Below are 72089 nucleotides of genomic sequence, written 5' to 3' on the forward strand. Positions count from 1 at the left end.
AATTTTGTGCGATCGTTACTTTTTAGTTGTCAATCAATTACACCAATTTCTTTAGATTAATCTCATATCTCTCAATTAAACAAAAATACAAAAACATTCTAGTAAGCTTCATAAATTGTGACATTCTTGATAATTCAATCGAATCCACACACAAACCACATACTCTTCATGGTTCGACCCCTTGCTACCACTAGCTATTTGTTAAGGGTAATTAGGGCATATAAATATTATCTTTGACTGGAGCGCGACACTCTGATCAAATTTTGGCGCCGTTGCCGGGGGGTGCGTGCGCTTTGTGTTTGGATTATTGTTTGAATTTGCGTGATTATCTGTTTAATTTGCTTAGCTTTCTTTTTGTACCTTATCTTTTTCCTTGTTACGCGGGTGTGTTACTTGTGCAGGTTACAGGTAGTGTATGCATACGCGGAACTCCGGGAGGACTTCACCGTTAGTCTACGAACCGGAAATCGAAAGATTCGCAAGAAGAAACCTAGCAAGCCGGTTAGAGGCAACACTTGCTTCTAATCAAACCAACCAAACACCACCAAACACACCAACCATTGAAACCAATTCAATGGCGAACCAAAACTCCAACCAAAACCAGAACCAATATCAATACCGAAGCAACTTCAATCCCGCCCAAAACGTCCAACCTATACCTCAAGAGCAACCGGGTGGTAACGTCAACGCTAGACCACCCACACCACCTTTCAGAAACCAAAATACCAATAATAACCAACGAACACCCCAACAACAAAACCTTCATAGACAAGCTTCTTTACCCATCAACCTTGATGATCGGAATGTCAATTCCGATCATAGAGGTAATCGCGATCGCGGCAATCCCACGAATGAAGACCCATTTTTCAACATCGATGACGTGAGGAATGCAATCTCCGATGATGAGCCTTATAGTGTTCCCGGTTATCAATCGCCGGAACATGTAAGCATTCATACAGAAAATTCGGATGACGGGGGTTTCTATGATGATCGGGTGGACGATGATGAAGATTGGAGATACATCAATCGGTGTAATGGCTACAATGCAAGAGCATATGAAGATGAAGAATTTGGTTATCAAAATGCCAATTATGTAGAGGATGACGACTATGGTTATGGGGACGGAAGAAACGATGGTTATGAGAATAACCGTCAACCACGAAATGATTATCAACGGAACCGGAATGGTGGGGGTCGCAACAATAACAACAATGCTCACCATAACCGGATTCCTCGTTTTGTGGGGGGTGGCAATCAAAGAGGTAACCAAGGTAGGAATCAAGGAAGGGATGAGAGAAGGGATGAGAGACGAGATGAGAGAAGGGATGAAAGAAGGAATGAAAGGAGAGATGATAGAAGGGATAACCGAAGAATGGGTGATCAAGAGGTTAACGGTCCTTATCATCGTCAACAACCTCCATGGGGAGTGAATGACCGTTTTAGGCCGGTTGTCACCGAAAACGATTCACCAATCGTTTGTGAGCGAAGGATGTTTGATTGTAAACCACATTACATCAACATACTTCCTCATTTCAATGGGAGGTCCAACGATGAGCCGTATACGCATTTGGCGGAATTTTCTTCGGTTTGCAACACTATCAGGGGGGCACAACTTTGCATTAGAGGAGGTTAAACTTCGCTTGTTCCAATTCTCATTAAAAGACAAAGCGAAGCAATGGTTCCTTACACTCCCGGCCAATAGCATTCGCACATGGGGAGAAATGCAACAAGCTTTTCTAGATGAATATTATTCTATGGCAAAGACCGATGATGCTCGTGATGAAATTAGGTCTTTTCGCCAATTATCGGGCGAGCCGTTGCATGAAGCCTTCACGAGATTTAGGGAGTTGATGCGAAAGTGCCCACATCATCAAATAGAGAAGTGGGAGTTGGTCAAATGCTTTGTACGGGGTTTAGACGACAACACATGGAACCGACTTGAATCAACGAGCAATGGGACCCTTCTAAGCAACAATGAATATGATGATTGGGAGTTCTTGGAGCGGATGAGTAAACGGTCGAAAGAGAAAGAATCGGCTGATCGAGCTAAGAAACATCCCATTTCCCGGTCACTTCCCGATCTCGACTCCAAAGATCGGATTTCCACCTTAGAACGGCAAATGGCTCAAATGAAGAAAAAGGAAGTGAATGCGGTTCAGTTCGAAGTATGTGAGGAGTGTGGTGATATTGGACATAGAGCGGAGCAATGTCCAACTGGGTCGAGTGACTACACCGAGGAAGTCAACCAAGTGTATGGAGATCGGAAGCAATATGACATGAACTCCAACACTTACCATCCGGGCTTGAGAAATCATCCTAATTTCCGGTATGGTAACGCCTCGAATCAAATGAACCCGAATTTTCAATCGGGTAATCAAGGAGGTCAAGGTGGGTCATCGTATAACAATCGTCAAGGTGGTAACCAAGGGGGTTACCAAAGGAATTACAATCAAGGGGGTAACCAAGGGTATCAGAACCGTGAAGGTAATTATCAACGTGGTTACAACCAAAGTGGAAATGGGGGTGGTACCTCAAACTCTCAAGGTGACGATCCGTTCAACTCTAAAATGGACGCTCTCATGAATGCTATGGCCACCCTTACAACCGAAGTAAGGAAAGAATTTGAAGTGAGGGATAAATCTCACAAAGCGTTGGAGAAGCAAATGGGTCAACTCGCGGAGGAGATGGCTCAAATGAGAGGAAGCACGGGAAAGCTCCCATGTGACACCGCGGTGAACCCTAAGCATCAAGGGTCAAGCTCAAGGAAGACACGTGAGGTACCAATTAATAAAATTACTTTACGTAGTGGTCGAGTTTTTGATAATGGTGTCAAAACACCACCACCCCAATTTGTTGAAGGGGTGGTGGAAGATGCTAGTGAAGATGAGAATGAGGATGGTCAAATGGGTCAAAATAAAAATGACTTGAAAAAGAACAATGATACTCCCGTTGTGACCATCCCCGTCCCCAAGGCTAAGGAAAAGGGTGTGGAGGCTAATACCACCCCTTATCCCGCCCGAAGCATTGAAGGGACCCATAAAGAAGGTTGTAAACAAAAGAGGTCCGCAACAAGAAGAGTTGTTGGAAATTTTCAAACAAGTCAAAATCAACTTACCTCTTTTGGATGCAATCAAACAAGTATCGTCTTATGCTAAGTACTTGAAAGACTTGTGTACTCAGAAACGAACTCACAAATTTCCAAAAAAAATAGATTTAACCGAAAACGTGAGTTCGATTCTTTCGGGTGCACTTCCACCTAAGCTCCAAGATCCGGATGCGCCTATCATTTCAATTCAAGTAGGTGATTTTATAATCAACCGGGCACTTCTAGATCTTGGTGCTAGCGTAAGCATTCTACCAGGTAGTTTATATGAACAATATGAGTTTGGTCCACTCCAGTCGTCAAACACCACTGTGGTGTTAGCCGATTTGACACCCAAACTACCCCGTGGAGTTGTTTCGGACGTGATAGTAAAAATCGAGGATTTTTACTATCCGGTGGACTTTCTAGTACTTGATTACGTGGCCAAGGACCCAACCAAACAACCTACGGTGATTTTGGGTCGACCGTTCTTAGCAACTGCAAATGCTCAAATTGACTGCAGAACAGGAACGGTTGACATGACATTTGGAAACCGAAGGTTGAGGTTTCATGTTTTTTTCCGGACTTATGAACCCTCCAGTTGATGATGAATGCTATATGGCAGACATTGTTGACACGTGTATACCTCTTTGCGACACAGTCGTGTATGGGGAAAACACAATGGAGGATTGTTATATGTTTGACAGGTCACAGGTGGAGGTGGAAAGGAGCATAGACGAGGAAGTGAAGAGTTTGGAGGTGCTTGCGGTTCGAGAAGGAAAACCGACATGGACGCACCAAGTTGAAAGTTTACCGGAGAGCATTGACACTAAATTGAAGCCGTCTTTAGTAGAGCCTCCGGAGGTTGAGTTGAAGGCATTGCCGAAGCATCTCAAGTATGCTTATGTTGGTGAAGGCAATACACTCCCGGTTATTATTGCATCAAATTTAACCGTGGAGCAAGAGGAAAAGTTGATGGAGGTGTTGGTCACCAATCGGGCGGCGATTGGATGGACCATTGCGGATTTGAAGGGTATTAGTCCCTCGGTGGTGATGCACAAAATCATCACGGAAGAGAATGTGACTCCTGTTCGAGATGCACAACGGAGATATAATCCGAATATGCGGGAGGTGGTGAAGAAAGAAGTGCTGAAATGGCTCGATGCGGGTATTATTTACTCGATCTCGGATAGCCAATGGGTGAGCCCAACACAGACGGTTCCCAAGAAAGCGGGTATACAAGTCATCAAAAATGACGCAGGTGAAGAGGTAGCCACTCGGCCGGTAACCGGGTGGCGAATTTGCATTGATTATAGGAAGTTGAATACCGCAACTTCCAAAGATCATTTTCCTTTACCGTTCATTGACCAAATAGTTGAGAAATTGCCGGGACAAAAATTTTGTTGTTTCTTAGATGGCTATTCTGGTTATAACCAAATTGCTATCCATCCGGAAGACCAAGCAAAGACCACGTTTACTTGTCCCTACGGCACTTTCGCATTTAGGCGAATGCCGTTTGGATTATGTAACGCCCTCGCCACCTTCCAAAGGTGTATGATGAGTATCTTTTCAGATATGGTGGGGAAGTCTTTGGAAATCTTCATGGATGATTTCTCAATTTTTGGGTCATCTTTTGAGGCTTGTTTGGACCAACTAGATAAAGTATTAAGAAGGTGTGTCGAAACTAGTTTGGTCTTAAGTTGGGAAAAGAGCCATTTTATGGTTCAAGAGGGAATAGTGTTGGGACACGTAGTGTCAAGTCGTGGGATAGAGGTTGATCGTGCTAAGGTACAAGTTATATCTACTTTACCGTATCCCACGACTGTTAAAGGTGTTAGGTCATTTCTAGGTCACACGGGGTTTTATCGGCGGTTTATTAAGGGTTTTAGTGATATAACCAAGCCTTTATGTAATTTGTTGTTGAAACACCAACCTTTTGATTTTAACGAAAATTGCCAAAACGCTTTTAACAATTTGAAAGAGAAGTTAGTTGAGGCCCCAATCTTGCAATCGCCAAATTGGTCTTTACCTTTTGAAATTATGTGCGATGCAAGTGATTATGCGGTGGGGGCCGTGTTGGGACAACGGGTCGATAAGAAACCCGTTGCCATATACTACGCAAGTAAGACTCTTTCGGATGCACAATTAAATTACACCACCACCGCAAAAGAGCTACTTGCGGTAGTATATGCATTGGATAAATTTCGGTCTTATATATGGGGTAGTAAAGTGATTATCTATTCTGATCACACTGTAGTTAGGTACCTCATGGAGAAGAAGGATGCAAAACTGAGGTTAATCCGATGGGTGTTGCTGCTCCAAGAGTTCGATTTGGAGATACGGGACAAAAAGGGTATCGAGAATGTGGTAGCGGACCATTTGTCCCGGTTGATGGTTGAAGAGGATCCAAAGTCTTTATAGATCAATGAGTCTTTCCCGGATGAGCACATTATGAAATTAGATAAATTGCCATGGTATGCTAACATTGTCAATTATCTTGTTACAGGTGATATGCCAGCACATTGGGATAGAAGGAAGAGGCAACACTTCATGTCCCAAATCAAATATTATCGGTTGGAAGAACCGCACTTGTGGAAGGAGTGTGCAGATCAAGTGATAAGAAGATGTATAGATGATGAGGAGATTCCAAGCGTGTTGCAGCATCTACACTCGTTTGCATGTGGTGGCCATTTTAGTGGTCACAAAACGGGTCACAAAGTGTTGAATAGTGGTCTTTATTGGCCTACTATTTTTAAAGATGCTAATGAGTTTTCAAAGAATTGCATAGAGTGCCAAAAAATAGGGGGCATTTCAAAAAGGGATGAGATGCCCATGCAACCAATCCTTGTAGTCGATGTTTTCGATGTGTGGGGTATTGATTTCATGGGCCCATTCCCCAATTCTTATGGCAACTTGTACATTTTGGTGGCCGTTGATTATGTGTCAAAATGGGTTGAAGCAATAGCCACCAAGACGAACGACCACTCCGTAGTTTGTAACTTCGTTCAAACCAACATTTTTTCAAGGTTTGGGATTCCTCGTGTCATTATAAGTGATGGAGGATCTCATTTCAAAAACTTTCGGTTTGGGAAACTCTTAAAACGGTTTGGTGTTGACCATAGGATTGCTACCCCCTATCACCCGCAAACAAGTGGGCAAGTCGAGGTGTCAAATAGGCAAATCAAAGAGATTTTGCAAAAGACCGTGCGGGCGGACCGTAAGGATTGGTCAATTAAGTTGAACGATGCTTTATGGGCCTATCGTACGGCACATAAGACACCCATAGGCACCACATGTAACACCCTGCTTACTAATTAACGATTTGTTATGTAATTACCAACAATTAGATGTGTAGTTAAGACTACACATGGTATAAAAAATACGGGTTTACTAAAAGTTTTACAATTCATAAGTTATTCTACAAAACGTGATCGAAATCGTTGTTTTAAAATTTACAACGTTACAAAGTGCGGAAGCGTGTATCTTTATCGTGTTCGGTTCTTCGTTGAGCTTGATCGTCTTCCGGCATCCCATAATGTTCCTACATTTCATAAACATGAAATGCTTTAGTCTTATGGGGTTTAAATCATGTCCAAACGAGTCCGGGAAACAATTGATTATCAAAAGAAAAACAAGAACTTGAAAATCATCTCCACCGTAAATTACGGTGTCACCGTAATTTACGGTGGCTCCTGTATTCATATCCCTCTGCCGTACAACAGTAGGTTACCACCGTAACTATATCAGCTCCACCGTAAATTACGGTGTCACCGTAATTTACGGTGGACCCTGCATCTAACTTTTCCAATTTGCCGTAGTTTTGACCCGTTCATGTTTTTATCAAACGAAACATGTTTGTTTGATCCTTATTCTCATGGTAATCATAATTTCAATAATTCCTATCATATTAGGTTCAAGTCACGGGTTTCTTACGTATCTTAAACCCGTTTACGCTCATATGCGTAATTTGACCCGTTAAGGGTATTTAGGCATATTTTGAGCATGAAACGCTTTCATTCGTTTCTAGCGTTATTATACCACATTACTTATTATGAGATCTTCAACCACAACTAAATTTGTGGTGAGCTCAATGAGATGATCTATATAATCCGAGTTTTTCTCGTCGGATTGCTAATTTACGACAAAGACTCATATTGAGTCTTTTGACCCAAGATTTACCCTTTTCATTCTCTATACTTATTCAAAGTATTTGCTTGATCATATAACTTGCTTTTAAACGACTCTTAAGGTTCATTTACTCGATTTTGCTTACGAGGGCGTTTTAGTCATCTTAAACCCTTTCTTTACAACAAGGACTTTTTATGTCGTAATTGACCAAAATTCCACTGTTTGAACTAGGATCTTGTTTAAATAGACATCATATTCTTAAAACACAATGACAATAACTTAAATCATTCGGTTTACTTAAAAGATAACCCAATGTCCATTTTAACTTGTTTAGCCCTCATTGAACTTCAAGTTCTAAAGATGATTTGACCAATTATACATACCTGGCTCGAATCAATATATTGATTCGTTTCGATACCTTGCCTTAGTAGCCGCTAAGCGATAACGATGTACATATCCATCCGATATTTATTTCTATAATCACATAGCTCAACAACTATTAGTCAATATTGTCAAAGGGTGATAATTTTCACCTTTTGACCCGTTTGGTCTAAAGGACCATGAAACTCTATGAGGTGGCATTTATTACCATCTTATCTATATGACTAACTTCGGTTTACACCGTATAGTCGTTCTACTTGTAAATCATTTATTGATTTCTTTGACCCATTATGACCCAAGCTATAATGTGTCTTTCCCCAATTAAACGGTTGTTGTCCACAAATGACCAAAGTACCATTTTACCCTTATTATTTGCAATGGTTTACCTTATAAGGTAACCATTTAAAAAACTCATTATCTTTTAGTCATTTCATGACTAATTAACCGCATTAGCTCCTTTTTATCCATTAAACATGATTTATGACCATTGTCTTTTGTTCCGGACCGCACTTGCCGTGTCGGAACATCATAATTTAAAACAAGACTTATTATTCACGACCTATCAAACCAATAGGTATCAAATAACTAGAATGTAAGCTTTACTTACCTTGCATCCGAATTGTGTTTTTTCCTCCATTCTTGATTTGTTTGACCCGCTTCCTTTCCCAAGCCTCCACCTAGCTCGTTAGGCGTCAAACTATTTTAAATCATTTACGAGGCGGTTAAATTAGTCATAAAATCACGACTATTCCACCTCACTTATTTTCTATGCCGAAGCTACTATTCGACTTCATGGTTAGTTAACTTAGCTTATCAAAAGTTAACTACTTTTTGATCACATGGTTTACGCAATTAAGTCGAATCAACATTATGCTTAGAACCCGCTTTACCCCATCTTTCACGTAATTAGTCAAACAAGGCAATTATGCGTTTCATTCAAAAATTCACAATATGAATATTCACTTAGGCATTTTAACAAACACCTTGTGGGCATATTCTATAAAATCAACAATCAATTTTCATAACTAGTTATTTAGCCAAGCTTAATACCAATTAAGCATGTTCATATCAATTTTCACATTAACAAAAATCTGAGTTCACTTCATAGAGCTCAAATTACACTAGAACAACAATCAAAATTCTAGTGTTTAACATATTCTTACAAAACCCACTTATCACCTTCAATGGTGATTGTGAATTAACAAGAATTAAGCAAAATTTCAACAAGTAATTGACTAGGGTTTATCCCTAATCACTATCTCATTCCTATTTCATCCAAGTAACTATCATGCATCATGAATTTCGAGTTTCAAGTATTGGTTCAGAATTTCAATTGGAATCATTCAACGAAATTTCACATACCTTATGATCATTTCACTGAGGTGATCACTAATTTGTGTTCATGCATTGATTTGGCTCTTGATTTGGGCTTCAATTTGATCGATTTGTTGAACTAGGGTTTGGAACCCCTTGTTCTTGCTCCTGGGCGTACGCACACACACACACACAATGTGTGTTGTGTTTTAAATTTTTGTTTTTGTAATTCAAATCTCCTTTTTGGCAACTTAGGTCCCTCTAGTTTAGTTAGTCATTAAATAGACCATAACCCATCTATTTCTAGTAACATTCCCCTTATTAACTAGGTTAAACATTCCTAGTTAACTTAACGGGTTCGGGAAGTCATAACCCGTTTTTATTTTAAGTCCCGTTACTCGGCCTCTTATAAATTTCATTTCATTAAAAGCTTTTATTCACTTCTTATTTAATATTAGGATTAATTATTTAAATCCTAATATTTACCGGGTAAGTTTTACCGCTAACGGTATTTTACCCATCTTTTAGTGCTAATGGGGTTTGATCACCAAACCCATTTTCGGGGTGTTACAAGTCTACCCCCCTTAAAGAGGTTTCGTCCTCGAAACCTTGCTTACATAGTTCATTGAGTTTCTAAACTCAATGCGTTTGACTTGAGTAATCTCTTAAGCATTACTCATACTTTAATCAATTATTATCATTACCAGAAAAATTATGGTAATATCTTTTTGGTTACAGAACCTCTACATATCTCATGTGACATAATGTAACTTGAAATAACGTAATTCCGTTATTTTTACTAGTTTAGTTAACTTAGCGATTTCCATCGCTTTTATATATTATCGAACTCTTGGTGCATTTGTCACCTTGACCCGTTTAAGGGTCCTTGGTGAAATATTTCACTTTTAGCAATACTTTCTTTTGTTTCCAGATTTATTTATTTGGTTCAGTTATACCGAACCTACTGCTTACAAGCAAACCCAATTTATTTATATGACCTTGCTGGGTCTCACTGATTAGACTTATTAGTCCAGTTACTCTTTACCGCTTGCTTGGTTATATTGTGATTCTACTTCACATTACATTTCTTGACCGTGATTTTGTTACTTCATGTTTAATTTATATCAAATTTTCATTTTCGAAAATATCACTTTTCGAATATATAGTCTTGCGCCTATCAGTGTCAAGACTTGTATCTTTCATGCTTACTATTTAATTTCCTATCAGAATTTATGTTTGTAAAAAAAACATTATTTCTTACTAAAACCGAAGTTTTAGTTTTAGAATCTTCCCTTTAACTTTTGTCAATCATCCATACCAGGATATTGGCAGTCCATAATTTAACCCTTTACAATCTTAGTTTTTATGCGGGGATTCTTAACTGATTTCCTCGCTTTATTCCATCTAACCCGTAGGTTTTATCACTTAGCCTTAAGGGCTATTTTTGATTAGACATTCACCTCCTCAAGGCGGAGTCCTTATAACTTCTTTCTAATCATGACCCGTGGGTCGTTTTAGTCCGTATATCTCTCATTTGTTTATAACCCTAAAGGTTATGTTGATCCCGTAGATCACTCTTTTATTCTTGTCTGTATTCAAGTATGTATGTATATATATATATATATATATATATATATATATATATATAGCTTCAAGGCATCTCTTATTATGTTTGGAATCGTTTATTTTCGCTCTTGAACTTCAATTGACCTTGACCGTAGTCTAAGGTTTCATTTTTTTTTATATTCCGACTTTGTCCTTAAGTTTGACGTTTTACAAAAACGACCCGTTAAGGACATATTTGCATTTTCCGGGTTCGAGTGTAAGTACACCCCCTCCCAATACTTGTCTAAATCATTCTACATGCTTGCGTTTTCTGGGTTCGAGTGTAAGTATCACTCCCTCCCAATACTTGTCTAAATCATTTTACTTGCTTGCGTTTTATGGGTTCGAGTGTAAGTATCACTCCCTCCTAATACTTGTCTAAATCATTTTACTTGCTTGCGTTTTATGGGTTCGAGTGTAAGTATCACTCTCTCCCAATACTTGTCTAAATCATTTTACTTGCTTGCGTTTTATGGGTTCGAGTGTAAGTATCACTCCCTCCCAATACTTGTCTAAATCATTTTACTTGCTTGCGTTTTATGGGTTTGAGTGTAAGTATCACTCTCTCCCAATACTTGTCTAAATCATTTTACTTGCTTGCGTTTTATGGGTTCGAGTGTAAGTATCACTCCCTCCCAATACTTGTCTAAATCATTTTACTTGCTTGCGTTTTATGGGTTCGAGTGTAAGTATCACTCCCTCCCAATACTTGTCTAAATCATTTTACTTGCTTCTTTGTCCCTTTGCTCGGGCTCATTATCCTGATGTAATACGCTTCAGTCACTCGGTTGTGCGTTTACATTATTATCAAATATTTTGCTTATCTGATTCATTTGGGGTAGTTTTTAATTAGTCCCATTTACTCCGTCCTTACTACATCGGATGTAAATGTGTCCGCTATAAGAAACTCGTGGTATCATATGCCACTACTTACTTGGCCAGAGTAAGCGATTTAACACATGACGTACACGACCTTTTTATAGTTTTCACATCACGCCCTATGTAAGTAACGCCTCAAATTATCTCCATGTTTATGGTTTCATTTGGTAAAACTTTATTTAATTGTTAGTTAACAATTATTAGTTTTAGTCGTTTATTCCTTGAACATGTACAATGTCTCTTTTTGTAAACGTTTATTCACATTCATTGATGTGATCATTACTTTTCTCAATAGGATTTATATTGAGAATATTTACTTGGATGATCACTCTTGTCCAAGTTTCTATATAAACAAGTCTTGTTATTTATTTGTTATTCATCATTGTGAATAACACATTTCCTATTAAATTTCTCTTGGAAATCAGGTTTTCCAAGTTCTATCATATGTGTATGCAACCGTTATTACTTGCGCGTTTGTTGCATATAATGACTCGTACGATTAAATTTAAAAGTGTGCACCTGGTAATGCTTGCCCTAACGGGCTTCTCTTATCATTAGTCTTGTTCGCGGCCGTTACGCGATTTTGGTCCTTGATGAGTATGCTCTTCCTATCATACCTCGGACCGTTCCATCATCATATCCATAATTCGTTCAACTCCCGCCATCTTCAGACGCGGTTGTCCTTCAATTGCAACATTCACAAGAGTTAGTAATGTCAACTTCAATAATCGCTCGTATTATAATACAAGGCTTTTTCTACTATACGCGTCAACACGCGTATTTTCGTCAACCATATTAATCATTTTAATTTGGGGTGACGTGTATCACACGATAGCCCTATGTGTTGTTTACAACACTTTAGCATGCTAAGCTATTAACATACATGTACTTACCGGATTTGCGATCAAGCCTCGAACCGAACACACCTTACTCTTTAACCATAAGCTCTAATACCAACTTGTAACACCCTGCTTACTAATTAACGATTTGTTATGTAATTACCAACAATTAGATGTGTAGTTAAGACTACACATGCTATAAAAAATACGGGTTTACTAAAAGTTTTACAATTCATAAGTTATTCTACAAAACGTGATCGAAATCGTTGTTTTAAAATTTACAACGTTACAAAGTGCGGAAGCGTGTATCTTTATCGTGTTCGGTTCTTCATTGAGCTTGATCGTCTTCTGGCATCCCATAGTGTTCCTACATTTCATAAACATGAAATGCTTTAGTCTTACGGGGTTTAAATCATGTCCAAACGAGTCCGGGAAACAATTGATTATCAAAAGAAAAACAAGAACTTGAAAATCATCTCCACCGTAAATTACAGTGTCACCGTAATTTACGGTGGCTCCTGTATTCATATCCCTCTGCCGTACAACAGTAGGTTACCACCGTAACCATATCAACTCCACCGTAAATTACGGTGTCACCGTAATTTACGGTGGACCCTGCATCTAACTTTTCCAATTTGCCGTAGTTTTGACCCGTTCATGTTTTTATCAAACGAAACATGTTTGTTTGATCCTTATTCTCACGGTAATCATAATTTCAATAATTCCTATCATATTAGGTTCAAGCGGGTTTCTTACGTATCTTAAACCCGTTTACGCTCATATGCGTAATTTGACCCGTTAAGGGTATTTAGGCCTATTTTGAGCATGAAACGCTTTCATTCGTTTCTAGCGTTATTATACCACATTACTTATTATGAGATCTTCAACCACAACTAAATTTGCGGTGAGCTCAATGAGATGATCTATATAATCCGAGTTTTTTCTCGTCGGATTGCTAATTTACGACAAAGACTCATATTGAGTCTTTTGACCCAAGATTTACCCTTTTCATTCTCTATACTTATTCAAAGTATTTGCTTGATCATATAACTTGTTTTTAAACGACTCTTAAGGTTCATTTACTCGATTTTGCTTACGAGGGCGTTTTAGTCATCTTAAACCCTTTCTTTACAACAAGGACTTTTTATGTCGTAATTGACCAAAATTCCACTGTTTGAACTAGGATCTTGTTTAAATAGACATCATGTTCTTAAAACACAATGACAATAACTTAAATCATTTGGTTTACTTAAAAGATAACCCAATGTCCATTTTAACTTGTTTAGCCCTCATTGAACTTCAAGTTCTAAAGATGATTTGACCAATTATACATACCTGGCTCGAATCAATATATTGATTCGTTTCGGTACCTTGCCTTAGTAGCCGCTAAGCGATAACGATGTACATATCCATCCGATATTTATTTCTATAATCACATAGCTCAACAACTATTAGTCAATATTGTCAAAGGGTGATAATTTTCACCTTTTGACCCGTTTGGTCTAAAGGACCATGAAACTCTATGAGGTGTCATTTATTACCATCTTATCTATATGACTAACTTCGGTTTACACCGTATAGTCGTTCTACTTGTAAATCATTTATTGATTTCTTTGACCCATTATGACCCAGCTATAATGTGTCTTTCCCCAATTAAACGGTTGTTGTCCATAAATGACCAAAGTACCATTTTACCCTTATTATTTGCAATGGTTTACCTTATAAGGTAACCATTTAAAAAACTCATTATCTTTTAGTCATTTCATGACTAATTAACCGCATTAGCTCCTTTTTATCCATTAAACATGATTTATGACCATTGTCTTTTGTTCCGGACCGCACTTGCCGTGTCGGAACATCATAATTTAAAACAAGACTTATTATTCACGACCTATCAAACCAATAGGTATCAAATAACTAGAATGTAAGCTTTACTTACCTTGCATCCGAATTGTGTTTTTTCCTCCATTCTTGATTTGTTTGACCCGCTTCCTTTCCGAAGCCTCCACCTAGCTCGTTAGGCGTCAAACTATTTTAAATCATTTACGAGGCGGTTAAATTAGTCATAAAATCACGACTATTCCACCTCACTTATTTTCTATGCCGAAGCTACTATTCGACTTCATGGTTAGTTAACTTAGCTTATCAAAAGTTAACTACTTTTTGATCACATGGTTTACGCAATTAAGTCGAATCAACATTATGATTAGAACCCTCTTTACCCCATCTTTCACGTAATTAGTCAAACAAGGCAATTATGCGTTTCATTCAAAAATTCACAATATGAATATTCACTTAGGCATTTTAACAAACACCTTGTGGGCATATTCTATAAAATCAACAATCAATTTTCATAACTAGTTATTTAGCCAAGCTTAATACCAATTAAGCATGTTCATATCAATTTTCACATTAACAAAAATCTGAGTTCACTTCCTAGAGCTCAAATTACACTAGAACAACAATCAAAATTCTAGTGTTTAACATATTCTTACAAAACCCACTTATCACCTTCAATGGTGATTGTGAATTAACAAGAATTAAGCAAAATTTCAACAAGTAATTGACTAGGGTTTATCCCAAATCACTATCTCATTCCTATTTCATCCAAGTAACTATCATGCATCATGAATTTCGAGTTTCAAGTATTGGTTCAGAATTTCAATTGGAATCATTCAACGAAATTTCACATACCTTATGATCATTTCACTGAGGTGATCACTAATTTGTGTTCATGCATTGATTTGGCTCTTGATTTGGGCTTCAATTTGATCGATTTGTTGAACTAGGGTTTGGAACCCCTTGTTCTTGCTCCTGGGCGTACGCACACACACACACACAATGTGTGTTGTGTTTTAAATTTTTGTTTTTGTAATTCAAATCTCCTTTTTGGCAACTTAGGTCCCTCTAGTTTAGTTAGTCATTAAGTAGACCATAACCCATCTATTTCTAGTAACATTCCCCTTATTAACTAGGTTTAACATTCCTAGTTAACTTAACGGGTTCGGGAAGTCATAACCCGTTTTTATTTTAAGTCCCGTTACTCGGCCTCTTATAAATTTCATTTCATTAAAAGCTTTTATTCACCTCTTATTTAATATTAGGATTAATTATTTAAATCCTAATATTTACCGGGTAAGTTTTACCGCTAACGGTATTTTACCCGTCTTTTAGCGCTAATGGGGTTTGATCACCAAACCCATTTTCGGGGTGTTACACCACACCTTACCGGTTGGTTTACGGTAGAAATTGTCATTTACCGGTTGAACTTGTGCACAAATCATTATGGGCTATTAAGGAAGTTAATGTTCAATATGATGATGCAGGTAAGGAACGGAAGCTCAAGTTGTGTGAGTTGGAGGAGCTAAGGGAAATAGCATACGAATGCGCGTCCAAGTATAAGGATGGGATGAAGAAGGCGCATGATGCCAAGTTGAGAAAGAAAGAGTTCGAGGTGGGCCAAAAGGTGTGGCTTTACAACTCGAAGCTCAAATTCTTTCCCGGAAAGCTCCGGAGCAAATGGATGGGACCCTATGTTATCACCCGGGTCGGACAATTGGGTGATGTTGCCATCGAGGACCCGAAGGATGGAGTACGACAAACGGTAAATGGTCATCGGCTAAAACCGTTTCTCGATGGTAACGAGAAGGTGGATGAAAACAAGGAATCGGTGAGCTTCGTGGTAAGCATACCGGTTTATGAGGTCGAGTGATACGGACCGGTAACATTTTATGTAAAGTTATGTACAATTATTTAATTGTTTGTGTGTTTTGATGTTAATCGTTTTCGTTTCATACTAACCCCGTTTGATTGTGTAAAGTCCAGATATCCCGAACAAGTTTTGAAGACGTAAGGTATGTTTTTAGACTTTTTTAGGTGTATTGAGGACAATACACGACTTTTTTGGGGGGTGGTAAGGCCGTTAACGATGTTCGCATTTCAAGATTTTTACTTATAAAAAAAATTACAAAAAGATTCTTAATAATTTTTAGGATATTTAAATGTATATAGTTCCTTCATTAAAATTCCATCAAAAACCTCCTAGTTAAAAAAAAATATTATAGAGAACCCGTCGGCGACAGGGGTAAACCCGTCCGGGACGGGCACCGGAAACCACCCGTCGGCACAAAACCTCCGTATCCAGAAACTTAAGGCGTCGGCACCCGGGACCATTTTACACAACCCGTCGGCGACGGGGTCCCAGCCGTCGGCGACGGGTAGTCGATTTGGCTCCGGTGCTGGTTCGTTGTGAGGTGTTTAAAACCGAACCAAACCTCTCCAAATCTCATTACAACATAACCCAAGCTCAATTTTTACCACATAATTGACCCACATTCCTTACACACCATTTACAACCACAAATTTCCTGATCTCTCTCTCTCTCTCTCTCTTAACCTCTCACTCACTTCATCTTCTCCATTATTCCATCAAGAACCCTAAAACCTTCAAGTTCTCATAACTTTCTCAAATCTCCACCAAATCGCCTGATTTTTGGGTCCATCTTGGGTGATTTTTCAAGAGGAACAAAACCCCCCAACACGGTTTTCATCAATTCTTGCTATTTTGCAAAATCTCTGGGCGTGTTACTTAGGGTTTTTGAAGGGGTGTTCATCAATCTCTTTGCTTTACATCTTTTCATAGTTTTTCTTGTTCCAACAACACAAAGGTATGGATTCTCATTAATTTTATGCATAATTATCATATGTTTATTGTCTTTCTTCCGAAATTTTAAACTTTCTAGTTTAAGAGTAGGTTGTTTAGACAATGTATGTTGTTCTAGCATGATTTTGAGTAAGATTTGTTGCTTTGGATGGAATTTGAACATGTTATAACTATAGTGAAGTGATTACACTTGTTATGTACATGATTGAACATGAAGGTGATGTTGAATTTTGTTGAACTTATAAGAAATTGCAAGTTAACAAGAAAATTGATAAGTATATGATAAAATGGGCGACTTTGGAAGTTTAAAAATGCGATTTTACATTCACTTATTAATAAAAATGTCAACATCACATATCATGTTCAAAGTTTGAGAATTTAGTAATGGTTGGGGGTTTATATTGATGTTTTGCTTGTTTGTGATTGTAGTTATGGCCGGTGGTAAAAGACAAAAGACTACAGGACAAGCTTCATCATCGGGAATTGGTTCTTCTTCCGGTTTAATACCGAAGAAGTGGGAGCAGCTAAGCTCCATAGAGGAGAATGATGCGAGATTGTATAGGCAGGATTGGGAGTGGGCAAAGTTTAGGGATAGCAAAAGCGCAAAGTCTGGGATGAGGAGAAAAACAAACCTTTATCGGGTTATCAAGACAGGAAGTTAGAGGCTAAGTTATGGAAGTGGAATATGGTAAACAATGTGAGCACTTCAGTTCCAGAAAGGGTCTTATGTGAACGGGTTGTGAACGTGGAAGAATTTCGACAGATTGGGATTGTGCAGATGTTCGAACGTTTAGGTTGAGAAAGAGTCCTTGACTGGTGTGAAGACAACACCTCCCGGGTGTATTTAGCGGAGGTGTGTGAACGGTTATCCACTTTGAAGCTCGTGAACAAGAATGAACCTCCATCGCAGTGGAAATTGGTGGGGAAGACTAGCCGAGGGAACATGACAATGTCCTTCGAAACGATGAATTGTATTGCGCGTTTCGACTCCTTGGGAGTGCAAGCATACGATTACCCACCTATTGAGCGTTTCTTGGATAATCACATGAACAATGATGATCCCACCCAAATGATAGCGGCTGTCTTACCTTACAGCGACGGAGGAGAAGCAAAAAGAAGTCAAATGACGATTGAGGGAAAGATTCTCCAAGGGATTTCTGTTGAGAACATTTTGGTGAGGTTTGGTGATCGTGGAGGTGTTAGAGCGAGTGATTGTAGGGTGGTGCATTCTTTGTTATACGGGACTCATACACTATCATGGAGGCACATAGTGATGATGAACACATGGGCTACTCGGGAATCATCACAGAGGCGTTTCATCACATGCCATGATCGTTCAACAAAATTGCCTACCCCCGGAATCACTATGGGTAGCTAAACCGTTAGAGGAAATTAACAAGGCCTCCATGAAGAAGAACTGGAAGATAAAGATTAAACTCTCGGGGAACAAGTATGTTGTGACCGACAGGTTGGGTCATAAGTATGAGTTTCTTACTTCAGGGGCACCACCGGAATCGGGAGAAGATGAAGAGATGGGTGATGAAGAGGAGGAAGCTGAACCCTCCGGTCCACAAAGACCATGACAAAGATACATGCGGCCGCATAGGGAAATTAATGCAGATGTGGCGGGCTTTGTGAACATTAGACGGGTGCCCTTCTACAAAAATTTTGATCGGGGACAGCAAGAGATATATGACAATGTCTCTGCTTGTATAGGTGAAGGCCGAGAGTATAACCGAAGGAGGGAAGCCTGGGAAGAGGCACAGGGACCCCCAATGCAAGAGTATTGGGCAGTTCAAGCAGCCCATCGGGAGAGAATGAATAAGTTTATGGAAGAGCAACAACTGTTCCAAGCAATGCAGAGGTCACACATGGAACAGTTGGCGAAGATGCAGGAGGATGAGGCAGCCCGAAGACGGGCATGGGAAGAAGCAGAGGCAACGCGTCAAAATGAAGCAAGAGAATTGCAACGAGCCGCTGGAGTGCCTTGTATGTCTCTCACCAAACGGCTATTAATAATGCCAAGGTGCTCCACGACCAGGAGCGACACCAAAGAGATTATCAAGCCGGCCTCCCATATGCCGAGCACTCGGGATGGACCAATTACCCCGACCTTCCCCACCCACAAGGCCCATCCGACCCGACTCCTCATTGGCCCGAAGTGGTAGTGTAGCAACTCTCACAAAAAAATCAATAATTAGGATAATAATTAGACAATAAGAAAACCCTAATTGAGACTCCCAAATAATTCTGCATTAGCCCTAAAATTTTCAGAACAATCGGAATCAGAATTAGGGCCCCTAAAACTCAAGGGGGGTAAACCCGAGTTGATGATTATCAACAGAAATTCGTTGTTAAATTATGATTGGACCAAATTTTGACTCAGCAAGGCTAGTCCCACGCGTGGCAACCCTATGACCCTAGGTGTCCCCTTACGGACCGTAAAGGGTTAGGCTTACGGTCCGTAAGCGTGTCCAAATTCGTGTATAAATAGCAGACATTGGCACTTGAAATCTGTGATTGAAACGACGAAGAAATTCGTCTGAGGCACGGAGTTATACTCTGTTTACTACAATTAACACAAACGGGTCACGAAGTGCTGCCGCAATCAGGGTAATAACTCGATCGCTATTACGATTCAACGTCCGATCGATTATAACTATCCAACGATTGTTCGAGTGCTGCTCAAATTGAGCTTATACTTTGTTATTCGTTGTGATTTCGACTTGAATGTTTGAGTGCTGTTCGAAATTCGGACTATACTCTGTCATTCGTTGTGAATCCAATGAATTGTTAAGTATTGCACTTATTAATCGTTGTGAGGGTTTAATCTCGTGAATTGACGTAACTGCTGTATTAGTTATTAACCCGGTTGTGTGTGTGTGCATTGTTATTTAAATTAGGTTAATCACAGGCAAATCAGTAAGGCTTAAACTCTGCTCGTAAAATCTGCAATGTGAGTCATTCTGTTTTTATCAACTGTTTTACAATACTCCAAATTTATTTACAAAAAGTTATAATTACAGGGACTAAGTCGTGGATATCTTGATTTATTGGTTAGTGAGGTATTGTGCACATTACTATTTCTCCCAGTTAGGTTCATTGACCTACTAGGGAGGAACGTCACTATTAGAGTTCATTGACCTAGTAGTGGTATGACCATCGTCACCATTGTGACTTGTCACCATTGTGACAGAAAGCCAGATAAAGATAAGATAGGAACCATTGTAATCGCTGTTATGCTGTAATTTATAACTATGGGTCATTTCCTAAAACCTGAATGAACTCACTCAGTATTTCCCCGCTGACAAAACCTTTTTCAAACATGTTTCAGGTGATATATTGTGAGCAAAGAAAGAGAAGTGCCGTGAAGCACTCCCAGCTTAGAAAAGTGGCTCAGTGTAAATAAATAAAAGAAACATGTTTTGAAAATAAAGATTTCCCGGAGAAATCACATTATTGTAAATTATGGGATTTTATCCCTCAGTTATAAAACGGGCAGTTTAAATTATTAAAAGATCCTGTTTTAAAAAGACTTCCGTTGTCACCTGAAATTTAAATACCGCAGGATTTCTGTCCCGCGGCTCCTGGACCGGGTTAAACCGGGTCGGGGGCCGTGACAGAAATAAGGTGGTATCAGAGCCACTTCTCAAGCCACTGATTTAAGCCAATTAAGTATTTAGAAAATACTTAATTTCCATTAATTGCTATTTTGTGATTATTTGTTTATTTATCTGACTAATTGTGTACAGTATGAGCAGATCTTTATATGCTAGTCAATGTAGCAAGTAATGCAAATTCTTAAATAATTTGACTCAAGTATTAGTACCTTTATTATCTACAGTCTAGAAGTCTTATCAAGAAAATCATAAAATTTACAAATAAAACCTCGTGTGATATAAATTTCAGTTATTTTAATAGTACCCAGTAGGAACTAATATTTAAAAAGTTTTCTATAAATTTTATAAATTCTGACTATGTCTATTTTGCTAAAAAGCATGAGTAACTTGTCTGAAGCCCTTCAGAATTTAAATCTCTATCCAGTAAGAGTAGAGGTTTCCAGAGATTTCAATAGATATATACCAAACATAGAGGAACCTATAGAATTCGATGCTTTACCTCTCGAGAAACCCAAGCCTAAGAAAATAGAAATTGGGGAAAGTTCTAGGCAAATTGAAAAGTTACCATCTCAGGAAGAGTTAGATTTTATAATGGCAAGCTATAATACTATTAAGCCTGTTAATGAAAATATTTTTAATCGCTCTCTTGAAACACAACTACCAATGAACTTAGAACCAGCTATTCCAAACCCTTCAATCCACTCGCAAATAGACGAATGGTTGATTAACGAAATACAGTTACAAAACCATCCCTATAAGCTTTTTCCTCAGTTTAATTCAAAAGCTTTACCAAATCCACCAATAAGTACCAAGAATACAGCCGAACTTCGCCTTGGTGAATAACTAATGGACAATGGAAATAGGATCCAAGAGATTGGGGGACAGATCTCCTGGAAATACGATGAGAGGGAACACCATTACTAGAATATCATCCACAGGATAGGGGATCTATGGAACTGTGCTTATATAATAGTAATAGCAAAAATCAATCTGTAAAATCATTACAAGGTAAAAGTGTGTATTGATGTCTCCTATAAAATATAAAAATAGGAATCAAGAAAACGATAATTTGGTTATATGTATATTGTAAAATTTATATGATGATTTTAGGTATAATTGTTGATACTAATAAATTATATATTTATATATATACATTAATTATCAGATGGAAAACGTGAATAATGAACCAGTTAATGATTCTGAGCAACAACCGGGGGATCAATATATGACTAGGCAGGATATAGAAAATATCGTTGCTCAAGGGATAGCCAACACTATTCCAACAATGATAGCTCAAGGGATAGCTAACGCTATTCCAGCAATCGTTGCTGCTGTTAAAAATCCAATAGAACCACAACAACTCGTTCCTAGCAAACGTATTTCTGAAGATAACTTCAGTAATAGCGTAAACGGAGGCAATGATCATGTGAATCATGACAATGAACCACAACAAGCGCTGCTCCCTAAGAAAATGAAAGTTGCAACGCCTGGTTGCACTTACAAGGAATTTCTTGCTTGTAAACCATCTGAGTTTGCAGGCAATGAAGGAGCGACTGCGGCACTACGTTGGTTAGAGAAAACTGAGGCAGTAATTGCCATAAGTAAATGTGCTCAGGATGATCAGGTCATGTACGCGTCAAATCTTTTCAAAGAAGGGGCGCTAGAATGGTGGAATACGGTGTTACAATCAAAAGGAAGAAGGATGGCGTATAGCTTGGTAGAAAGAAAATTCTGTCCCGAATATGAAAAGGAACAAATGACAAACAAGTTTCTAACCCACCGGATGGTGGATGTAGATTGTCGAAAGTATACTACGACATTCTTCGAGTATGCTCGAGTAGTACCAACCCTGGCTTCGCCAGAGCCGGTACTTATTTCTCGATATATTTGGGGATTGATTTCTGAAATCCGTAACATCGTCAAGGCTGCGAAACCTCGCACGATTGATGATGCGGTAGATTTAGCCAATACTCTGACTGACGAACTAGTACGGACAAGAGAAGAAAATAGAAGGAAGGAAGTAGCCCAAAAGATTACCCAGGTAATCCGTTCGGATAACCATAACGATTTCAAGAAAGGAGGGAATGGGCAATCTTCCACTAGTCCATTTTGCAATTTTTGCAAAAGAAAGCATTTTGGAAGATGCAAAGGATACTGCAATTTTTGCAAAATTCCGGGGCATCAGGAAGAAGACTGCAGGAGGAAGAAATTTTCAGTTTGTTACAACTGTGGAGAAACTGGACATCTTAGGCCAAATTGTCCAAAACTAAACAAACCATCTGACACTAAAGCCAAACCTGTAGAAGAAGCAAAAAGGAATGCAAGAGCCTTTCAATTGACTGCTCAGGAAACAGAGCTCATTCCAGATATGATGGCCGGTACGTCCTAGGTTACAACGTTTACACAAAAAATATTATTTGACTCTGGTACAAACCAAAGTTTTATAAATACTTCATTCTGTCAAACTCTTAACTTATCATTAATCAAACTTAGGCAAATCTTTACAGTCGAAACAGGCAAAGAGGAAAATATAGAACTCTCAGGTCATAGAATTCTTCGCCAATCTAATTTCTATGAAATTAGCCGAGTTTGATGTTGTGTTAGGAATAGGTTGGTTAGTAGCCAACCCTGCTCGAATTCTCTGTGATAAGAACTTTATAGAAAATCCAGACACTCGCCGGAGAAGTATTTATGATTACAGGAAATAAACCACGTAAGGTCACATGATGAATCATGAAGGTATTCACTTAGATCCTGCTAAGATAGCAGCAAATTACTAAAATGGAAGATTTCGCAAACCCTAAATGGAAATTAGGAATTTTGTAAATTTAGCCAGATACTATAGGCAGTTTATTAAGGATTCTCTTAGATAGATATATCCTTAACTAAGCTAAAACAGTTAATTCTAAATAAGAACCTAAACAAAAAGAAGCCTCTAGCATAAATTAACAAATATTCCAATCCTAGCCTTACCAGAAGGAACATAAGATTTTAAAGTATACGGTGATGCTTCAAAGCTAGAATTTGGATGTATGGTAATGCAACACAAAAAGGTAATTGTGTATGCATCAAGGCAATTGCAAAAGCACGAAGAAAGCCTTACCACTTGTAAACTAAAAAATTAGAAGCCACAAGTTACCCTTAAGATTAGGAAACATTATCTACGCAAGTTTACTATCCATATGGGTCATAAGAATTTAAGATACATATTTGAGCAACAAGAATTAAACATGAGGAAAAGGAAATCCTCGGTGACTACGACTGTGATATTTAGTATCACGAAGGAAAGACTGAAGACGGTTAGAAGAGTATACAAATAATAAACAAGAGCCGTAGGAATTCGAGTTGGAGACAAAATGCTATTGAAAGTATTTCCTTGGAAAGGAATTTATAAATTCGGTAAGAAAAGAAGCTAAGTCCAAGATACGTAGGACCATTTCCAGTAATCCAACGAATAGGACCAGTAGCTTATCGTTTACAACTACCAGAAGAGTTAGCAGGAGTACATGATGTGTTTCATGTATCCAATCACAAGAAATGTCTCACAGACGAATCCCTGGTAGTACCTCTTCAAGATATAGAGATAAATGAAAAACTGAAATTCGTAGAGAAACCCTTACAAATAGAAGACCGGAAGATTAAGTTTCTCAAACACAAACGACTAGTGCTAGTGAAAGTCAAATGGGAATCCAGGAGAGGACCAGAGTACACTTAGGAACTGGAATCAGAGATGAAGCGAAAGTACCCTCATCTATTTCAGTAAATCTCGAGGACGAGATTTTTTTAAGGTGGGGAGGATGTAACAACTCTCACAAAAAATCAATAATTAGGATAATAATTAGACAATAAGAAAACCCTAATTGAGACACCCAAATAATTCTGCATTAGCCCTAAATTTTCAGAACAATCGGAATCAGGATCAGGGCCCCTAAAACTCAAGGGGGGTAAACCCGAGTTGATGATTATCAACATAAATTCGTTGTTAAATTATGATTGGACCAAATTTTGACTCAGCAAGGCTAGTCCCACGCGTGGCAACCCTATGACCCTAGGTGTCCCCTTACGGACCGTAAAGGGTTAGGCTTACGGTCCGTAAGCGTGTCCAAATTTGTGTATAAATAGCAGACATTGGCACTTGAAATATGTGATTGAAACGACGAAGAAATTCGTCTGAGGCACGGAGTTATACTCTGTTTACTACAATTAACACACACGGGTCACGAAGTGCTGCCGCAATCAGGGTAATAACTCGATCGCTATTACGATTCAACGTCCGATCGATTATAACTATCCAACGATTGTTCGAGTGCTGCTCAAATTGAGCTTATACTTTGTTATTCGTTGTGATTTCGACTTGAATGTTTGAGTGCTGTTCGAAATTCGGACTATACTCTGTCATTCGTTGTGAATCCAATGAATTGTTAAGTATTGCACTTATTAATCGTTGTGAGGGTTTAATCTCGTGAATTGACGTAACTGCTGTATTAGTTATTAACCCGGTTGTGTGTGTGCATTGTTATTTAAATTAGGTTAATCACAGGCAAATCAGTAAGGCTTAAACTCTGCTCGTAAAATCTGCAATGTGAGTCATTCTCTCTTTATCAACTGTTTTACAATACTCCAAATTTATTTACAAAAAGTTATAATTACAGGGACTAAGTCGTGGATATCTTGATTTATTGGTTAGTGGGGTATTGTGCACATTACTATTTCTCCCAGTTAGGTTCATTGACCTACTAGGGAGGAACGTCACTATTAGAGTTCATTGACCTAGTAGTGGTATGACCATCGTCACCATTGTGACTTGTCACCATTGTGACAGAAAGCCAGATAAAGATAAGATAGGAACCATTGTAATCGCTCTTATGCTGTAATTTATAACTATGGGCCATTTCCTAAAACCTGAATGAACTCACTCAGTATTTCCCCGCTGACAAAACCTTTTTCAAACATGTTTCAGGTGATATATTGTGAGCAAAGAAAGAGAAGTGTCGTGAAGCACTCCCAGCTTAGAAAAGTGGCTCAGTGTAAATAAATAAAAGAAACATGTTTTGAAAATAAAGATTTCCCGGAGAAATCACATTATTGTAAATTATGGGATTTTATCCCTCAGTTATAAAACGGGCAGTTTAAATTATTAAAAGATCCTGTTTTAAAAAGACTTCCGCTGTCACCTAAAATTTAAATACCGCAGGATTTCTGTCCCGCGGCTCCTGGACCGGGTTAAACCGGGTCGGGGGCCGTGACAGGTAGGCTCTAGCTTTATCCCGATTCCATACCAACCACCGCCTCAAGGGGAGCAGAGTCCACTCGATAACTATAGGGGATGTTCGAAGCCCTCACTGGTTATCAATACCAGGCAAACCCGCCAGTTGATCCAAACGAGCGATATCAGCGGTAGAGGTATGGTATGTTTTGTGTTGTTGTTGTTGTATATTTTGATTATTTATTTCTTTGTCATTTTTATTTAATTTCTGCCTAGTTAAATGAACGTTGTGGGTGTGTTCGCTATATAACCCTCACGAGACCTACTCGTCCTCCCAAGCTATTGGGGGGGTTTAAAAGGGCTTGTTGCATACGCTAAATGCAACTGTGATTCCTACGAAAGTGAGTTAGGTTTGTTGTTGTTGTAAACTATTTTCCACATAAATCAAAGTGAAATAACACATGGCTTGGTAATGTGTTTCATAAAAAGGGTAGAACTAGGTAACTAACAAATTTTGATGGTTGTGAGAAGCATGCTTCTACACAAGGATTAGAATTTGTAGGTACAACATGTTCGCGGGACAACCGTTTTTATGAAGAGACGAAGGAGATATGAGTATCAAGCGACAAAAATCAGGTGCATGTGTTTCTTTTTACTTTGATTCTTAGTTAGGAATAAGTGGATTGTATTTTGTATTGTATTCCCCGGGGTGAAATATTGGGAAGGTTAGTCGTGTCACATCCCTTGTGCATTTTTAAAACTCTAGTTCCTACACATTGAGGACAATGTTTACCTCAAGTGTGGGGATGGGGGAGTAGTAAAAATTTTTCGATTTTGACCCGTTCATTTAAACACTACACATTGAGGACAATGTTTACCTCAAGTGTGGGGATGAGGGAAAAATTTCAAAAAAAAAAAATCAAAAAAATTCTTGTTTCAAAAGCGATCTTAAAAGCACAAGTAACTAAGTCAACGAGGGATGGCACAACCCATTTGGTCTTTTGTCATGGTCAAGTTCAAATTAATTGCATGACGGGTATTTAGCGGGTGGTTATTTGGGAATAATTCGCTTAAGGAACTAGCATTTGATGCATATCACATATCATACCCTTAGACGTGAGGTTTTGAGCCACTTTTATATCATGGATTTACATTTACATGTTTCTTTGTTTGAGTGGACCATTAGTCGCGTATTGTAGAACTTGCAACTTTTGATACGTTTGAGACCGTAGACCGAATACAAGCACGAGAATGATTAAGGCATTAGGTGAACCTTTTTCTTTTAAACCATTTATCTATCCTTACCCAAACAAGTTCCCTAGTCGCCCAAGTTGAGCCTAAACCTTTCGTTTGACAACCCACTTAGCCCGTAGCCATAAGCCTTTTCGTTTAAACCCGTGTGATGAAAATTCGATTATAGAAGCTTAAGTTTGTATAGTTGTGATTCATTTGTATATAAAAAAACCCAGAAAATGTTGCGAAAAAGAATGAAAAAGCATTGAGAAAAACACAAAAAGATGTGCTAGTAGTTTGTTGAACAAAAGGCGAAAGTTGTTGCCTCATAGTTGATGTTTATATTTAGTATTGTTTAGTTTAGTCTTTTGTAATAAAAATTGAATTTTCATCACCTTAGCCACTTTAAAATACCCTATTCCCTACCCTTAGCCTAGCCCCGTTACAACCCTTCAAAGACCTTTTGACTTGTGCTTAGTATTCGTGATCGGTGGTGGAGAATGATGAGTTGCAAGCCTATGCGGGTACGTGTTCTAACCAGTTTTGAGCGATTAATTGATTGAAGTGCTAATACATTATACACATTAGCCAAATTATAAGCCGAGTGGAGAGAGCATTGTGAGGGATATGCATGACTTGTTAGTTTTACGGGCGGGTTAATCTTGGATAACCATTATTATATGTGATTATTCACTTTACCGGTAAATATGTGGAAATTGTAAAGAATGTGAACTTTTGTATGACAATAGACCTTAACCTTTGTCTCGGGAATGGGATGTGTATTCGTCGTTCAGCCCACGTGAAAGTGAAAAACAGATTTGCTTGAGGGCAAGCAAAAGACAAGTGTGGGGATGTGATACGTGGTTGAAAACCGGTGTTCGTTATTGCGTAACTTTGTGTTTTTACATAAGTTTCAATCTTGAATGGCCTACTATTAATAAGATTTGTGTTATGCAGGTTTAACAAAGTTTAAGGAGCTTTTTGGGAGCTTTACGAGTCACCGGGTCGAGAACCGGAGCAGCGGGATGCATTACGGATCAACCGGAAGCATAAAACGAAGAAATCAGGAAAGCATGCTGGAGAGCCCGTCGCCGACGGGCCCCAAGCCGTCGGCGACGGCTGCTGGAAACTCCTGTCGGCCGAAAACACGCGTATACAGTTAAATAACCTGTCGGCTGATTTCAAAATTTTGACCGCCCATCGGCGACGGGGTGGGACCCGTCGGTGACGGGTTACCATTTTCGGAAACGCGAATTTAGTTGAATAAGGGGGTTAAGCTCGATTTCTATTGGCTAGGGAGTATTGAATTCGTGAGTTACACATTGTGGGAGTTTGAAATCATCTTTTGGGAGCCTAAATCACCAATCATTCCATCTCTAATCCATCAACCTTCATCACAAGAACCCAAATCAAGAATCATCTACCATCATTCTTCACAATCATCACCCAAACCCTAGTTCATCCAATCCATCTTTCCATTCACCTTCATCATTCACCAACATCTTAATCCTCATCCTTCTACCATCCTCAAGCTCTGAGATGACCCAATTCAAGTCTCGTGTATCTGGTGATCAAGCTTTTTCAACCATGAGCGGCTAATCATCTCGGTTTCACCCCGGTGTAGGTAGTTGTTAATTTTAGGGTTTCGAATTGTTCTTGTTTCAACTTAGTGACAATTTGTGTTTGATTTTTGAAACTTTTGACAATAGTGTTACATTTGTTGCGAATTCGTAAATTGTCGAACGATGTTAAAAGTTATGACTTTGCGAAATGGTGATATGTAATTGTGCATTGTCGTTGTTAGGATTTACTTGTGTTGATTAAGAAGTGTATTCTTGTCCATTCTTCGGGGCGTTGATAGCTATTAGCACCTAAGTCACGGTACACTAAATCCGTTAATCGAATGCATTTGAATTGAATCTAAAACTTGTAGAAACCCTAGGTTGACAATTACCGAAACCGGGTGTGAACCCTTTTTCTCATTATCGTTTATTAATCAAAATTTTGTGCGATCGTTACTTTTTAGTTGTCAATCAATTACACCAATTTCTTTAGATTAATCTCACATCTCTCAATTAAACAAAAATACAAAAACATTCTAGTAAGCTTCATAAATTGTGACATTCTTGATAATTCAATCGAATCCACACACAAACCACATACTCTTCGTGGTTCGACCCCTTACTACCACTAGTTATTTGTTAAGGGTAATTAGGGCATATAAATATTATCTTTGACCGGAGCGCATAAATTGTGAGTCGTTTTTTTGGTGTTTGTATTGCATCTTCTAGAAAGCGAGTTGCAGAGGCGTACTAGTAAATTGTTTGTTCATCAATGGCAGCACGAGGTGGAGCAGAAGGTGCAAGAAGAGGTGGTGGAAAGCCACTTCCTCCCTCAGCAAGAGGTCCCCCTATTCACAATAAACCCGGACCCCGGTTTGAACCGGTCGATCGTGAAAAGGTTAGGTTTTGCTCGCTCTCTTCATCCGTTTCCCTTTCCACTTTCATTTTCGTGTGTTTTTATTTTGTTTTTTTCAGTGCCTGTGAGATTATAGTATTATATCGTTAAGGCATGAGTTATATTGGCTGTTTGATGTTTTTCTAGGGTTTGGGATTGTGTATTGTTTCTGCGGAATTTATTATGTTGTATGCTTTTTAATGTTTTGTGTTTTTATCATCTTATTGGTCTGAAAATTCTTAATTTAAGCTGAACTAGTTACATGGGCCGGGTGAAGGAGGAAGCTGTAATTAAGATTGTTAGGATTGAATTGCAAACACACTTACAAGCAAACTGTAGAAAAGTAATGGCACACGAGAATTTACATGGTTCGGTCTAAGATGACCTACGGTTCACGGGCTGCAACTGGGATACAGTATCGTTGCTCTCTGTTCTCATGATGACGGATGAGAAATTTGAAGTACAATATGTGTTTGAATAGATACTACTAGGGTTACAAAACTTAGTCAACAAGAAAACATAAGTGGCCACTAATAAAGAGATATAGGGCTGATCCCCCCCCCCCCCCCCCCCATGTCTTCAATCTTTATTATCCCAATAACGTGTCCTTAACTAACCGAGGTCCAGTCCTTCACAAACGCAACAAAGATCATGGGCTAACTACGTACAAAATTGTCAGCTGATTAGCTTGTTTCATGTATTATGACCTTGGTTTAAAAAAGCCTGCCTTAAGCGCGCTTAAGCGCAAAGCGCATCTAGGCGCAAACCCCGTCGCCTTGTGTGACATAAGGCGCACGATGTACAAGAAGCGCAGCTGAGGCGCGCTTTTTAGGGTGAAAATCATCCTAAGGCGCAGCGGAGGCGTACGCTTTTTGTACATGGGGTGTTTCTATGCTTCTGAGTGTTGTACAATAGGCTTTTTATGCTGTACATTTATGTTTTTTTTTTCATTTTAAAACATATATAAAGCTTAATTATAGCTAAATCATAGGTATTGGATGCTAAACACTTATGGGATATATAAAATAAGTTATATAATCACTTTGCGGCTTGCGCTTTGCGTAAGAAAAGCTCACCGCTTTTGCGCTTCGCTTTTTAAAAATCGGTTTTAGACCTCATCGCTTTTGTGCGCTTCCCGCTTTTTTAAACCAAGATTATGACATGAGTCAGATGACATATTATTTTTTGAGAGGAAATGGCTGTTGAACATTCTAAGCATTTAGGAAGGAAAATCTTAGTCAAAGCAAAAGAACGTGCAATGTTGCTTACGAGTAACGTTTTTGAGTTATGACTATATGTTAGAAGATTCAGTGTCAAATTCCAACCTTTTACCACAAATTGTGTGGAGGACTGAGGTGAGCATCCTTTATTTTAAGACACCCTTTCACTAGTTAATTTGGTCACTTGCCAGCAAAAGGAAAGGGGCAATCATGATAATATTTTAAGAAACCACACTAAAGTCTCCTCACTGCTTCAGTTAGTAAATTCATACATTAATGCCCACCTAGATATCAATTATCAAGTGTGTCTACCCCTTCGGTTGGCAACTGATTGCTGAATTAAGTTTTTCAAGATGTTAATAGAGGGTTACTCCTCTTTTCTTGGCTTGTTCTTGTTAAACAATCTTTATCTAACCATAAGCAGGTTACAGAATCTGGTTAGCCATTACTCTTTACATTTGTACGTGCTATAGCCTATTTAAAATCTTCATCTTGTTAAGTTCGGTTCATTTGCGGAAGTATAGTATGCAAAATAAGATAGTCATTCTTCTCTTATCAGTACGCCATTACATTGCTATACTTTTAGTCCTTACTGATGAAGCGTTTTCTTTTACACACAGACTTGTCCATTGCTACTTCGAGTTTTTACCAAGGTAAGAATGCTGTTTTACACACTGTAAACTTTTTTTTAATCAAGAAAATTATCTAAAATAATGCTGTTTAATGGCGTCTTTAATGACGATTTATGAGTGTTCTTGATTTCAAATTTTCAAACAGGTTGGTGGTCATCATAGCCAGGCAGACTTTGCAGTGAGAGGCAAGGAGCCTAAAGATGAAGTTCAAATATACACTTGGATGGATGCTACACTTCGTGAGCTAACCGATTTGGTATTTTAATTTATATATATATATGAATCTGTTTTGTACGCTCTTTTAGCATTCATTTTATCATTTGTTTTCTAGGTAAAGGAGGTAGCACCCGAAGCTAGAAGAAGAGATGCTTTGTTGTCATTTGCTTTCGTATACCCTACAAAAACCAGTCATTTTACTGTCAAAGAGGTGACACTTTTTCTTTGTTGGTTTCTCAAATGTTGATGACTTCTATTTTTGTGAATATGATTTACCGTGAACAACTAGGATTAGAACCGGCAACATTTTTTTTTTTTGGACATGATTCAAAAGTATAGTTAACATTGCTTTGTAATTTTTTGTTTGACGTTTTTGTTGCGTGTTTTGTCTACAAGGTCGGGAAAACCTTCTCATATCCTAATGCAAGACGGCCAGACGACGGCAGCAAGGCTCTTGGCACCCTTAGCTTTGAGGTATTTCTTGTGTTTGACCTGAAAAAAGATCAAGTTTGACTTTTGTACAAATGTACCATACACAATTTATTTAAAAAAAAAAAATCTTGATTTATTTTCAAAACCTGCATCTATGAACCTGTTTCTGACTAGTAGCCAAATTTGCAGATCGGAGATTACCTGGATGTGGCAATTCTATAGACTTCTGTATCATCTTTATATTCCAGTAGTTCTATGTTCCAATTTCGGTCTTATTAAACCGTTATGTCCGTATTGTTTGTTTGTGTGTGCATCTGGGTTTGTGCATCAACTCACAATCAGATAATCGTAGATTTTTGTTGCAGTTAACAAAATCTAAATTCGAGCGGGGATATTCACGCCTCTGCATTGACAAAATTGAATCAAACCAAAGATATTTACTCCGCTGATTTGGATGGTCAGCTTTTTATTTTTTGCTTGGTTGTTTCAACAGAGTAATTACAATTTGGGGTTATATTCGAAATCAATAATCATCATCTTAGTTAAAAATGGTACTTTTAAACAAAAATCTCATTATCATCTTTAAATGGACGAAAGCAGCATTTTCAATACCTTTTTAATGTAAGCTTCTTGGCGTATAAGGTTCATCCCTTACAATGTAAACGAATTAGATAAAATCTAAATGTACTCGAAATCAAAGAAAGTAACAAACTATATGAAGTTAAAATCGAAAACTCTAAGCCGACTTAGATAAAAAAGGGTTTGTGCTCCCACCTAAACCGGCGGTTTGAGAACAGTTAGGATTTCAAACCTAAAATTGAATCATAAACCGTACCGATTTAGAATTGGTTTGGGCCCAAACCGATTTGACTAGGCTCGAACTTTCAAACCTAAAATCGATTCATAAACGAAAGCGGTTTGAGCCCATGATGAAAATATCAAGACAATTTATGAACCGAACCGGTTTGAGCTAAATCCTGTACACCTCTAACTTCAAGTCAAATATTAAATGTTTGGAGGCCTACACATGAAACTTAAAGTCTTAGAGCATTCACATCCTAACCATCAAATTATGTGAGAAGGGGTTTTTATATTATAAAGGGTATAAAAAGTGGTTGTGAGTAGAGGAGAGAGAAAATGTTACTGTTCATCTGTATATTTGGGGGGACACTGTTCACCCGTTATAATTTTTTAATATATTTTGAAAGTGGTTGTGAGTGAAAGTGAGAGAAAAAGGTAATGATAATATTATTTGGACCATGCTAATCACACACGCCAAAATAATTTTCACACCCCTAAGCGCTCCGCTTTGGCCAAAGCGCGGCGCTTAGGGCGACAAAAGGTGATACGAGGTTTCGAATGACTGACTGAGTGACAGACTGACAGACATAAAGTGTGACTAGGTTTCAGTGAGCCCGTGAACCCTAAGCGCCGCGCTATGGCCAAAGCGCGGCGCTTCGATCCCACATTCTGGCTTTAAATCACTGGCCAGACAACGGATTCATCACTCGAATTGTTTTCTGTCGATCTTCTTTGCTCTATTAGTTAAATTTTTTGAAAAAACGATGTCGTGGTTCAGTAACTATCTTTTCGGTGATTATTCTGACGAGTCGGTTGTTCCTGATTCTTACGAGGGAACCGCTATTTCTGACTCGTTTGAGAAACCGGTGTCGTCCAACTTGAGGGAGACAGAGGTTGTCTCTGGCATTCGTTATCGTGATAACACGGTGCAGCTGGATTTGAATACCCCTGTGGAGGACCCTTACGCACAACAAGGTTATTCGAATTTCGGTTACGGTGGCGAGTATAGCTTTGTACAGCAGGAGTGTTATCCAAACGAAAGTTACGGTTGTCAACAAGGTTATTCGAATTTCGGTTACGGTGGCGAGCAAAGCTTTGTACAGCAGGAGTGTTATCCAACCCAGAGTTACGGTTGTGAACAAAGCTTTGAACATCAAGTCTATTCGAATGTCGGTGACGATGGTGAGCCGGAGGATGTGTCTGTTGACGAGGAAGGTTGTTACCCGGTTACATTTTCGTTTGATACAACGCAGACCTTTTCGTCACGTAAAGAGATGGTGCGTTGGGTACAAGACACGGCAAAAGACAATGGTTACCTCATTGTGACAAAGAGGTCGAATAAAAGAGGAGAGAATTACAAGATTTGGTTTCAATGTACTTTTGGTGGGGAGCATAAGAGTGTAGCTACACAGAGGAAAACGGGTAGCAAGAAAATAGGCTGCCCGTTCGAGATGATCGGGTTTTCGGAATCATCCGGAAGTGTTTGGAGGATCGAGGTGACGAAGGCGAAGCATAACCACACTCCTATTGAAAACTTCGAGGGTCACGCGTATGCGAGAAGGCTTTCTTCGGAGGACAAAAAACTGGTTAAGGAGTTGGCAGAGCAAGATATTCGCAACCAAAGTATTTGGCGAACGCTGACAAAAAACAATCCGGCTAGAAAGCTTATTCCGAAAGATATACACAACGCTGTTCAGAAGATCAACGCCGAAAAAAATGTAGGTAACTCTCCGATGCAAAAACTTGAAAACATTCTTATCGAAAAAAATTACACTTATTACATGCGCACGAATGAGATATCGAACGAAGTTGAAGACGTCTTCTTTGTTCACGAAAAATCATTCACTATGTGGTGTGCCTTCCCGCATGTGCTAATGATTGACGCCACATACAAAACGAACATGTACAACCTGCCATTTGTTCAGGTCGTAGGCATGACGTCGACAAACAAATCGTTTACGGCTGCTTGTGCTGTAATTTCCGCCGAGAAGTCAGAGAACTACTTATGGGTGTTGCAGAGGATCAAGTCTATGCTGGCAGGATGTATGGAACCGCGCGTGATTTAATAAAATAACGACATTTTAATTCAAAAAAGGCAACATTCAATCATTCAAAAACAAATTCCCATTCATAACGGCAAATATCACATAAAAATTTTTTACTTCAAAAATATCTACCATACTAATTCAACAAAAAATCCCTACAAAACTAACCAAAATCAACCCAAATAATCCCCACCCCAAGTCCCAAGCCGTTTGTCTTTTTGCAAACCCAAAGCGCCCCGCTATGGCCAAAGCGGGGCGCTTTGGCTTAGTCAACAGACAAGGACTGACAGAAGTCAGTCCTTGTCTGTTGACCAAAGCCAAAGCGCCCCGCTTTGGCCATAGCGGGGCGCTTTGGGTGTGCAAAAAGACAAACGGCGTGTGCGAATAGACCTAGCCTATTATTTAATTGAAAGGAGAGAGAAAAAGTATTTGTTTTTAGTGGAAATATATTGATATAGGAGTTGTTTTTTAGTGGAATGTATGTATAATTTGATGGATTGGATGTGAATGCTCTTAAAAGCCTTTGATGTAGGTATGTGTGTGTATAATTTATGTGTACATAAAACAAAAAAAAAATGTATAATGTAAAAATTGAATCCAGATAACCCGTGAAAAACTATATCATGTGCGAGTTCTTGTGTCTGACACGATTTTTAGGTACTCATCACATTTTTGGGTTTTTGTCGAGTTTCACCTACAAACACAACCCAATTATCACGCATAAAAAAATCCCTAAGAAAAGAAAAAAAAAAGAGAAGATTGCATTTATCTCCTTAAAACGCTATATAAAATGCAATATATCTAGATAAATATATAGATTTTTAGACAAAAGAATAGTTAATGATAACAATGATGATCTATAGAATATAAATCGATTTTGTACGTTTACATGGCATAAAGACAAGACAACCATCAATCCTACACCTATAAAGAAAACCTTAATATAAACAAATAATATTGAATAATATCTACCAATAATTTTTAATAAAGATAGCAACATAACATACGACTAAAAACACCAATATATAGCCTTGCCATTTTTGTCAGCATCAATATATATTATATCACAAAAAATGAGCGTACAGCTTGACAGACAAAAATCTTGGTTAAAATGCAAATATACGTGTCACACGTGATCGACTCAAAATTATGAAGCCTAGGTGCATATTTATTCAATTCATTTGTGTGTGTATACTGATATACATATATATTTTTGCAGCTTGCTGAGCATGTATTTATGTATTATACATTTATACACATGAATTATGACGCAAAATTAATGTAAAAACAAAATTAAAGAAATGTGCTAATACTTTCACATAAGCGACAGAATTCTTCAACCGACGTCCTTTGGCTTTTCTTTCCTTATTACTTATTACCATTCATTCTTTGTCTTGACACACTCTCCCTCTCCATTGACACACTCTCTCTCCATATATACATACAAACATATATATAAACAACACACAATGAGAGAAAGAGAAAGAGAGAGAAAGTGAGAGATTTTAATTTACTAAAATACTAGAATTACCACCCGCGCAATGCGGCGGGGATTCATTAGTTATATATCATGTTAGATGAAAGGCAAATGTTTCTCAAATGACCACGAGCCTGTGTGTAAAGCCGAGAAAAAAATTACTAAGTCGATCTCTGACTCGCACGTTGCGACAGACCTATCAAACGGAAAAAAATAGATGAAAAAATGTCGAACCCCACACGCACGTTGCGGTTTGTTAACTCGGAAATTTAGAACGACACGTTAAACGGAGAACTTTTGAAAGATGAAAAGTATATAAGAGACTAAAGTTGAAATTATAAAAGTGTTGAGATTAAATTATAAAAGATGAAAATCTTTGGGTTGAAAGTAAATAAAATTAAAGGGGTTAAAAATTGCAAAAGATGAAAACTTTTGAAATTAGAAGTGAAAAATCAAATTAATCAAAGGGGTACCAAAGATTGAAACTTTAGACTTAAATTGCTAAAAATTGAAACTTTAGAGTAAAAAAAAAAGAAATCAATTTCAGATTATGAAAACAAAAGAGATAAATAGATTTAGTTAAATTGATGTTTATTATTATTATTATTATTATTATTATTATTATTATTATTATTATTATTATTATTATTATTATTTAATAAAAGAGATAAATAAAAAATAAGGGTGAGAAATTACCAGAAAATAACACGTGTCCAAGAAGGATTTTTGTTTATTTGCGTAGAAAGATTTAAATCTAGAGGAATGTTCAGATAAAAACCACTAGTTAACTCGAAAACTAACAAAAAAAAAAAAACCTAAAAAACATACTAAATTTTTTTTTGCCAATTTTTGCTATTTTATGTATATAAAAAAAACTTCTTTTCCAAAAAAAAAAAAATTGTAGTGCACGTGTATTATTACACATGTGCACTACAAATTTTTTTTTTTGAAAAAAGTTTTTTTATATACAAAAAATGCGATTTTTAATAAAAAAATTGGTGTGTTTTTTAGATTTTTAGTTAGTTTTCGAGTTTTCGCGTTAAAAGTGATTTTCATTTGAACCATCCCCTATATAAATATCTAAAATATGACACTAAGACTCTGGGAAGTGGGGCTTGGGTTTGGATGTTGTCCCTTTGGCGTGAGATTTTCGACGGGCATGGGTAGGAATATGGGTGAAGACGTGAAGTGATTATGGGATTGGTTGGTTTGTTTTGATATATATTTTTTATTTGATGTAATAGTTTTATTTTTATTTGATGAATTAAAAACATGTGATGTAGTAATTTTATTTTTATTTGATGTAGTAGTTTTATTTTTATTTGATGAATTAAAATCGGTGATGTAGTAGTTTTTATCTTTATTTGATGTATCTTTTTATTTGATATATATATATTTTTAATTTAATTTGATGTATTTTTAGAATAATTATTATTGTCTTTTTTAATTAATATAAATGTCTTTTCTATAAATTTAATTCTTTTTTTTTTGTAAAAAAAGATTAAAAAAAAACTAGTATCACGTGTCAACTCATGCCCCAACCCCCCACCCTCCCCCCCTCCACTACCTTTTGGCGCTTGAGTTGGGGAGCCCACATTGTCTACGTTGCAGACACGTATCAACTCATGACCCCAACCCAAGCCCCTCCCCTCCCCATAGTCTAAAAAGTAGGTTTTGTCTAAGTACCATAAAAAGGATTATGGAGACGACATGTGACGCTCCTTATAAATAGAAAGAAAGAGTATTTTGGTCCTAAAACACAACCCCTTACCCTTTTGTTCTTTAAACATACAACACAAAAAATTTTGTAAAAAAAAATCTAACACAAAAAAATCTAATATAAAAAAATATAGCACATAAATCCAACACAAAAAATGTAGTACACAAATCTAGTATAAAAATGCCACACAAAAATATTATACAAAATAGAAATACAACACAATTTTTTGGGTGTTTTTAGTTTTCATATTTATATAGCAATAGAGTACTCAATTTAAAGATTAAAATATGCACGATTTTGTGGTACAATTTTTTTAAGTAATGTTGTATAAAAAAGTTATGAACATTTAAAAAATGAGTAGGAATGTATAAATGTATTTTGCATGTGCATGGAAAGAAATTCAACAAATAAGCTTTCTCAAAAAAGTTATTACAATCCTATTTTTCCTATATTTTCGTTTTAGTTAAATATTTGAAATATAAATGGCTAAGATCCATTCTTATACTATTTAAGCAAAATTAACTTTTTATTTAATCCTACTCCTCTAAAATTTATAAAGTATTTATTTATACGACTACTATTTCTCATATTTATATACTTTAAATTTACAACATTTGTGTGCATAAAGGCATGCAACTTTTGCTTTGTGATGTTTTCAAAAAAAAAAAAAAAAAAAATTGATGTTTAACTTTTAACCTAAAACTATCAGTTTCTTTACTTATAACACCAAAACTTTTTTTTACAATTTAACCTCACAACTTTTGTAGCACTTTGGCCCCCTATACTTTTCATCTTACACAAATTTTTCGTTTTACGTTCTGTTCTATATTTTGCGAGTTAACACGGTGTAACGTGTGTGTGGTTCAACATTTGTACGTCGTCTATTTTTCTCGTTTGACAGGTTCGTCACAATGCGCGAGTACTAGATCAACTTAATTATTATTTTCTATGTTTTACGTTTCAGTTTAAATTATTCATGTTAACATGCCGCAAGTTAAGTGTTGGTGGCCGGGCAGAACATGAGAAGTGCTTGATACTGGTTAATAATGATAAATCATTAATTTGTGTGTTGATATAAAATATCGTGTTCATATTTTGCAAGATATGATGTTTTAATAGAGTAAATTGTCATTTTAGTCCCTGAGGTTTGACCAAAATTGTCATTTTAGTTCAAATAGTTTTTTTCTTGCCATTTTAGTCCAAATAGTTTTTTTCTTGCCATTTTAGTCCAAATAGTTTTTTTCTTGCCAATTTAGTCCAAATAGTTTTTTTCCCTGTCATTTTAGTCCTTGACTTTTGTCATTTTTTTGCCATTTTTATCCAAACCACTAGCTCCATTCAAAAAAAATTTAGTCAACTTTGGTGAATTTTGGTCAAACCACATTTTTCTTTCTCTTTTTGCAGATGCGATGGTATGGAGATGGTGGTGTGCCGGTTTTATAGTGAAGATGATGGCGGTGGTGTTCGCTGATACGTGAGTGGCGGAAAAGTGGCCGGTGGTGGTGTAAATGATGGGTCGTGATGGTGGTGGGGTGGGTGGGTGGTGACGGTGCAGGCAGGTAGTGGCGATAATAGAAGGTTGTGATGGGGTGGGTGGTGGTGGTAGATGTAAATGGCAAAAAATGACAAAAGTCAGAGACCAAAATGACAGAAAACAAAAACTATTTAAACTAAAATGACAAGAAAAAGACTATTTGAACTAAAGTTGCAATTTTGGTCAAAACTTAGAGACTAAAATGACAATTTACTTAATATAACATTTCGAAAATCATGTTAAATTAACAACCTAGTAGGGTTTTGAATCTTTACCCCCCACTTGTGGCCTAGTGGTAGGAGACTTGAGTTTTCCAATGGAGACTCAAGTTCAATTCCCACTTGTGTCATATTGGGTAGATATTGGGCAATGATGGTGACAAATCCACCGAGGGGGTTCGATCCTGAGCCGCACCCCGGTTTTTATCCGGCTGTTACTTCAGCGAGGCATCTCGTGTGGAGGCAAGTACGGTTTCTAGGAGAACGCCGTAATCAAGTCTGACCAACTCAACGTAAACCCGATTAAGACAACATAGTAGTTTGGCCAGATCTTGATTAGGACCATCGTTTAAACAGTGTGAGTAAAAAAGAAACTCACCGTTAAAAAAAAATTGGGTTTTGAATCTTTGAAACAAGTCCCAACTCTGTGTAGAGAGTGAATCCCACGCTCCCTCGTGTGTGTCCGTACAATGCGTCATACTTGACAGGCTCCAATCAACTTGTTTTTTTATTTTCAAATTTCTAAAAAAGAGTAAAAAGGTAAAAAAAGAAATTCAATTCATTCAATTCAAATATACTACAATACCCATTTATTATTAGATGTTAAAAACAACATTATAGAATAATAGAGTAGGTAACAGGTTACCTTTATATATATATATAAACTCACCTAAACAAAATCTTGATTAGTGATCGATGGCTCCTGTTATTCTCACTTCACCATTAGAAACAAACCCTTTAGTCTTTGATGCTTCTATTTTTCAAAAGGAACCTAATATCCCCTCACAATTTGTATGGCCAGACCATGACACGCCCCGTCTTGAACCTTCACCACCACTTAAAGTTCCTCCGATTGACCTCAACGCCTTTCTCTCTGGCGAACCACTTTCGGTATCCAATGCAACTCGTTTAGTCAACTCGGCGTGCCAACAACATGGGTTCTTTCAAGTGTTTAATCATGGTGTCGATTCGAATTTGATAAATGAAGCCCACAAGATTACCAATATGTTCTTTGGAATGCCATTAGTGGAGAAGCAAAAGGCTCAAAGAATGTTTGGTGAATATTGTGGTTATGCTAGTAGTTTTACTAATAGATTCTCCTCTAAACTTCCTTGGAAAGAAACACTTTCTTTTCGATATTCTGCACATCCAAATTGCTCCAACTTAGTTCAAGATTACTTTTTGAATGTAATGGGTGAAGATTTTAGCGATTTCGGGTATGAAAAATGACACCAATCTATCTTACAACTTTCTTAAAATGAGAATCATGATTTTAGTTCTTGATTTGTTTATCATGACTCAGTTTGATATTTTTTTACGTCGGTTTAACCTTAATAGCTAAATTTGATGATATGTTGATGTATATAGGAGGGTTTGCCAAGAATATTGTGAGGCTATGAGCAAGCTTTCTCTCAACATCATGGAGCTACTAGGAATGAGCCTTGGAATCGAGCGATCTCATTTTAGGGATTTTTATAAAGACAATGATTCGATAATGAGATTAAACTACTACCCGCCTTGCCAAAAACCGGATCTAACTCTTGGAACAGGTCCTCATTGTGATCCGACGTCCCTAACCATTCTTCATCAAGATAATGTTGGTGGGCTTGAAGTGTATGTCAACGATAAGTGGCACTCGATTGCTCCTTGCTCAGAAGCCTTTGTTGTCAATATTGGAGATACATTCATGGTTAGTTTACAAATTAGACAACATATGGTAGCTATTTGTTTTTTGTTGCTAGCTAGTTTGAGCTTTTACTTTTACGAGTGGGATATTACTAGATACATTTGTTTGTGTGTTGGTGATTTGTTTGAACTAACAGGCACTCTCAAACGGATTATACAAGAGTTGCTTACATAGAGCGGTGGTGAATAGCCAAACTCCTAGGAAATCACTTGCGTTCTTTTTATCTCCGAACATGGATAGAGTGGTGACGCCGCCTAAAGCACTAGTTTCCAATGACCGAAGGATTTATCGCGATTTTACTTGGTCTAGTTTCCTTGAGTTTACACAAAAGCATTATCGAGCAGACACGAAAACCCTAGATGCATTCTCGAATTGGCTTAAAAAAGAAGACCAGATTTAGATATTTGCAATGATGATCATGAACACACTTCTGTTAATTAACTAGTTTCAGTTTTGTACAAGATTAGCATTGTAAATCTAGAATAAGTTCCAAAGCAATTTTTTTATTACGTGCCACCTTTGATATATTTGCGGACAAATTAACAAAATATGGAAAACTTTTGTCACACATGCGACAAATATCATATAATTTGCACGATGAAAAGTTTATGAAAATTAACATTTATTGTGACATTTGTCATAATGACATGGAATAAAAATAAGTGTAACTAGGGGTGTGCGTGTGTCGGTTTTTGTCGGTTTTTGTCCAAAACCATAACCATACCCGCGATATCGGTTAATGGATAACCATAACCAATTGATTATGATGTTATGGTTAATCGGTTTTGAAGGTCATAGCGGTTTAGTTATGGGTGGTTAACCGCGAATTTAAGCCTACCTAAAAATAACTTAATTTGTTTTGAACATAGAATAATTTAGGCCTACTTAAAAATAGCTTACTTTTTTTTTTGAACATTGAATAAATTATTATTACATATTACTATGCATTAATTAGTATATTGAATAGTATTAAAAATAAATATAGTCTATAATATTAATACCGAATATTATTGAATATTCAAACAAAGTGATATAATATCTTCATATAAATTCAAATAAACATCATCTTAACAAAAACGATATGAAATAACACCTAAATACTAAAAATGTTCAACCAAAAATATCAAATATTAAAAAAATAGTGAAAAGTTTTAAATCTAACTAAGATTTAACTACATGTCGGTTCGGTTCGGTTACGGTGAGTATAGAAATCTTAATAACCATAACTGACCCGCTACTTTTGCTTTTTAGAAAAACCATTAACCGACCCACCGGTTTTTATTTGGTTAGGTTTTTTTGGTTAATTCGGTTTTTTGCACACCCCTAAGTGTAACATTGTCATAATGACATGGAATATAAAAATAAGTGTAACTTACGTCATAATGACATGAATTATTAGGATAATTTTTTTTTGAACGACAACTTTTATTGATAAAAAACGCCCTGCTAACAAGAAGCTAGACAATGGCAAAACAAAACAACAAAACAATTATACATCAAAGCCTATCTATCTTTGTCAATTCAAATAAACCATTTTCGATCGATTTCTAATCCACAAAAAATTATAGGCTTTGATCTTTCCACATATGCCATCCACCTTAACCGAATCGTTGAAAACTACATTGTTCCGCGATTTCCAAATAATCCAGCAACCAACCATTATAATCGGCTGCATCGTTCTCTTTCTTTGGTCTGAGCCAGTGGCTGATCATCTAGTCCAACAATTCAAGGGTGTCTAATTTCTTTTTTGAAATTAGGGATATCATTTGTATAAAAATAATAATTCTACATTATATATACGGAGTTGAAGAGTATTTCTATACTATGGAGAAGGAGTTGAGAGATAGCCCGGACTACCCCTCCTTATACACTGGCTCCGCTCATGGTCTAAGCCGTTCACAAACTTATGTACCCCGAAAAGATTTTGAACCATAAACGCGAAGATCGGATTCATGCCGCACCACGTATTAACACTTTGCCATACAACGGTGGCCACATAGCATTCAGAAAACAAGTGGTCTAATAAGAGAGTGTTTGGTTTGCAGGAATTTAATAGAATTTAAGCGAATTGGAATCTGTATTCCATTTCTTAAGATGTTTGGTTGAGAGAATTTGTTGAAATTGGAATCTCAATTCCAATCTTCATGTGTTTGATTGACAAAGGAATTGGAATTGGAATTGGAATTAGAATTGGAATTGGAATTGGAATTTGGCATGAATTCCTCAAATTCCTTTAACTGAAGAAATTCAAATCTTTCCCATATGTGAAAGAATTAAAGTAAATTCATTGGAATCTTCGACCGTTTCGACCCACACCATTTCAACCCGAGCGGTTTCATCCCGTACCGTTTCAACCCGAACCGTTTGGACTCGAACCGTTTTGACGCGAACTGTTTGGAACCGAACTGCTTTGACGCGAGCCGGTTCGAACCGAACCGTTTTGATGCGAACTGTTTGGAACCGAACCGTTTCCACCCGAACCATTTCGGCTCATACCATTTCGATTCGATGATGCGAACCGTTTGGAACCAAACTGCTTTGATGTGAACCGTTTCGACGCGAACTGTTTGGAACCGAACTGCTTTGATGCGAACCGTTTCGACTTGAACTGTGTCGACCCAAACGGACCGTTTTGACGAGAGTCGTTTCGACCCGAACCGTGTTGACGCGAACCGTTTGGAACCGAACGTTTTCAACCCGTACTGTTTTGACTCGAACCGTTTTGACACTAATCGTTTAGAGCCGAAACGTTTCGACCCGAACGATTTTCATGCGAACCGTTTCGACCCGTACCGTTTTGACGCGGACCGTTTGGAACCGAACTCCTTTGACGTGAACCATTTCGACCCGAACTGTTTCGACGCGTATCTTTTCGACCCGAATTGTTTCGACGCGAACCGTTTCGATCCGTACAGTTCCCACCCGACCTGTTTTGACCCAAACCAGGGGTGGTGGGTGCCGGGCTGATGGATTCCAATTCATTTGACAGGCAAACACATGGTGGAATTGAGTTTCCAATTCCAACAATTTACAATTAAATTTGAAATGTTTTTAAATTTCAAACTCAGTCCCTTCAAATTCTAGTTGCTATACAAATTCCAATTCTAATTTCAAAACATTTCACGAACCATACGCGCCCTAACAATTATTAGTGTAACTAGAAAGGGAAAATCATAGAAAAAAAGTTCATGATATTTGTCATAGTGACATGAAATATAAGAATAATTGTATTACACATTTACACGTGAATTAGTCGTTATTACACGGTGTATGACAAGAAGAGTCTTGTCATATATAGAAAATTTCCTATTCCCAAAAATAGGATTTCCTTATATTCAACTTTTCATGATTTGGTTTCTTCTGTCTTATGTTATGATATTGCACTACACGAAAGTGTCATTTAGTTACAAAGGTAAAAGACTATTAGTGACATTTTGAAAAGGTGTTGGTATCCAAAATATGTATTGATATTTCCTAAAGTTGTCGGTAAAAAGTTGTTTTATTTGTAGTTATATGATATAAATACGACAAAAGATCAAAAATCTATTTCAGCGCTCTTTTATGTGAACTAGTATTTGACCCGTCATGTGTTGCGGCGTTGTCAAAACTTAAACTAACCCGCATTTATATCGCCAAATATTTGATCTGACTTATTTTCAAACAAAATTTACGTCAAAACACAGACCAACTGAAAACCCATAAAAATAAGCACGAAACATATTATATTTGACCTAATTCATTACCTAGAAAACTTATGTCGACGTGTAGACCAACTTAAATTTATACCGAAACGTACTTAAAAATAAACACGTAAGAAAATAATGTTTTTTAAAGTTAAAAATTGGTATCTGGCGCTGCGCGGCATGTAAAATAACTCGAATTTATACCACCGCTTAGTGAAAACATATTATATTTGACCCGACAAATTCCGAACAAAATTTACGTCAAACGCATATGAAACTAAGCACGAAAACGTCTTATTTAACCTGACTCATTTTTGAGTAAAAATTACGTCGAAATGTAAACAAATTTGGATTTATACCGATACATACTTAAAAATAAGCACATGATAAAATAATGTTTTTATGTTTTAGAATGGTACTGTGCGTTGCGACGTCTGCGAAATATAAAATAACTCGAATTTATCCTGTCTAGTGAAAAACGTATTATATTTGACCCGAGTCATTTCAAACAAAATTTATGTGAATTCATAAAAATAAGACGAAAACATGCATATATTATATTTAACCCACATACATAAATTGCACGTAAAAGTGATAGGGTCAAACTAAAATTTAAAAATGTTTTTAGAAAGCTAAAGGGTAATTGACAATACTAAAAGTTAAAAGTTAAAGAATAGATCATGAAGAGACGAAACAAAAGAAAAAAAAACTATAGCTAGATTTGACTCTAGCTACGGTGAACCTTGTGATGTTATTTAATATTATTTATAGTATGTATGGGTCTTTAGTGATATCATATCTAGTATGTGCTAACTAAGCACATGAACCTTTGTGATTTATTATTTATATATTTATTCTTTCTGGAACTTAAATTCAAGAACTTTCTCTTCCAATTCTAAAAACTTAAAGTTTTTGTGTTTGTCAATAAATCACCTTCTCATTGGTGATTTGTTATTTACTTGATGACACTAATTTTAACTTTACGATTTTTTTTTTCAAAAGACAATTAACTTTATAGCAATAAGCATAGCAAAATGTAGCATTAAAATAATTGAATTAGAAGCCATAATGGCTCACCAATGGTTGTTTAGGAGGTACCAGGTAGTTTTCTCTTTTTACGTTTTTTACCATCGGATGGTTGTTTAGGATATTAGATATGGATCGAAATATGATTATTGGACCTAATAAGACATAAGATATTAGATATGGATCAAATAAGATTAATTGGGCCCAACAAGTTTTTATATTAAATTTTTATATATAGTGTCCAATAAGTTTCTCGGTTTCACGTTTTTAAAAATATATATAAAAAAATTAAAAAACTTAGGCCCCAGAATTTTCGGCCTTGGCCAGGGGTGCAGCTCGCCCACCCCTAAGGTCCGCCCTAATTTTAACGGTGATGAATCAACTATAAAAATATCACTTGTTCAACATATAGATGTGTAGATTTAGGATTAGTATTAATGAGTGTGTGAGTTAATCATTAAAAACCATACATATAGAGTGAAGATAATTTAGAAATGTTGTATTGTTTAGCTTTGGGGTGATGATCATGTATTTTGAGTCAACAAACCGATTTTATGGATCTCTAATGGGAGATACTCCAAAAATTGGTACTACAATTTAAGACGAAATACAATTTGAATGATAATGTTCTCATTCTGAGCATGCAAGTTAGGGTGGACTAGTGGAGGGTGCACATTACTTGGATGGAGGCTGACAGTTGGGTGTTAGGTGGTTACTTGTGGGTACATCGTCGCAACCCAAGTAAGGAGAGTAAATACTTGTGGGTTCCTTTTGGGATTTCAACTACCCGACAGATTATGGGAGTGGGTACAAGTGATTTCCTTGTGGCACAATATTATTGGATAGTGGGTGGTGGCCCACTGGGTGAGCTAGGGTAGTGCCCCTCCTATTTGGGTTGTATTGGTTTAAACGGGGCAACACAATGTTGTTAGGTGGTATTATAAATACTATTGGGTTGCTAGGAAAGTGTCTCCTTCGCCCTTAAGAACATTATGTCTTAGATATATAGGTTATTGTTATAACATAATTGAGGTTAATCCTTCACTTTAAACCTTTGCCCTTAAAAACGTTATGTCTTAGATATATAGGTTATTGTTACAACATAATTGAGGTTAATCCTCCACTTTAAAGACAAACATCTGAACAATTGCAAAAAAAACAAAAAAAAAAATAGTTTATAATGTATGAAACTTTTAAAATGTTGTACATTATGTGTGAGCGCGCGCCCACACACACATATATGTATATAATTGAAAAATCAAAACTATGAACAATTGTTGGAGTCCTGCATTGTCACACCCCAATCGATGGCGGAAACATCGGAGTGAGACGAAAACGAGATTGCAAGAGACTTCATAACTGTTGGTGCACTACATCTGTTGATTTCGTCTTGGATCGAGTCATATATTGTATTGTATAGATTAGGGCTCAATATACGAGAAAATAGGAGAATATGTGTGTATTAGAAAGAGGTTTCGCTTAAAGGGACATAGCTAGAGGTTTCGCTTGGATGTCAAGTTAGAGATTTCGCTTATGTGTCATGTACACATAAGCGAAACCCTCACACTATATATACCCTTGAAACGAACTCATTTGTAACTTTTGCAATTTCCATACCGAGGTGCTGCCAGTGTGACGTTTGAGCTGTAATTGTGATCAAATCAATGAAACAGTAGATTAAAGTGAAGTGCAAGCTATTTCTATCTACATTTCTTGTTATTCCGCACCTGAAACGTAGAAGAACACCTCTGAACGACTCATTAGGTCGAGAACACGATCCTAGAATAACGACTAAATGTGACACGTATATAAAAAGTATTTTCTCATTTCATTGCTAACGGTTCAAGTACATGATTTGGATACAAAAGCACAACAAGTAAGTATGACTAATCTATAAACATAAATTAAAGTTTGGAGCGTTTCTAGTCCTTCCTACTAGATTCTTTTCAATGCGTCATGATCACTATCCTGCAATATATAGTAAAATAACATGTCAACACATAAAGTACTGGCGAGTACACAAGTTTGTGTGTACTAGCATAAGTATAGACGAGTTTAACGATATCCACATGGCAATAACGTATACTAAGGCATAACATAACATAATCTGGCATGCATCACATACTTGTCAACTTAAAGATTCCCCCTAGCGTAATCTTGGCGTAGCAACATCAAGACCGTTGTTGTTTAACTTAACATGACCTCAAGAATACGGGCGGTGCGTTACTCCTACAGTGCTACACATGTTAAGAGAGGCTTGCATGAAATTAATGACAAAGTATTGTGCAAGTAAAGTTTCTAGCATGCATGTATATCTAAGTATAAATGTATAAAGCATGTATGTTGGATTCGATTGCATGAATAAAGTGTTTGCGTGAGTTTTTGTATAATGTATATATTGCACCCAAAAGTGATAAAATGAAAAGGGGATCATGTATACTCACGATTTTGCAAAGTTTTCCTAGTAACCGAGAGTTTGACGAGCGTTGAGAATGGAACACCGAAGTCACCCTACATTAGGGAAACGAAGGTGTGCGAGTATTCGGATTTGGTAAAGGATTCGGATTTGGAAATTAAGTATATAAAAGTATGTACACGAAAATATATATTTTGTCTTAAACACCCGTTTTGACATTAAGATTTTATGTGATTTCATGGGTCCAATCATAAACGAGGAATTTAGAACAAAGATAATATAACCTATATTCGTGACATATAACCATAACTCGGTTAACATCAAGAATTTGGTTAAGTATATTATATTAAATTATATTATATTATATTATATTATATTATATTATATTATATTATATTATATTATATTATATTATATTATATTATATTATATTATATTATATTATATTATATTATATTATATTATATTATATTATATTATATTATATTATATTATATTATATTATATTATATTATATTATATTATATTATATTATATTATATTATATTATATTATATTATATTATATTTCATATAGAATATATTATATTTCCATTATGTATTTTCATGCAGTGTCATATAAGTCAAGTATGGAGGTATGATTACCTCATTATACGATTCACCAAAGCACAAATTATCAACATAGTTGATAACCCGGTTGGTCATGAATGAAAGTAAGAATACACCTAATCTACTACGATACTAAGTAGCCAAATAAGAACAACCCGGGCGTATCATACCCAACATGGCAAATGTTGGAGGCGAGGCGGGGTTAACTTACTTTGGGTCTAGGAAACTACTTAGTTGAACATGAACAAACATCAAGTGAGGTGGTGGAACAATTTTGAAAAGCCAAGATTTCCATGGTTCACACCTTTACCAAAACACAAGTCTCACCATTTACCAAAACACAAGTCTCACCATATTGAAGGTGGTGAACTTGGATGGTTTCATCACTTGTAGGTCATCTAAAACCTTGTCAAAACAGAAAGTTTAAAGGGTGTTTGCACCTCTATACTCATAAAAATAAACCTTATATAAGTCCTATAACCACATATGGGTTTAGGAACAAGATAGGCACAAGATTCATATAAGAAAGTTAAGCTTGTAAAGAGTTTGCAATATAAATCTTCAAAACAAAAAGTTTAGACCTCAAAAGGGTGATGTTCCACCTTAGTTTACCATGATAAATTTGTGGAAACACTCCTAGAGGTGTTCAAAGCTTTCAAGAATAAGAAAACATGAAGAAAGGTGAGTTTGGACTCACTTTGGAACTTAGAATACTTTTGCCTTTTCTTATGTTCGCAACTGATTTGGGAGTGTTTTGAGAGTGTAAGAGAGTTGGAAAAGTGAAAAATTAGGTGATGGAGGCTTGGTTTTATAATGGAGGATTAGGGTTTAGTGTTAAAGAAGGCTGTATGGTGATTAGGGAAAAAGAAAATGGCTAATCCAAGAGCTGGAAACAAGTTTCTGCGGATTAAGGGGCTTGGCGCCCCGCCGAGCTAAATTGGATTAGGTGTCGCGTAGCGGCACGCCTCATTTAGCCAACTTTTTTTTGCATTTTAGTCCCTAAACTTTTATATGTTCCTCATTTTGTGCTAAAACTTTGTAATTCAACATGTTTTCAAGTATGGAAAGCGTATGTAAGCACAAATTTCGTATCGTGAATGCGTGAATAGCGTTTCGAATGTATAACAAGTATTAAATTGTAAGCAAACACGTAATTAACGATTGATTGTATGTATAACACGTATGTATAAAGTATGGAATTTTGTTAAGATCAAAGTCTCGGATTACAAGATTGAGAATAAAATACGAATACGATACGATTACAAGTGTCCAAAAATAGAAAATATGAATATACTTTCTAATTAAGGAAGGTATGAAAAATACGGAGCGTTACATGCGGTTACTGTTCGGTTAATAGGAGAATCCATAACTAGAACCGAAACCGACCATCGGTTTTGGTTAGGTTCCATTAATCCTATGGTATTGTTCGGTTTCGGTCATTGTTCAGTTAATGCTTTCCTGTCATGTGTTCCCTGTGTTCTAACCATATGTTTTATGTTTTGGAGGCATGTTTCAAGTGTTTTGGAAGCTGCAAATGAAGAAGGGGTGACGAAAACGAGAGGAATATGTGGCACCAAATGAAGAAGATGAAATACAATTTGTTTGGTTCGGTCATTGCCAGTTATGAAGATCTTCATAACCGTAACCACAACTGAATGACTCAGTTATGAGATATTCATAAACATATCGATCAATTTAGTTGGTTTTTTGGATAATTTTTTTAATTAAGTGTTTGGTTTTCGGTTATACCCCCCTAATTCTGAGCATCATAGCACCGCCAACCTCCATGATTATATGGGGTTAGAAAAACAATCTTCGCTGTATTGTTTAGAAGATCAACATAGTTACCTAATGAATCAGTAAGAATCATCTCTAATAGTCAAGAGGCATTTTTCTCCTAACTAAGTAATGAGAGTTCAAACACATTATACATAAAAGAACCTTATCCATTGAAAAGCATTAGGAAATGGGGGTGGAGATACAATAGGAAGTTTATTTGGCTAGGAAGGCTAGGAAGTGATCTTGACCATCCATTCAGTTAATCAAGGGCTAAGATTAAATCAGGGAAATTGAAAGGAAGAAAAGAGGCGTGTGAGTTTGTTCAAGAGCATTCTAGTCAATCCAAGCCAATAGTTTCTCTCTCCTCCAATCCCCCCCCCTTTTTTAAACGTTAATAATTCTTTCATACGACATTATTTTTTTTATAAAAATTGCACCAAAAAAACGAGCGTTTTTTATCTTTAAAACGAGTATACTATTGCTATATTTTAAAAAAAATTTAAAACCCAGTTGCGTAAAACGCAATAGAAAAACCACCAGTTACGTAAAACGCAATGAAAAAAAAACCTAAAAAATGACATTTTTCTAAAACGAAATGCACCAAAAACACAAAGAAATGACTTATTTGTAAAACGCAATGGTCAGAAAACACACAGAAATGTCTTATTTGTAAAACGCAATGGCGAGAAAACACATAAAAATGTGTTTTACCTAAAACGCAATGCACAAAAACACAAATAAATGTCTTATTTGTAAAACGCTGGCCAGAAAACACTTAAAATGTCTGTTTTCTAAAACGCAATGGACTGAAAACACATAAAAAAGTGTTTTACCTAAAACGCAATGCACCAAAAACACAAAGAAATGTCTTATATGTAAAACGCAATGGCCAGAAAACACTTAAAAATGACTCATTCTAAAACGCAATGGACTGAAAACACCTAAAAAACGTGTTTTACCTAAAACGCAATGACTAAAAACACTTAAAAATGTGTTTTTTTTCTAAAACGCAATAGCCAGAAACCACATAAAACTCTCTTATTTCTAAAACGCAATGGACACATAAAACTGTCTGTCACTGTGAACTGTCTGAATTGTCTACGAATTACTGTCTTCGAAATGAGCCAATTTCTGGAAAATTAATTTTTCTGATGCGTTTTTAGTACAGCAATTTTTCTGCCCCTTGGACCCCGCCAGGGGCTGCCGCCCCTGGGACCCCGCTATCAGGGGCTGCCGCACCCGGACCCCCGCAAAGATCGTAAAACGCAATGACCAAATCAAAAACCCAGATCGTGAAAATGAAATTAACGAATTTCTTACATGGATCGAAGCCGATTTCTTCATCAATTAACGAAATTTGAATGATAGAAACACTTATCAACGCTCGAATCGAACGAATCGAGTGATTATCTCCAAAATCACCGGAAAAAACGAGATTTTTTTATGAAATTAAACTGGGTTTTCTTCAAAAAAAAAGCTGAAGAACACGTTGATCGGGTTTTGAATCATTGATTGGTGATGAAAATCGCACTATAATGTAGTGATTATTGAGATAGAAAGTGAAGAAATAGTTGAAGATGGTGGGTTTTGAAAATGGTGGGTTTTGAAGTTACTGGGTTTTGAAAAAGGAAGAAGAAGGAGTTGGATTGACTAAAATACCCTTTCTCTTTATTTTAAAATTTGCCACATATCATAATCCTATGGCTTCTTATCCTTCCTAGCAAAAATTAACTTCCTATTTTTTTTTTCCTAGGAAATAGTGTGTGTGGTTTCCTTAAATGTAACTTTAATTGACCCTTGATTTAATGGTAACAAACATGTACAATTAAATTTTAAATATTATACAACGTGAATAATTAAATACATGTTCGCATTCTTTATGACATATTCAAGGAGCTGTTTGGCGCTCTCCTAGCTAATGTTTGGTATCTATGAATAAGAGGCGTAATGGAATGAAAAATTGAGAGGAAATAAAAAAAGAGGTGTTTTGTTAGTCATGGAATTAATCCCCCATTACACAAGACATTTTATTTCTTCAAAATCATTTCATCTGCCCCTATGTTTTTTTTTCATTTTATTCTCTCTTTCTTCATTCCATAACAACACCACAACTCACTACCGTCGACACCACCTACCATTGCCACCCATCATCATCATCATCACCACCACCACCCACCGTCATCACTACCCCAACCATCGTCGTCTACCACTGTCACTGTCGTTGCCGCCACCACACACATCCGCCAACGACGGCCCATCGCCGCCGGCGGCACCCATCACCAACATTCACCACCGCCCACCGTAGCGAAGACCCACCACGACCACCCACTGTCGCAGCCACCCACCTCTCACAGCCACCACCCACCACCTACCTTCATCATCGCCCACCACCACCCACGTCTAACATCGCCACCCACCACTGACCACAATCGCCGCAACCACCATCGCCACCCACCGCCACGTATCACCACCCATCGTCACTGCACTGACCACCACCACTCACTACCGATTTTATTCCTTTATTTGTTCTTGTCTATCAAACAACACAAAGTAATGATTCGTTCCATTCCTACATGGTAACCAAACAAGAAATGGAATGGTAATGAACTATTCTATTACCTTGTCCATTCCATCACCCCGTCCATTTCATTCATTCATCTATTTCATTACCCCATACTAAACTGGCCCAATGTTTTCATTAAGAGGTTATCTCTTAATCTATAAGATGCAAAGTGTGTTTGATCACTTAAAAAAGACACATCTTAATGGTTCATGCAACCTCTTAATGAGTAAGTTTAGGAAATATGCTCACCGATTAAGAAATTACCTATTAATTGATTAGGCCTCTTAATGGCTTAGCACCATAGGCGATGATGAGGGTGTGCGGGGAAGACCACCGGATAGGGCCCATGATTTTGAGGGGCACGTGTTTTTTTTTAATAAAAAAACCGATATATGTGTGTGTGTGTTAATTTTTTTAAATAGTATACATTTACCAACTCTAAGATAAACACATTTACAAAACAATTTCTATAGTTTATAAGTTAGCCGATTGGCGTTAGATCTAGTGAGTCTAATACCTATTTGATTTTAAGTAATAATAATAATAATAATGATAATAATAATAATAATAATAATAATAATAATAATAATAATAATAATAATAAAAAATTATTACGAAATGCACATTTTTTTAAGCTTTAACATAATACATGAATTTTCAGAAATGTCCTGCTTGTCACAATGTTACTAAATAGAGGCTAAATTGAAAATGTGTATAATTGTGTTACGGATAGATTGAAACTGAATTTATACTTTTTACACTTTTAATCGATTAAATCATAATCTTATAACTTTTCAATTATTATTAAAACTAGAATTAAGCACCCAGCGTTGTGGCGGGGGCCTAAAACTATGCCAAATAACATCAATGTCACACCGTTGGTAGCGACCATCAACACTGAAGTTGCGGCGTGTTAATGCGAAGAAATAAGACTGAGACATATAACATGAAAAAAATAACTATGTCGATTTAGGACACACACGTTGCGACGAACTTGTGAAATGGAAAAAAAATAGATGTAAAAACATTGAACCGCACACGCACGTTGCGCCGTGTTAACTCGCAAAATAACGTAGAAAAGAATAACTAAGTTAATGTATGATCCGCCCAAAGGGAGGAAAATAGACACGTTGCGACATACCTGTCAAATGTGAAGGAATAAACGAAAAACGTTGAACCACACACGCACATTGCGACATATTAACTCACAAAATATAGAACGAAACGTAAAACGAAAAACTTGCAAAAGATAAAAAGTACGGGGGACCAAAGATGTAAATAAAAAAGTTTTGGATTAAATTACAAAATATGAAAAGTTATGGGTTAAAAGTAAACAAATTAAAAGTGTTAAAATACAAAAGATGTAAACTTTTAGGTTAAAAGTGAAAAATCACAATTTATTTTTTTGAAAAAAACCCTTTATGCTTGGATTACAACAACACAATGCAAGGTGTTGCAAATTTATATTATGGAAATACATACATGGTGTTTCATAAGGACGAAAAGGTAAGAGAATATAAAAGACAAAATATATATCAATAAAATATATATCAATATGCATTTAAAAATATATGAAACTATTAAGAAACTGAATTATTTTTAGATCGACACCCAAAACAACTGATAATGCAGTTAAACAAAGGCACCGAGACAAGTTATAATTTAACAAAACAGCCAAAAAAAGAAAGCAAATTGTATATGAATAATTGGATGTTATGCTGAGAAAGAAAAAGTATCCTACACAAATGACGATAAATCTTAATCATAATAATGATTTAGTTTGTTGTTGTTTGATTAGTCTAAAAATATATCTTTTTAATTTAAATGACGTTTTAGGCCACATTATTGTCGATATTGCAGCATAAGACTCCTTGCATTGTACTTGAAGGTTTAGACCTCCGAGTTGAAACAAGAAACATCGTTTGTCTTGTCACAAGGTTTAGACATTGTACCAAACTCCGACCTGATTAATTAGCAAAAATGTTTAGAGGGAATACCGAAGAAATCAAATTACTATTGAACGCTCGGATATTGAATGATCATATTCCCTTTGGAAGAAAATGTTTATAAGTAGGGTATAGACCAATGTTTCAAACTATTTTACCATTTAATGTGATCGATATAGTGACGAAATGTGCTTTATCACATGTCCTAACGTGTCTGATGATTGTTCTGGGCTATGGTACAGTCATACAGATAATACATGAATTTTGTATATTTTTCCCAAATGGACACGTTACCGAATTTATAGCTTCAAAAAAAAACTTAATGCTTTAATAGTCTCAAGCTCCAAGCTCCGAACAAAACATGTATCTACCTATCTATATGTTATTTTTCATATGTATGTCTCAATATTGGTTTGAACGACAACTATTCTACTCTATGTGTTCCGATCATTCGATCAATGCGTTTGATCTCTTGACTTTGATTAATATGTTTATTTAAGTCTAGGCTTACACTGATCCTGGTGATTACACCGTGATAAAGTATCTTTTTAAACAACAATATTGAAAATAAGCTACATGGTAAGTTTACAAGAATATATGGTTAGTTTACAACCATAATTCAAGCTAGAGGTAAAAATAAGCCCGCGTGATGCGGCGGGCAACAACTTTCCACACAATGCGACGGTTTCTCACAGTTCCGTTACTATACCCGGTACCAAAAAATACTATATGATGAATACAATTTAGGGTGTGTTTGGGATTGCTTTTTCAACCTGATTTTTTGATTATTGTGTTTTGAAATCGCAAAAAAATCTATTTTAAGTGTTTGGTAAAAAGTTAATAAAAACTGATTTTTTACGTTTTGTAGAGATCAAAACGTGATAATCCAAAAGTAGGTCACCCCTTACTGCAGGAAAATGTGATAATCCAAAAACTGATTTTTGTCATTTCACTTATTTATTTTTTAAAATATATATATTTTTGCCAAACACTCAAATAGTTGATTATCTGATTATTGTGATATCAAACAACATAATCAAATCCAAACACTATCTTTCTGCAGCATGTTTTGTTACAGCTAATTATCTGATTCTGATTATTCAAAACGCATTATCTATTTTCAAAACTCAACCCCAAACACCCTCTTAATGTTCAACGAACTTTTACTTCCATGTTAAGAAAATATAAAAAACGAATGTCGTACCCTACCGATGTTCAAAGGGTATCAGTTTCGTTCCTTACCGTAAAGAAAAAGTTACTGTACCGGATACCAAAAAAATACTATATTGCGAATACACCTTAATTTTCAACAAACTTTTTGCCTTCATTTTAAGAAAATATAAAAACAAATATGGTACCGCTACCAATGTTCAAAGGGTATTGGTTTCGTTCCTTCCGGTAAAAGAATTTAAAATATATAATTAAGGTGTTCGAATAAAATTACAAATGAAAAACAAAACAAATATTTAGTTTAGCATGTATTAAAGTAAAGAAAAACATATTATAATGTAAAATGTATTAAAGTAAAAAAATAATAAAATATATTGATTTTACTGTAGAACTTCTTATAATCTATATAGAGATAATGAAAAACAAAATAATTATAGCAATAAGATGTTATATTAACAAAATAACAAATAAAATTATTTTTAATATATTATATTATAAAGAAAATTAAAAGTAAAAAAAGGGAAAAAATATTTAGTTTAGAATGTATTAAAGTAAAGAAAAACAAATAATAATATAAAATGTATATAAAGTAAAGAAAATAATAATAATAAAATATACTGTTTTTACTGTAGAACTTCTTATAACTTATGTAAAAATAATATGATAAAAACACTTATATTTTTTTATGTGTGCTAGGTAAAATATGTAACTACACAAAAAACAGTAACAAAACTCAATAACGTCCTAGCGATGTACTTATTTGTCGTCGTTATTCCATTTATAGGACATACACATATGCTTGTTTCTGGTTATGATAAAAATGTCATTGTTATTCCACGTCCTTAGAAGTATAATAGTAAGTTATTAAATTTAAAATTAAAATATTAGATAGTCATCCAATTGGACAGACAGAAGGATCATGTTTGGACTTTCAATAGGCAATGCAAATTAAAATGTTTATTTATATACTGCAAAAGTTTGGTAGTTAATAGAAAATAATCAAATCCAAATAATATCATCGGGCCGAGGAAATTTATGTATAAAAGAGTGTATTTTAAATATAATAATTTTAAATTATAAAAACGTTTCTATGAAATGAATGACTATTGTACATACACTGATTATCAATTTCAGGTGTTATGTTAAAGTAAAATATTCTATTTACATCTTTTAACTTATAACCACGATATTAAAAAAATGTTGTTATCAAATCACTAACAAACATAAAAAATACTTAATTATGATAACTCTCATTTTCATTTAAATTCAATTTGCTTTGTTTATTTATTTATTTTTCCACATTTTAACATAAGTTTGATAAAAAAAAAAAAAAAAACTAAACTATATAATCTAACATATTGTAATTTTTAAATCTCTGTTTATAAAGGAAAATGAAAAAAATATTGTCATATAATATGAAAGTTATTATTCATACTAAATTTTATATTATATTATTTTGTTATAGATTCGTTTATTATACGGGGTTATATAACACAAACAATATAATTATATAATTGTAAAACACTTCATATGACTGATATATTTTTATTATCCTATGACAATGAAAAATCACACAAACAACTTGAATTTATCACAAAAATCGGTCTATATTAATTATTAACACATAAATATCGTAATAGTCACATGTTGAATACTGAAAATATGTAATACACAAACATATATATTCTTCATATAACAGAAGTTATGTATTATACTACATATAATAGTATATATAAATACTATTATTTTTACTATTATGTTTTTTAAAATATAACTTTTATTTAAAATGAATTTATTGGTATTTTATAAATTAGATTTGTCATTCTTATTAATAATTGTTATACGAATTTAATTAATAATTATTTATAATAAATTTTTAATCTAAGTTAACGATTTATATTTGACGAATAAAATATTTTTATAATTAATGGTTAATTTACTTTGTCACAAATTGCTAAAAAAAGAAATTAATAATATTAAAATAAGATTAAGTTGCTCTTTTCAACTTTATAAAGTATTTCTTTGTCTAGGGCCATGGAGAGATTTGGACGAGGGAAATTGGTGTGATGAAATATAATTGTGACAGATATCCAACTTTGTGTTCATTTATTATATTGTGTGTTGTCCATTAACAGGAGTGTATCAACTCAACCATTAATGAGCGGCACACCGCCTCACGTTGTTAATGGAGGCCGTTAATGGCTTCCTCGTTAACCCAATAACATCGCCAATGAGAAGAAGAATGTGACACCCCAATCTAAACCAATAACATGTCTTGTTTTATTTTTTTATTTTATTTTAGTTATTAGTATTGAGTGTTTAGTTAATCCGCAACACACTATTAATATGTATTTAGTTAATGCTCAAGTTCTTATGTGACAGTGACGTGACGTGATGTAGCAATGAGTTTAGTTAATCCACAACAGATATCTTAGTTAGTAGATTATACAAGATATGAATTTATAAAATATATACAACTAAACACCTTCAGATAAATTGTAAGTACTTACAATCATATTCAACTAAGTTTTGATTCTTGTTGGCTATACAAAGCAGAATACAGCCAATTTTTAAAAATCAAACTGATTGTGTATTTCACACAAGAAGATCATCAAGTTGCAAAAATATAAGTATTTTTCTAGATTAATGGAAAAAAGAAACAGAATATAAAATTATAAGTCTTTTCTAGATTAATGAAAAAAAAACAGAATATAAAATTATAGGTCCTTTCTAGATTAATGGAAAAAAAAAAACAGAATATAAAATTAGCATGTTGATATTCTTTATATGAAAACAGAAACAGTAAACTACACAAAATTACTGAACTTAATGTAGTTTTCCATATTTCAAGACAAACACTTCAGTTTTTTTATCGATTAAAGGATTAATGTTTTTTACTTTTCTATTTAAAGACTTTTTAATCGTTTGACTATTTCTCAATGTTTTAAAAACCGGTTTTTAAATCAAACCAGATTAGGCTAAAAAATGGTTCAACCGGTTGAACTAGGTTGTACCGAGCGGTTCAACCAGGTTGACTAGCTAACTCTATAATTTCATAAATTACAACATCAACTCAAAAGTTAATCCAAAAATGCATGATTACATGTTAAAAGATGATCCAAAAGTAAATCCATAATAAAAAATAATCCAAAAGATAATCGAAAAACATTCAATTTCCAACAAGCTCTTTTAAATAAAAGTGTACGATACATTTAAGCCATTTGGGTGTTGAATACATCAAGTTCACGATCGCATAAAAGATGAAATTCACTATTATCGTCATCCTCATCAACTAGAGGATAACTATTTTCGTTTCATACAATATTAAATAAGAACTTTTAGTTACGAATAATCATAATATATAAAAATTACGTAACATAAGTAACATATATAATAAAAATAAGTAACAACCCAAACTAAAATAACCCTGGGCCGGTACCGGTATTACGTTTCAAACCGGTATACCGGATTTTACCGCTGGTACAAACCTCATGCCGTTTCACTTATTTACCGGGGTGTTTCGTACCAGATTTACATCTGGAAACGGTAATACCGGTATAACCGGCCGATATTTACCGGTTTTTAAAACATTGCTATTTCTAGTAACTTGTTTAGTTGATATGACTCAAGGTGAATGATATGACCTTAGGAGTTAAGATTACTATTTTTTTTTTACTTGAAAGTTGAAAATTTGTAAATGTAACTAAACGGAAAAATAAAGAGAGTTAATATTTTCACAATCCTCTCGGTGGTAGAGTGAAAAGGGTGTACGAACAAAATTCAATTCCAAATTCAATTACTCTAATTTTCAGTTCACTAGAACAAAAAGCTCTTATGGAAACCAGTGGTGAAACTTGAAAATTTCAACCGAGAGTCGGAAGGTACTAGACCTAAAAAAATTTTCCTATCGCGTTATTTCGAGGTGATATGTTTGAGTCAAACATTAATATCAAATAAAAAATAAAAAAACGTTCTCAAACATTAAAACGTAAACATTGTTTAACAAACGAATGAACAAAGACACCAAAACATTAAAAATGAGAGAGGAAGGTGGGTACCCGGTTCTCCTGAATTAAGAATTTATAGTTCTGCCCGTCTCCCTTTAAGATTTTTGAATTCTTCAATTATGGAATCCAAATCAAAGTTCACAGCAATCTCCTTTTCTATTTAAATCACCATACTGTTTGCTAGATACTGATCTGACATTTTATTGCGAAGGCGATTTTTAAATATTTTCATTGTAGACTTTTAATCTCATTGTTTCCATCAACAATTCCCTCTACTTGTTCTTTATTCTTTCTTTTGAAAAAAGAAGTTATGCTTTTATACTTCCCCCTACCATAACCTAATAACACAACAAGTTATCAAATCACCATAAATTTCAAACTCTAATTTCTATCTAAATCAAATCACAATAAGATTAAACAAATAAAATTAGACATAGTTACAGAAAGATTCAGCAAGTTTAGGATAGAGTAGGGTGTACGAACAAGATTCAATTCCAAATTCAATTACTCTAACTTTCAGTTCACTAGAACAAAAAGCTTTTATGGAAACCAGTGGCGAAGCTTGAGAATTTCAACCGAGGTTCGGAAGGTACTGGACCTAAATTTTTTTCCTGTCGCGTTGTTTCGAGGTGATATGTTCGGGTCGGACGTCGGTGATTCGATTCGGGTCGGGTCAAACATTAATATCAAATAAAAAATAAAAACGTTCTCAAACATTAAAACGTAAACATTGTTTAACAAACGAATGAACAAAGACACCAAAAAATTAAAAATGAGAGAGGAAGGTGGGTACCTGGTTCTCCTGGATGAAGAATTTATAGTTCTGCCCGTTTTCCTTTAAGATTTTTGAATTTTTCAATTATGGAATCCAAATCAAAGTTCACAACAATCTCCTTTTCTATTTAAATCACCATACTGTTTGCTAGATATTGATCTGACATTTTATTGCGAAGGCGATTTTTAAATATTTTCATTGCAGACTTTTAATCTCATTGTTTCCATCAACAATTCCCTCTATTTGTTCTTTATGTTTTCTTTTGAAAATATAAGTTATGCTTTTATACTTCCCCATAGCATAAACTAATAACACAACAAGTTATCAAATCACCTTAAATTTCAAACTCTAATTTCTATCTAAATCAAATCACAATAAGATTAAACAAATAAAATTAGACATAGTTACAGAAAGATTCAACAAGTTTATGGCAAAAATTCGGACCAAGTTCACCTCTAATTTCAACCTAAATCACATAAATTGCAGCCCTAAGTTAAATCTAAAGATAAAAAACACATACTTTTAACCTTATGAAGATTGAAGAAGTTGAATAAGAAAGATTCAACAAGCTGCAGCCGGTTTTGGTCGAACAAGAAAGATTCAACAAGCAGCAGCTGCAGTCGAACAACAACTGAAGAAGACCAGTCGACCAAGAAAGCAGTGATTTTCCCCCCTTTATGTTTTGTTCCGGTCGTAGTCCTAGGTAAACGAATTTGGGGTTTTTTTTGATAGGGTGGGCTTTTATTTGGGCTATATAATATACATTCTTTCATATATAATGATTTGGGCTATATAATATTTAGGCTAATTAAATATTTTATTTGGGCTATATAAATAAAAAAAATTTAAAACCATGGGGTCGAAAACGTATATACCTATTTTTTTATAAAACCGGGGGGTCGAAAATGTATATACCTACAAAATTCTATACGAAACGTACATACATAACACTACTGACCAAAAAGTTAGGGGGTCAAGCGCCCCTCCCAACCCCTTGAATCTTGCGCCCCTGATGAAAACGACATACTTTTCTGATTGACAGGTTAAATATCACGAAACCGGCTCTTTAATATATGATGGTTTTGCTAGTTTAGTTTATAACTGAGTTCTAGGTTCTCATAGCTAGAAGAGATAACAAAGACCTTGAGAGTTTTCAGATTTATAATGTGGTTTTTCAGTTTATGATGCCTATTATGTTGTTTGGTGTTATTTCAGCGGTTTGCATAAGTTAAAAAACAAATAGCCTTTTTTCTTGCAGACTGCAGAGGTTTGGTCCACATATTCTAATACATATGTCTGCAGATGTAGTTCGCAGATTACAGACATTTTACATCTGAAAAAACAAACAGCAACTTAGTCGTTATAAGTGGACAAAAAAAAAAAAAAAGATTTTAATCGTAAAAAGAAAGAGCACCATTTTTTTATAACTTATGTGAAAGAAAACTTGAGTATTTTTACCTACAAATCGGACAATGTTGTTTGAATAATAATTTATGAAAGAAAACTCGAGTAATTTTACCTACAAATCGGACAACCTTGAATGAATAAAAATGTGTCAATATTCGACCAGCCGACATTCTGGTCTTTGGATGGGTAGGAGGAAAACATGCCTGTGTGGATCTAACAGGGGTTTCCCCGTTTGTGGGCTTAGGGGGTAGTGCTTTCACGGTTGGTCAGGCTGCTTCAGGTAAAGTGACCAAACATGAGAAAGCGTGTCTTGACAACCAACACGTGTTTATCCCATTTGCTTTTGATACTTTTGGTTTTTTGGTGCCAGAGGCCGTGGACCTACTTAGTCGAGTTCAAAGGGTCATGCATAGTAATGTTATGACCCTGAGATCTATGGACATAGTTTTTAAAAGGCTTAGTTTTGCTATTCAAAAGAGGGTAGCGGTACAGCTTATTGCCCGTTTACCAACTATCTCGATGTAAATTCAATCAAAATTTGATCAATTAAGCCAACTAATTAAGGATATTTAAGTATGTGATTTAAACGTGCATGTGACCTACGATCAAAATAAATATTATTATTATTTAATAACTGGTTAGCATTTTTCATTTCCGAAATTACTAACGACTTTATGTTTGAATATTAATGAATAAATTTATCAAGAAGCATGTGATTAGATCAAGTTGAGGATTCGCACACCGAAGCATAGACATGTTGGTACATAGGGGTCATGTTCCAAAGTGATGCGGCTAAAGTCTTTAATTTTTTTTATTTTTTTTGAAGGGTCAAATATTTTATTAATAATATAATTAAATTAATTCATAACTTCAATATAAAAACAAAATAGACCTCTTAAGCACTTGTAGTGTAATAACTTTGTGACTCGACTATATCGTGGAGATAGAACATAGAAGAAGTGTGAACACTAGGTCACCAACTTATGATGTCATATCACACTGGCCAAACTTTCGAGCAGTGCATCATAGGTGTAAAAAGTGTCGAGTCGCTCATGAGCTACTCAGAATCATATGACTAAAATGTCTAATTGATTCAAGCTAATAGATGCAAGTTTATACTCAAGCTCTTTTAAGAATCGAGCTAAAGGTTCACATATAGACTTTGACTAGGCTTACAAGATTGAACGATCCTACCATTTATTGAACTTTTCATATAATTTATCGAATATATATTTATATGATAACATATATCATATATAAACATACAATAATAGAGTTTATATAATATCTATTATGTATTTATGTGCTATATAAAAATTACAATTATGAATTTAGATAAAAATAGTTTTGAATAGATAAACTAATTAATTAATAGCTACTAAGTAGTAAAGGTGTCAAGCTCTACCTTGAAAAACTATCTACCAGCTGAGTTCAAGCTTAAGCTTAAGCTTAGGAGAGCTCGGCTTGACTCCTTTACACTCATAACACTAAGCATCGATCAATCAAGAATGTAGAACCTGCTTTTGTGATAAATATGTTATTTATAAAAATAAAGATCTAATAAAGTGTAGAGAATTAACAATAAAAACGTCTAAAAAGTTTTTAAAGTTGATTTTTTTTGTAGACATAATTGAATGCTTCTCTATAAAACAGAATTGAGCAAATCAAAATTTAAAAAAAAAAAAAAATTAACAAGGAATTAAAACTAAGAAAAAACTACTTAATATCCAAATGGCACAACAAATGTTAAAAGAATTCATATTTAATTCCTTCTATTGTTAAAACTGTTTTTAAACACATAATAGTTGTTGATCCATTAAACCATTAAAGCTACCTTTTGTTCATGTTGCATCAGTTAGATTAACAAGGCCGAAAAATATACGTTTCCAGCCCAGTAATCAAGCGGTTTGGCCCAAATTCACGAGCCCAATATTTAAGCAGATTGGGCCTTGGAGAGTGACTAGAAATTAAGGTGGTGTTTGTTTTTTGTAAGAAGTACTTCTGTATCTCTTATGTCTGCTTCACGCAGACCACGCGCAGACCTATGAGTCTGCAGAGTGTTTGTTTTTCGGAAGTGTTTTCATTAAAAAAGGTCTTCTAGACCTCTTCCTCTTGCAGACATGGACTTACATCTTCAAGGCTCTTCTCATCCCCTTCTCTTTCAAAACATCCCCTAACATGTTCCTCCTCCACATCTCCCCTCCGCCACCAGTCCACCACCACATCTCCCCTCCGCCACCAGTCCACCACCACATCTCCGTCACCTTCCCTACCTCCGGTCGGCCACTGCTGCCTTGCCGGCCCCTGCTGCGTCGTCGACCCCAATCGCGTACCACCTCCTCCAAGCCGGCGCCCTACTGCCTCACACAACCACCTCCTCCTCCATCACCCCCAACCAAACACTCTGCAGACGGAATTCAAGGGGCTTTCTTCTCGAACCGGAACTGGCGATTGGGACTCAAAGTTTGAAGATGCTCAAGTTGATGAAGCTGAATCCACTCTAAAAGAAGCCCTTTCTTTGAAAGAGGTGAAAATTAACTGTTTTATTTCATGTTTGGAGTTCTTGATATAATATTTGTTTGCTTGTTTTTGTATATTTTTGTGGCATTGAATAAAAAGTGTATATGTATATGTGTATGAACTGAAGGAAGCCAGAGCTTTGTTGGGTAGACTTGAGTACCAGAAGGGCAAAAGTTTGTCGCCCAGGATGATTAAAGCTATTAGTGACAGAACCCTACAACATAATGTAAAATCTAAAAGGGAAATTACTATGGTAGGTTTGATGTCTTTGCAGATTGATTATTGATTATTTTAGTGCTATAAAAAGTTGTTAGAAATTAGAATATGAATATATGATATTTGGATTTGGATTTAGGTTCATGTTTAGATAATGTTTATTGTTTATGTTTAGATTTAGGTTTATGTTAATTGTTTACGTTTAGGTTTAGGTTTAGGTTTATGTTAATTGTTTATTTCAGTAGCGTGCAGAAGTTAAAAAACAAACAGTCTTCTTCTTGCAGACAGCAGAGGTTTGGTCCACCTCTTCTATTGCAGACGTCTGCAGATGTGGTCCGTAGACTGCAGACATTTTACCTCTGAAAAAACAAACAGCACCTAAGCAACCCAAAACCACTGCGGCAGGGGCGGACCCAGGTGCAACCCTAGGTGGGCGGGCGCACCCCTTGAAAAAAAATTAGTGTATTTTTAGGCAAAAAACCCGACCGCACCCTTTGAAAATATGCTTGAACCACTCATTCGCACCCCTAACAAATAATTTCTGGATCCGCCACTGCACTGCAGAAGCATCACATTGAAACGTGCTTGCATAAAAACAAGTTGCAACACTCACGTAGTCAAATGCATTAAAAAACACGAAACAATAAAAACATCCTCCTGAATCCATGTATTGACACTCTCACAAAAAGGTAAAATGATTGTTTAACGTGGATTTAAAAGAATTTTTACCTCAGCTAGTAAATATATTAATGGTTTTACCAATTGATGAACATTAGGGGTTCTAAAACCGCTAAGCTGTTTGTGAATTATTCGAGAACGGACTTGTTATAAGCTTGAATCAAGAAAAACTTAAAGGGGCTCAAGCCTAAATTGAAGCACGTACAAATAATATTCATTTAACAAGCTTGACTAGTCTCGCAAGCCTTAAGAAGTGGGTTATTATATATATCTAGGTTAGAAACTCGTGTATTACATCGGTTGAGTAAATAAAATATTAAATAGTCCGTAATCCTATGATTTAGGAATTACAAAATGATATTTTGAGATATAAGGCTATGCGGTATGGGGTTCGTCCCCACCGCGTCCCGGTACGGCGCCGCCCCCTTCCCATTTCGAGCCCTCCGTCGCCGCTCCTACATCGTCACCAACGTCGAGTTCTCGACGCCAAGGACGGTCCTCCCCCTCTCTCACACACCAATAAACCCCCAAATCCAAAATCAAACCCTTCTTCCAGAGCCACAATCGGTGAAGCTGAGCATGTAATTGAAACATTTCTCCGGTGAAGAAAGGTGCGATGGAAGGCGGTGGTGGTGTAGGCACGACCGGCGGCGGTGATGGACCTGAACGGCGGCGATGTGATAGGGTTTGTGTCTAACTTGACGGAGGTGGTGGTGTTCATGGCTGCGAGAGTCAAATGTTTGATTTATCTTGTTCTATTAGTTTGTTTGTTTAGCTATTTGTATGTTAACTTTGAAGATTATGTAAGCTATATTCCTGAGAATGGATCTTTCAGAATCCAAATTAGGGTTTTGAAGGTATCTGCATCTTCTTTTTGAATTGATTATGGATATAAACTTACTTTGCTCAAATGTTTGATTTTGTTGGAATTATTCCTAAAATTAGTTTCAAAGGAACTTCAAAGGCTATAGTTGCAAGCTTAGTTTAATTAGTTTGAATTAATTATTTGAATGTTTAGAGATAATCATGCGAGCTAGTTTAAGATTATAATTGAGAGAAGTACTTGAGTAGGATTAGCATATGGTTTATTTTAGTATAAGTAGACGGGTTAGGGGTCAATTGTAACTTGTAAGTGTGTCAAGAATATTATGTTATACATAAAGAGTCGATCTTGGTTGAGATCAAATTTCTTGTTCGTGTTCTTGGGGGCCTGATTTCCTACTGATTTATCTTGCTCTATCCATTTGTTTGTTTAGCTCCTTGTATGTTAACTTTGGTTTTTGCCATTTAGGTTCATTACCACCTGCAGATATAGATCTTTTTCATTTTGAAAATGACACTTTTGATTGCAGGTGTTGATACATATTTGTAACACCTCGAAATTTTGTGTCCAATAATGTATTGACACGTGTCTTGAGTTTACACGTGGCGTATAATATTAATAAAGGACTAATGTTGACAAACCTTGAAAGTATGTAAATTCGAGGGTTATAAATATCAACTAAGGGTAAGCATACTGTATAGTAACCCTAAACGATGCTCGTACCTTCAAACGAATAAATCATGGATCGTACGGAAGCGAAACGCGGAAGAAAGTGAGAGATTACAAGCTGCGGGGGTTAACTGTGTCAACATGTTTAATTATACCTCTGAGTGACCCTTTGACGTACCCGAGGCTTTGTAACAGTAAAATAAGCTCACTAGAATGTAATATATAAATTCCGTGAAGTTCCGTTTTAAAACGAGAAAGTTATGATCAAAATCGTACGAGAAGGGTTAAAAGCGTCAACAATGAAAGTTAAGGCTTTCCGAATAATTAACGAGATGACCGGGGACTTAACGGTGCGGGTAAATAACACGAGCCCTTAGTTGTAAATAATCGAGGGCCAAATCGCAAAGTTACCCCTTCAAACCCGAAAGGTCAGGTTATTAATTACCAAAGATTTCGTTACTAATTACAAAGATTTTATTAATCATTTCAAAAGATTGAAAAAGATTTAAAAACAGCCTTTACGGACCGCAAGGGCCCTGCCTTACGGACCGTAAAGGGGTGAATGATTAAGCTTGTCTCCGCCACAGGCTTACGGACCGCAAGGCCCAAGCCATACGGTCCGTAAGCGATGCCCAGCGACAGAAAGTTGGCTGTTGGCTGTTTAAAGCGGTAAAACATATATGAATGGGTTTCCCAGAGGTATGGGCGTCCCCTACTCGACCCATAGCACCTTAGGACACCTGCCATTCATCCATACTCATTTGTAGTGTGTGTTGTAATGATCTAGAGGCAAGTTGTGTACTATAAATAGGCATACATGGTTCACAATTGAAACACACCTCAAAACACACTCTCTGATCATTTTTGAAGCTCCCAAGTGTTCTCCTCTAGTTCTAAGTCTTACATCAAGTCTCTGTAAGTATGCCAAACCTTATATGGCTTTGTTTTTGCTTAGTTTAGCCTAAAAGTCAATCCGTCGTAACTAACGATTGACTTTGCGATAAATCACGAATGGTCCAGTGAATTCTCGAATCAAAAATAGTTATGTGTTGGTATTTATGTGGGTAATGAACCTCTAAAAGGGTTCCCCCTGATCACCACTCTAACTAGTCCAAATGTCGAGTCAAACGTATACTTAAAAAGTCAACAGAAAGTCATTTTTGCGATTCTTGCATAATCTGTAATATAGATGATATGAAACCTGTTTGAACACTCATAAAACATGATATTTAGTATATAGGGCTTGTCTAAACTCGTTTGATTCGGCCATTTGCCATATTGACCCGGTTCGGAGCCGAATGTCGCAAAAGTTTGACTTTTGCTTTGACTTCAGTTCTGACCCGTTTTAGTACAATGTAGATATGCTTTAGGACTCTCTTAGGACCAGGTCACGTAATGGTATCACCCCCTGTGACCGGTTCGTTGTTTGTCCGAGTCTTTTACGCATTTCCGTTAATTACTTAAAAGTTGACCGTAACGCCCTTTTTAAAATAAAACGAGTATTTCGGACACATGAAGGGACCATAACCTTGCTTACTAAATTCTAAGCATGTCCCTAAATTTTCACGCCAATCCGAGGTCTAGAATGGGAGTTATGCTAAATAGCGCATTTATAAGAAACTTTTGTAATAAACGGCGCAATTAGCATAACGCCTACCTAAACCAAGATTTCGTCACCAAAACTTTTACCCACTATAGTAAAATAATATTTTGGGATTTTTAAAGATTTTTAATTAATTTTAAACTGCTCATAACCTGCGGTTATGGCTACGGTTCGGTAAATACCGAATATGCCCTTTTCGGCCAAAACTTGAGTTCTACAAGGTCTTTTGACCCGATTCCAGTTGCTACTGATTTTAAATAATAAATAAGATATTTTAGACTTATTAAACTGATCGGGAAACTCAGGTTTCCTGTAGAACTCAGAAAGCCCTTTAAAAGTTCTTAAAATGACCGGAAAACCCCTACGGGGCGTATAACGAACTAAAACTCGTTACGGGCATTATGGAAGGTATCCTACTGATACCACAACCTCTTTAAAGTATATTGACTTAGGAAAACAGTGTAGGACTCTTACGGATACCCGTTGCGCCTATTGCGCGCACGGTTCGGCTTATGTAACTAGTTTACATAAATTAGCCGATACGGGTCAAACCATATCATTTTGACCCCAAGATTCAGAATGTGAATATTAAACCCGTTTAAAACAAGTCTCCGAACTTGTTGGGTCAGAATCACATTCCATTCTCGGTTTTCGCCTTTCACGCGATTAAACCGTATCTATCCCTCGAAACTAACCGGTCTAGGCTACGGCTAATATAAAGACCCGTTAGGATTCTAATAGGTTATTTTAAAACCTTCGTTCCAGAATAGGAGCCCCAGTAAAAGATATCTGTGATTTAACCGATTAAGGACAATACTTGCAAAGGTAAATATACTTTTAACTTATTTTCCCTTATACGGGCTTGGGTTACGGTATATAATATACCGCTTGATTGAGCATCAAATCTTCCATCGCTTAGGTGGTTAATTGAATAATTTGATCGGCTCATTTAAACAGTCTTGTTACTTAAAAGCCTTTGGGGGGTTAATGACCATGTCCCGGATATCCTAGGCATCATTTTACGAAATGGCCACGACCTCGACACCCGGGTGTAGGCGTACACCCGGTATTATGTCTATATTATAAAAGACGTAGCCGTTGGTTTACCCACCACGGTTTTACGCAAAGTGGTGTGTTTATTGATCTTTAACCCGGACTAGATCCGGGCTACTGAACGCATAGAAGGAACATGTAATTCGTTCACAGGATTATAATTTTAAATAATTCTCCCAAGTTATAAAAGAATTTGTGCCTCGTGCATTCAAATCAATTTTAATAAACATTTTACAAAAGTGTCGGTTGAATGTATTTACCAGTGTAAACTGACGTATTTTCCCAAAAAGATTAAGTGCAGGTACTACACGTAATCGGCTGGCAATAACTCCTTAGCATCTTAAGAAGTCTCGCAAGCTTGATGTCTTATCTGTTGAACAACATTTTATTTATTTTGATCCCTCCTGTGGATACTATTCAACTACTTGTGATACATTTGATATTACAGTAAATGGTTGAATTATATTTATCTTTATGCTTCCGCTGTGCATTTATATATTGTGGTTTGACTATATTGTTGCCAACTACGTCACGGTAATCCCCCACCAGGCCCACCGGTGATACACGTGGAAATCGGGGTGTGACAGGTTGGTATCAGAGCCAACATTGAGTGAATTAAACACTATCCTAATGTGTTTAATCTCAGTGACACAATTGCACATACTTGAGTCTAGACAAGAACATAGGGCAAATTCGAATTGTTATTCCAAGTTTGTCTTTTCTTTTATTATTGTTATTTAAAGTTTTAAAAGCAGGAAATATGCCTCCAGTGATTTTCTGAGGAAGAGGAAGGGGAAGGAGAGGCAGAGGAGAGATCGTTACTCATCACGATCACGAAGCTGGACCATCAAATACGCGAGCTCCTTCGACCACAAGGAGTGAAGAACCGCAAAGGCGAAGAGACCTTTATGAACCTGCGAGGCATTCCACCTCGCATAGCTCGACGCCATCATACCGGCACTCATTCGGGCCAAATTACGAAAATGATCCCAACAACCCGCAACCCTCCTTCATACCTCTACAGCGTTCGGTATCACACCGAAATTTTGACGACCCTACTCCATACTTCAGAGGTCTGTTTAATCCAGCTGACTACATCCAGGAACCTTCAGGCTTTGTTCCATTAGGACCACAAGATCACTTCTCCGAAGACCATATGGACGAGGATACTGATCCGACAGAACCTGCTCGTGGTACGCCCACGCATCCAATAGAAATCTCTGATGGGTCATCCTTTCATGGTACACCCTATCAGGGACCAGATAGCTTCATGGCATTGTTTAATCAACACGAGTGGTACCACACGCCACCGACATCACAACAGCCGCAACATCCGCGAGATCCCTCCGAGGATCCACATTTCGTGGCAGTTACGCCACCACCTCCGCCACCGGTACAGCCAGTAATGCCTGATCCGCCAAGGCGTAGGAGGACAAATGCTCGTATGTCCACCCGAGGAGGGGAATTTCACTTCAGCACCCCTCGACACTCTAGTAGTAGCCACTACCCGCCACTACAAGAAGAAGGACCTTCAAGTCCTATACAGGAGGCGAACTCCGCACCAGCTGCACCAACTTCGCCACCATTTGGGCATGACCACCCAATACCTGCATACATGGGTCCGTCGGCTTACAACCCGTTCGAACCGTCATCACAAGCACATTACAACTACAACTATGAGCGCGACCCATATGTGGTAGCGGCTAGGTATAATGCTCACTATCCCGACGGAGCTCATGGAAACATGGGAGTACCGGAC

At 36.3% G+C, this 72089-nt stretch overlaps 2 protein-coding genes across 2 annotated transcripts; both read left to right on the forward strand.

Annotated features, from left to right (window-relative positions):
* Positions 1–29206: 29206 nt before the first annotated feature.
* LOC110937708 (histone deacetylase complex subunit SAP18) lies at positions 29207–32378 on the forward strand. Its single transcript, XM_022180156.2, has 6 exons — positions 29207–29409; positions 31247–31279; positions 31404–31514; positions 31590–31685; positions 31871–31948; positions 32096–32378. Exons 1-6 carry the CDS (start codon positions 29284–29286, stop codon positions 32126–32128), a joined length of 477 nt encoding a protein of 158 aa, XP_022035848.1. The 5' UTR covers positions 29207–29283; the 3' UTR covers positions 32129–32378.
* An 8019-nt stretch (positions 32379–40397) lies between these two features.
* Positions 40398–41904, forward strand: LOC110934097 (gibberellin 20 oxidase 1-D). Its single transcript, XM_022177290.2, has 3 exons — positions 40398–40918; positions 41070–41391; positions 41525–41904. Exons 1-3 carry the CDS (start codon positions 40398–40400, stop codon positions 41786–41788), a joined length of 1107 nt encoding a protein of 368 aa, XP_022032982.1. The 3' UTR covers positions 41789–41904.
* The last annotated feature ends 30185 nt before the right edge of the window (positions 41905–72089 follow it).

Source organism: Helianthus annuus, chromosome 4, assembly GCF_002127325.2.
Source record: "Helianthus annuus cultivar XRQ/B chromosome 4, HanXRQr2.0-SUNRISE, whole genome shotgun sequence".
Classification (NCBI taxonomy): Eukaryota; Viridiplantae; Streptophyta; class Magnoliopsida; order Asterales; family Asteraceae; genus Helianthus; species Helianthus annuus.

Bases quoted from the DNA above. Each gene is read 5' to 3' on its own strand.
- LOC110934097 (XM_022177290.2), top strand. From the start codon at position 40,398: ATGGCTCCTGTTATTCTCACTTCACCATTAGAAACAAACCCTTTAGTC. The intron at 40,919-41,069 runs GTATGAAAAATG...TGATGTATATAG, and splicing joins GAAGATTTTAGCGATTTCGG to GAGGGTTTGCCAAGAATATT. The intron at 41,392-41,524 runs GTTAGTTTACAA...TTGAACTAACAG, and splicing joins ATATTGGAGATACATTCATG to GCACTCTCAAACGGATTATA.
- LOC110937708 (XM_022180156.2), top strand. From the start codon at position 29,284: ATGGCAGCACGAGGTGGAGCAGAAGGTGCAAGAAGAGGTGGTGGAAAG. The intron at 31,280-31,403 runs GTAAGAATGCTG...ATTTTCAAACAG, and splicing joins TACTTCGAGTTTTTACCAAG to GTTGGTGGTCATCATAGCCA. The intron at 31,686-31,870 runs GTGACACTTTTT...TTTGTCTACAAG, and splicing joins GTCATTTTACTGTCAAAGAG to GTCGGGAAAACCTTCTCATA.